Source organism: Urocampus carinirostris, chromosome 19 (assembly GCF_059441175.1).
Source record: "Urocampus carinirostris isolate Australia breed hairy pipefish chromosome 19, RoL_Ucar_1.0, whole genome shotgun sequence".
NCBI classification, from domain to species: Eukaryota; Metazoa; Chordata; class Actinopteri; order Syngnathiformes; family Syngnathidae; genus Urocampus; species Urocampus carinirostris.
In genome coordinates, this window is record NC_142367.1 from 27,044,307 (window position 1) to 27,115,572 (window position 71,266).

The 71,266-nt window shown below is 37.1% G+C and overlaps 2 protein-coding genes across 4 annotated transcripts; both read left to right on the forward strand.

The window, feature by feature from the left end:
• The first annotated feature begins 1,441 nt into the window (after positions 1 to 1,441).
• On the forward strand, positions 1,442 to 32,177 carry LOC148347878 (ATP-citrate synthase). Of its 3 annotated transcripts, none has more exons than XM_088324376.1 (29): positions 1,442 to 1,609; positions 10,663 to 10,844; positions 10,922 to 11,044; positions 12,428 to 12,490; positions 14,070 to 14,260; positions 15,689 to 15,768; positions 15,863 to 15,993; positions 17,642 to 17,760; positions 17,832 to 17,968; positions 18,058 to 18,119; positions 18,559 to 18,676; positions 19,637 to 19,791; positions 19,881 to 19,965; positions 21,085 to 21,114; positions 23,563 to 23,704; positions 23,770 to 23,938; positions 23,997 to 24,101; positions 24,170 to 24,366; positions 25,422 to 25,503; positions 25,614 to 25,724; positions 25,860 to 25,987; positions 26,066 to 26,159; positions 26,233 to 26,387; positions 27,529 to 27,679; positions 27,757 to 27,900; positions 27,990 to 28,103; positions 29,001 to 29,083; positions 29,153 to 29,229; positions 31,316 to 32,177. In XM_088324376.1, exons 2-29 carry the CDS (start codon positions 10,686 to 10,688, stop codon positions 31,408 to 31,410), a joined length of 3,300 nt encoding a protein of 1,099 aa, XP_088180502.1. In that variant the 5' UTR covers positions 1,442 to 1,609; positions 10,663 to 10,685; the 3' UTR covers positions 31,411 to 32,177. The 3 variants fall into 3 exon arrangements, with proteins under 3 accessions (XP_088180502.1, XP_088180503.1, XP_088180504.1); XM_088324377.1 differs by having other exon boundaries at positions 1,442 to 1,604; XM_088324378.1 differs by lacking the exon at positions 21,085 to 21,114.
• A 188-nt stretch (positions 32,178 to 32,365) lies between these two features.
• Positions 32,366 to 40,895, forward strand: LOC148347879 (7-methylguanosine phosphate-specific 5'-nucleotidase-like). Its single transcript, XM_088324379.1, has 11 exons — positions 32,366 to 32,530; positions 32,620 to 32,694; positions 33,894 to 33,995; positions 34,074 to 34,143; positions 34,325 to 34,371; positions 35,652 to 35,737; positions 35,811 to 35,909; positions 35,985 to 36,147; positions 38,464 to 38,664; positions 40,162 to 40,293; positions 40,611 to 40,895. The coding sequence occupies exons 1-10, from the start codon at positions 32,471 to 32,473 to the stop codon at positions 40,282 to 40,284; spliced, it is 1,026 nt and encodes a 341-aa protein (XP_088180505.1). The 5' UTR covers positions 32,366 to 32,470; the 3' UTR covers positions 40,285 to 40,293; positions 40,611 to 40,895.
• The last annotated feature ends 30,371 nt before the right edge of the window (positions 40,896 to 71,266 follow it).

Consider the following 71,266-nt stretch of genomic DNA (forward strand, 5'->3'; position numbering starts at 1 on the left):
TTTCAAATGAGTCCACTGGATGTCGCCAAAGACCAGCGCCACTCACTAGCTGTGTTTGCTGACTACCATTGGAGGAATTACCCGTTCGGGCTGCACAATAACCGAAATCGAATCGATATGGCCACGGGACGTAGTGCGATTGCGTCATCGGTTTGAGCCTCGCGTGAGCAAACGGCGACCTTAACAAAGCTCCCCAGAAGAGGGCGCTGTTTTCTTCAGTTTCATAGCTCTCCACATGATTAACCCCTGTGTTTTCATTTTAAGGACCATGTTTGTACATTTTTATACAGGTTACATGGAAATGTGAAAAAAAAAACCATTTCATTTTTCTGATCAATCTAGTTAAAGTCATAACATTTAGCATGTTGGTGATGATGTCATTGTGGCAGTCCTCTTAGACAGTTTGTGATTAAGGCGCCTTACAAATAAATGTGTTGAATAAGATATCATTCAATGTGATTATTCGAGGTTTTTAACGACACAGTGGCCCGAGGACAAGAGTACTCCCAAAAATGGTATTTCATTTTTTCCCCAAGATCCTGCAGCCACAACACCCATCCAGATGTTAGTCTGATTAAAATAGAAGTCCTGGATGCACAGTCTAAGGAAGGCATGTCCAAACTATTCTTTGAACAGTCTTTTAAATATTTGCCCTTCGTGAAAGGTTCGCAGCGCTTCGTGATCGGCGTCGCAACCTCGTCGCTCGCCTTTGTAACATTTTCGTTTGACTCGCGTGAAAAAGCACTACGGTGTCGTTAAAGCCGGTTCCGGTTGCTTCACCTTTTCAAAGTGTTCGTTCCAGTTGTTGTAGTCGGTGTTATTCGTGTTTTATATTTTTTTAAAACAGACACGGTCTCTTGGCAAATTAGGCAGTTGTTTCGGATTTAGGAGAAGAAGAAAAAAACCCTGAATGTCCCGGAAGCGGCGGCCCTCGCAGTCAACTTTCCTTTTGTTATGTTCAGTCACCATGTCAGAAATGGGGTAAGCTGAAATTTTCATAGAAAGCCATGGGTAAGGTGGCCAATGAGCTACTGCTATTACATGGGGAAATGATATATTTTTTTTGTACACATTTATTTGATGCTGTGGTCAACATTATGGGCAGGCTACATATAAATAATTTTAAGTATTTTTCAAGGGTCTCCATACTAGTATCTTTGCAGGTTTTTTTTTTTTTTTTTGCTTTATTGAACAAACATGGCTTACAAACAACAACAAACCAAAAACACAATAAGGATGTAAGAAAAACAGTAAAATAAAACATGCCAGGGGAAAGAGAATGTTACATAAAAAAAAACAAAATGTTTGCAAATGTGATTTGTTTAAAAAGTAGCCGGATATGACGTCACCCGTCGATATCATTCTGCATGTGGGGTGAGCAAATGTATGGGCGTGGCCGACTAGAACACGTGGGCGCCATCGAGCCAATCGACGAGCCGCTTTACAGCCTAGTCAACTCGCCAGATTATGGTGCGACGACAGGCGACTTCGGCGGCGGCTGGCGACCAGCACCACAACTCCCTTTCTTCCAATTTCCCACTCAAGCGTTTTGTTCGGCCGACGCGTGGCTACGTCTCCACCCGGGAACGCCGCTGACTTCGTGGGCGAGGTAAACGCGTTAACGACGAACATTTTGCCCACGCGCGTCACGCAGCCAGCTAGCCGCTTGGCGTTAGCATGCTAGCTTGAAGTGACAGCTCGAGGTTAGCGGGCGGGCGCGCGTGACGCGAGGATGCTCGACTATACTTTCCTGCAAAAACAAAACTATATTCATATATTTTTACAATATTACCCTCTTACTTGCTTCTTTTAGGATAGGGGCGGCTAAACTTTTCAAGTCGATGGCCACTTTGGCTTAAAATGTATTCAACGGACCGTTCTAGGAGACTTATTCAATTGTTCTCATTTATGACTAAATAAAGGTTGATATGTGTGCTCAAACTCCTTGAATAGGTATATATTTTATTATGCTTTCGAGGATTGAAAAGAGTGTGTGTTTTTGGTCAAGTGCCTGAAATCCATTTATCTGTTTTCTGCAGCGCTTATCCTCAGTAGGGTCGCTGGGGTGCTGGAGCCTATCCCAGCTATCTTCGGGCAGTGGGCAGGGGACACCCTCAACTGCTTGCCAGCCAATTGCAGGGCACACAGGGACACACAACTTACTCGCTCATTCATAACTAGCTACGGACGATATGAACCGGCCAATTAACCTGGCATGCATGTTTTCGGAATGTGGGAGGAAACCCACGCAAGCGCAGGGAGAACATGCAAACTCCAGTCAGGAGGTTCGATCTCATGACCTCAGACCTGTGCTGCACACGTGCTAACCGCCGTGCTGCCTGTGCTTGAAATCGTTACTCCAAGTCTTCTTAAAACTGACACCGCTCTGCGGTTGCTTCTCTCTTTGCATTTACTCTTCCCTCGTTATGAACGGCAGCTGGCATGAGTATGTATGGCAAGCGTCATTGCCCAAGAGGACATGTGCATCGTCCACCTAAACAGGGCACACATTGCATTTTCCCCAACACCTACCTGTATGAGGAGAGAAGTCTCAAAAACAAATAAATATGTGATTTATTCACGGTTCGAAAAATCATATGGTCTAATATAGTCGTGGTTCTTCAAAAATGCGTGATTCACACCAGATTTTTTCTTTTAATGCCACTGAAGAAGTTGGAAGATTGGCTTTGAACGTCTATCAAAAGTGCTTGAATTTGGCTGTGAAAAAGGTATAGGAAATCTCAATGTACTCATTATATTATTTTTCATTGGTTTATAAGTCGACCTGTTTCATCAAAGTGAAATCATTAAAGAGGTCCCTGTTTTAAGCTCTTCATTTGATATTAAGATTTGTTGTTAGTTGTATTTTGTGTTTTATTGTTTATTTGACTTTTCAATCATCTTGCAGCAACCTCACATCAAGAAATGAACAACTCAAAAGAATCAAAGGAATGGCAGGTTAAAGCCAGATGTTTATAAGAGAGCCATCCCCAAAATAAATTAGGACGCTTCTTCTATCAATTGTAAAATCAAATGATATCTTGCATTATTATAACATGACATCATTTGTTAGACCATTGAGAAAAGATCACATTGCTTAAGTGTGAAAAGCGTCCTTTCTGCTGAGACTCCGGAAGAAGACTGAATATTGTAGTTGTCAAATTTTTGGAGGGGTTATTCTGAAATATGATTTTAGTAGTATTTCCATAGTATAATCTTTGAAGTATGTATTTTTTTGTTTTTGAAATTTGGGGGGGATTTCTGCACTGGTATTTTATTCTTTTATAGTATTACTAGTATTTTGTCTCTATTTTTAGGCACTAAAATTGATACTTTGTTTTTTAGTCATTTTGTACTTTTTCCCGTAATAGTATTTTTGTAGTAGACACACAACGGGGACAAAGCGTGTACCCCAAAAATATATTAGTAGTACTTTATTTACTATTACTTATATTGTCATTATATGTTTTCAATTTTTGCTCAACGGGCTGGATTAAAAAGTCTGTGGAACTGATGTGGCCTACGGACCGTACTTTGCCCACCCTTTTCTGTCTAGAGAGCTAAAATAGTTCTGGATTAAAAAACAAGAAAAGGGGGATATCAATTGAATTTCAATTCTCAATCACATTTTGTTCCGTCAATATTTATGCTGTGGAAATGAACTTTTGTCTTTGGGTCAAAATGACCCACCACTGTGTTGTTGAAAACCCAGATAAAAAAATCTGCTAAATGTTATCCTCCTTTTAAATGTTAAGACGTCTCCTAGATTGCTCCCATTTCTAATGTAAGCTCTTCAGACATCAAATCCAAAATGACCCTTTAATGAGGATAACACAAGGGTTAATAAATCACAATGTCGACGCAATCCCCAACTTTTTCGATATTCCCATATATTCCAAAGTACATAAGGCCCAATTATGTTGTACTTAATTAAATGCAAAGTATTGATGGTTTGTGTGCATGTCGAGTCACATTTAATAGCCCTAAACTGTCTCAAGGCACTGCAGGGGCCGCGATTACAAGGGTCACTGCGTTGTTAAAATAATCCCCAAAGTGATGCCCAAATGTAAACATTCGGGCATTTCGCCTCGTTTGAATCCTATCCCCTAAACCACACACTTTCATCTAGTGCTTACGGGTCTTGTTTGCACATGAGGGAAAGCCAAACAAGCTCTGATTGCCGTTTTTCAAATGTCAAACACAATAATAACGAAGTCAACTTGCCTTACACGCGTCCAGCATGGCCGCCACTACTCTGCTTGACCCGATGTTGTACACGTGATTAGGAACTATCTAATAAGGTTAAATATTTTCATCTCGTCGACACATGCATGCATATTTTAAATGTTAGAATCGAACTTTATAGAGGATAAAAAAATGTTAGCGAAAAACGTGCTTTTTCAGGATGTGCGAGTACCAAAAGCCTGTGTCCTGAGCCAAGGCAGCTTTACATTTATCTATCTACCTTGGTCATATCCCTCAAGAGGGGTGACCGACAGCAAGACAAACACGTATACAAAAACAAGGAAAGGAAAAAGGAGCAAAAAAAACACAAAAAAATTGACCATAGCCAACCCAAATGCCCAAACACCCTAACGAGTTAAGCACCTCGGCTTCATGCTTTCGTCCCTCCAAATGAAACGGGACACGAGAAAGCGGCCGTGTCACAACACACTGTTCAGTTCAACAGTAGGGGCTGACAGCTTTCACTGGTTTACCCCTGCCGCATCATACAGGTGCCCTGTCCAAACATCCCACTATCCTTTCACAACACCTCTCCACTCCTTCCTATCACCAACAAGAGCTCTAGCTTCCACTAGATTTCGACCTCTTTCCTGCAGTGCACTCGTAACACCATCCATCTACGTCAATTGCAGCTTTCCTCTTGGTCTTCTTCCATTGACTTCTGCTCTATAGATCCTCTTCAACTAACTTCCGGGGTGAGAGGACGCTGGCGTGTATGTCGCCGCTTCTCACTCCAAAAACTTTTCCAAACTTTTTCGAAGCTCAGATACTTTTTCTGATTTTTCTTTTGCCCTTCTGTTTTGGACTGTGGGTACTTTGGTTGATGTAACCTGAACCAACATTTCACTTTATCAATCAAACCCTCGTAACTTAGCCCTCGGGCTAACTTAAACATACCAACTGTCACAGCACCGGCCTCTCTCCCTTGTCATGGCGTGCCAAAACCTCGCCGCTTTTGGATTATTCCTGATACTCCTGACGTTCTGCCACCATCCAGCGACAGGATTGCTCCAGTATTCTATCGCGGATCTTCTCCGGATCCGGTGGATTGCGCGGGGGCCTCCGCCACCGGAGCTGCTCCACCATCCTGACATAACTCGCCTGCCTCGACGCCGCTACATTCACCGCGGATCGCGCAGGCACGTCGAGTATAAAAACCCTGGTTCAATCACCTCGACCTGGTCCACATCTCGACGCCCTCCCATAAACTGCGGCTGTAGGGCTAACTGCCATACATTAGCCCGCCTAGCTAGGTCGGCTAACAGCACTGCCGCCGTCAAACAAGACACCTCCGCCGTCAACTTTGGATTGCTGAACGTCCGCTCACTCAGAAACAAGGGCCACCTCATCCAAGACGTCCTCGCTGAACGAAAACTCGACTTCCTCGTTTTAACAGAAACTTGGCAACAAACAAACGACTTCGCTGCTCTGAATGACTCCACTCCTCCCGGCTTTGTTTACATCTGCCGTCCCCGTGGCAACGGCCGTGGAGGAGGTCTCGCGGTAATTCACCGCGAGAAGTGGAAAGTCTTGCCTGTCTCCGTCACTTCATCGACTTCCTTTGAATGTCTGGTGTTTAAGCTCCCCGGACCCACGCCAACCATTATTGCTTCAATTTATCGCCCCCCCAAAGCCACATAGTGATTTTATCAATGAATTCTCCAGCTTAATTACACAATTATCCACTCTCTCGCCAAATTTAATTTTATTAGGAGATTTCAATATTCACATGGACAACCCCAACCTGCCACTCACCAGAGACTTCACATCCTGCCTGGAGAGTCTCGGGATACACAGCCTTATTGACTTCCCCACCCACATTAAAGGCCACACATTGGACTTGGTTTGCTGCTCTGGCCTCTCTACTTCCAAGCCCACTTCCAACGTTTTTCCTGAATCTGATCATGTCCTCCTCACTTTTAACACCGTACTCTGTCTCTCTACTGTCAAAACCTCCCGTCTCATTTCTTTTCGTAATACCAAAAATATCAACATTGACACCCTCTGCTCCATTATTGACCGTTCCCCACCCCCAGAAGCTCTTTCAAGCCCGGATGAGCTTACCACTCACTACAATACCTGCCTCACAAATATTCTAAATTCTCTTGCCCCCCTGAAAACCAGGACTGCCTCATTCTCCACATCTGCCCCCTGGTTTACACCCGCTCTTCGGTCAATGAAATCAAAGAACCGCCAACTTGAGCGACTCTATAAGAAAACCGGCCTCACCATCCATAAGGACATGTACACTACCCATACTGCTAAATACAAGGACCAAATTGCACAAACAAAATCCAGCTACTACTCCGGCCTCATCCTTTCCAACGAAGGAAATTCAAGAACTCTCTTCTCTGTCATGAACAAAATCCTCCAGCCACCAAATTCTCTCCCCCTCCACCTGTACTCCACAGCAACCTGCAACTCCATAATGGAGTACTTCAATCACAAAATCCCTAACATTCATCACCAACTCCATCAAAACCTGTCTGCTCCCTCCCCATCTGAATTTCCTTCTCCTTGTCACTTCTTCTCCAGTTTTGCTCCACCCACGACTGCTGAATTATCCAACCTCATACTCAAATCCAAGCCCACCACTTGCCAGCTCGATCCCCTCCCTTCATCCCTTGTTAAATCCTGCCTCCCTTCCCTGCTTCCTCTCATATCTGCCATTATTCACTCCTCACTCTCTTCTGGTATTGTCCCATCACTTTTCAAAACCGCTGCTGTTACTCCTACACTTAAAAAACATGGTGCTGACCCCAACAACTTCGACAACCTCCGCCCCATCTCCAACCTTCCATTTATTTCAAAAATCCTTGAAAAAACTGTTGCTGCTCAACTCCACTCGCACCTGTCCCTCCACTCTCTCTATGAGCCCTTTCAGTCTGGTTTCCGCCCCCGCCACAGCACAGAGACTGCCCTAATCCGTATTGTAAATGATCTCCTCATAGCATCCGACTCCGGTTTAGTCTCCATCCTCATCCTCCTAGACTTGAGCGCCGCCTTCGACACAATCTCTCACCCTATCCTCCTCAATAGACTCTCCTCCATTGGTCTCACCCATACTCCCCTCAGTTGGTTCCATTCCTATCTCACTGGCCGCACTCAGTTTGTCCAGCTGAAATCCTTCACCTCAAAGCCCTCCCTAGTCACCACAGGTGTACCCCAGGGATCTGTCTTAGGTCCTCTTCTCTTCATCGTCTACCTCTTGCCTCTTGGTCATATCCTCCGCAAATTTAATATCCACTTTCACTGCTTTGCTGATGACACCCAACTCTACCTCTCCTGCAAACCAAACTCCATACTCCCACCTCCCTCCCTCACCTCTTGCCTTTCCGAACTCAAAACATGGTTCACAACAAACTTTCTTAAATTAAATGCCAATAAAACAGAATTCCTCCTTCTTGGCACCAAATCCACTTTATCCAAAGTAAACAACTTCTCTCTCAACATCGACAGCTCCTTAGTGTCCCCCTCCCCCCAGGTCAAGAGTCTGGGTGTCATCCTGGATAGCATGCTTACCTTCCACTCACATATCAACACCATCACCCGCACTGCTTATTTCCACCTCCGCAATATTACCAGACTCCGCCCTTCCCTCACCCCCCGCACTACTGCTATTCTCGTCCACAGTCTTGTCACATCCCGCCTTGACTACTGCAATGCTCTCCTCTTCGGCCTTCCCCAAAAGTCCCTCCATAAAATTCAGCTGGTTCAAAACGCCTCTGCTCGCATCATCACAAAAACATCTTCCCAGCAGCACATCACCCCCGTTCTCCAACAGCTACACTGGCTTCCTGTTCAGCATCGCATCAGCTACAAACTCATCTTATATACATATATGGCCATTCACAACCTGGCTCCTCCTTACCTGTCCGACCTTCTCCAGGTGCACGTCCCCACTCGCTCCCTCAGATCCTCGTCCTCCCTCCGACTGTCAGTGCCCCCTGCCCATCTGAGCACCATGGGAGCCAGAGCCTTCAGTCGCGCTGCTCCCAAGCTTTGGAACAATCTACCTCCAGACCTCCAAAACTGCACACCTCTCTCCACTTTTAAGTCCCGTCTAAAAACACACCTGTTCAGGACTGCCTACAACACATAGCTTCTCCATTTCTTATGTTTTTATGATTTTATGTCTTGTTTTTATTTATTATTTCGTTTACAACTTTTTAAATTGTATTTTTTTCTTTCATTGTTTGTACAGTGTCCTTGGGTGGCCTGAAAGGCGCTTTTAAATAAAATGCATTATTATTATTATTATTATTAACAGTCGCTCCTCATCCATCCTCTCCATGTGTCCGAACCAACCTAGTACTCTTATCCACACGTTTGCTCAGTTCCACGACTACTCCAGTTCTGCCTCTCACAATTTAATTTCTCAATCTATCCAATTGAGGCTTTCTATTTAAACATCGGTAATATTATTAGAAACTTAGTCCAGTTTTTCTAAGCACTATGTTGTAATTATTATTTTGCCAATTCGTCCTCATAGTCTCATCTTTTTTCTCTGCAAAGTTTTTATATTACACGTTTTACCCTGGCTGGCCATGTCCGATCTCGTTGCATACAACGTTGATATCAATGACAATTCTAAAAATCATGATCGATGTCAATAAAGACAATTGAAATTCTATAATGGCTTAAAATGCCACTGCTGATTCAAAACACGTATCTCAATTTGAGGTCGTTTTTTTAAATATTTACATGAATGGAATATTTGCAAAGGTGAAGAAAAAACAAACCAGAAAAATAAATTATAGCCAAAAGCTCAGGTTTTAAACAGCAGCAATGAAATGCGGATGTCAAATAACCAACTCCAAATAAAATAACGATGGCTTAATCTTAGTAACGAACTTATTCGTCAGTTTTGTTTCCAGTTTATTGTATCGCCATCACTCACATCATGCGGTTTATGCCTCAGTAACTCCGAACAATCGGCCCAAGGAATCTCCTACTTTAAAGTGTCCCGACTGTATTTATAGCGCATTCGAAAACAAGAGGTTAAATACATTTTTACAAATCAGACAAGAAAATAATGCCTTTGTGGGGGTTGGAAAAAAAACGTGTTCAAAAAATGCAGCAGAAAACAAAAAAATGTGTGTCAAACAAATTGTAGATAATTGCGTAGGCTAGTTTCTTTCAACTTGAGGGTTTTGCCTTCGGTAGCAAAAATGTTACGCCGCGGCCTTTATCTGTCGATTGCTCCGAGACTCGTTTGAAATGGTGGCGTGGACAAGTTTCATTTGCCTGCCTCGTCTCGTTTCGGTTCCTCTCCGTGCGAGTTCGTCCACCTGAGGAAGTCGGGCAGGTCTGACTGCATGCACGTGAAAACTGGATTGTCGGGACACTTTTTGCAATAGTTGTCAGGTCATTATTTCAGTGTGGTGTGATTCTTGTTTGGTGGTGTGTTGTCATTTTCTATAATCAAATAATAACTATATGAATCAAATGATGGGTTAGATTTAAGGATAAAATTTCATGAATTGAATGATTTCAAGATCAGCTTTAGTGATACATTTCAGTATGTATGCAGTGTCTGAAATAAGGTCTGCCCAGACTCCCGGGTCGTGCATCTTTTACGTCCAGCGTACAACCTACGAAACGTGTGGCCGACAACTTTTTCAAAAAAATAAATTTCGTTTTTATTTTTTATTTATCTTTTTCAAATCAAGCGTTTGCTTTTCACTGATTTTGAAATCTTTGGTTTGGAAATTTCGGAATTTCGGTTCGTTTGGCAATTTGGATACTCGGCAGCCAATCGGAAGCCTGCGTCGCACAACTTCGTGCTTCCGGACTTTCCCGAATGTTATAAGGTCATTCGTTTGCATATCGTTTTCCAAAGCAGATGCACAGAGAACACAAGAAAAATGGATATTTGTTGAGGAATCAAGGCAAAACCTCAGCCCCAGAAGAAAGATTCAAAAGAAGTTAACAAAATTGATGACGCTACAAAATGTAAACCTACACTAAAATCATGGTGGAAAGAGAAGTTGACGTGGCTTGTAGCAGACGACGCAACGCAAACATTGCATGAATGAAGACGAGTCAATACAGGTACATACTAATGGCAGGTGGAAAACATACATGTCATAAATAGATCTATAATAAACTTCATTTTAAAGTGTTGTTCTGTTATATTAATCCTTAATACTTTGCAACAATTTTTTGGGGGCGCTTAGTCGTCTTATTGTGTTTCAAGTTGTGGAAAATGGGGCAGGCAACTTTGCAGAGTCGTCCGCCCGGGTGTCCGCTAACTTTTTCTCACGAGTTTCAGACACTGCAATATTGTTGCGAAAGTGTTTACATTTCACTTTAGATTATGATTTATTTTTGTCGGAAATACGTATTTGAAATTGGAGTCGAGCCTGTACAGCGGAACACTACATCCTGAAATGTCCATCTTTCATCCCCCAAAAGGTCCTGCGTGATCCACCGCTGCCATGTCTGCCAAGGCCATTTCGGAACAGACGGGCAAGGACTTTTTGTACAAGTACATCTGCAGCTCGGCAAATGTGCAAAACCGTTTTCGCTACGCCAGCGTTACCGCCCAGACCGACTGGGCTCGCTTGACGCAAGAGCATCCTTGGCTGCTGACAGAGGTATGACCCGCGAAACATGGATTCTTTTAGGTGAAATTTACAGGTAATAAGGGGTTTGCTATCGTTCGATACCGCAGAGACTGGTGGTGAAGCCGGATCAGCTGATCAAGCGGCGTGGGAAGCTAGGGCTTGTGGGTATCAATTTGGACCTGACAGGCGTTCAGGAATGGCTCAAAAGTCGATTCATGAGAGAAACCACCGTGAGTAGAATGTTTCTTTCGTTTTGGTTTGTCGTCTGGCGTTCTAAAGTCGGATTGGTTCAGTTCGTCGCATGGCCCGGTTTGTCTTGTTTAGAATTTTTATAATAGGAGTGGAATCACTAGATCTAAATATCAGAAATATTCTTATCCCGGCAGGTTGGTGAATTTCAGGTGTAGCATGTGAATAAATGACGCTGAGTCTTCAAATCCTGCACTTTTGGACCATTTCAGACTGAAGATTATTAAAGTGAAAATTCAAATGAAAGAAACTTTTTCTGCAGCTTTTACAGCAAAATCCCAAAACCAAAGTGTTATAATGTTAATGAAAAACTCAATATTTATAGACACATCCATAAACCATTGTTCAAAAATAGTTTCTGAAAATGGACCCCTCACCCAAGCTTTGCTCTGAGAGCAAATCCACAGTTCCGTTTCAGGTGGATCGGGTGCATTATTGACCTTTTTCTTTGTTGCAATAACGGGACAATACAAGCGTGTGTTTGCTTAAGTATTTCTCTTTCTGCTATGTACATTTGCACTGTGGTGTCGTGAAAATCTAATATTTTCAGGGGAACGCTTATATCTAAGTCACTGTAACCAAGTCATGTTCTCTTTTATGAGTGGCTAGAGTTGTAAGCAAGTAGTAGTCTTTCCATGAAAACACTTTGGTTTTTTTCGTTCTACTCATCCAAATACAAGGTTGCAATCAATTTAATATCAACAACTGATAAATGGAAAGAAACAAAAGGGCTGACGGGATAAAACTGGAGCTTATCTTGTCTCTAACAGTCTAAACATTTTCACAATTCATTCAGGAAACAAAATCATGACCACGGGGTGTTACATGAAAAAAGGGATTCCGTCTTCTCGCCTTTGTTTAATATGTTCATATCAGAATCTCATGACCACAGTCACATTACACGCTTGTCCAAAAAGATGACCTATTCTCTGTAAAGACTCAGAGTTTGTTTTCCAATTTTCTGACTTTGAATTTTGTTGAATTTGTCTTTGATTACCATATCTTTGCTGAGCCATCTCTTCACTTAGCTCATCCATTTCCATGTGTTGTTATATTTCACTTTTTATACTATGGTGTAGACAAAATAATGCTGTGCTGAAATTGCCTCGCAGCAGAGCACAAATTTCTCACCCCAGACATTAACGAACGCGTTTATATGAGGTCACATGTTATGCAATGTGAGTGGAGAAGGGTGGTCTATTCTTGTCCTATATACATGCAAACATGCTACCTTGCGTCGGAACGGCCCTGGAGAAAGTGTCCACGACCTTGACTCTGCCATAGGAAGGCGTGGTGGCGTTTGGTTGCACAGCAAGGTTAAACCAACATGACAGATGCTGATATGCTTTGTTTGTTTTCAATAGGTGGGCAAGGCAAAGGGAGTGCTGAGGAATTTCCTCATCGAGCCTTTTGTGCCGCACAAACAGGTAATTGAATTAGCAGTTATTTTTCCAGAAATATCTGCGAGGAAAAGCTAAAACGAAATACATTGCCTCGAAAAGGTATTTGCACCCTTTCTGATCTCAGTGTTTTTGCATATGGATCACTCTCAAAGCTTTCAGGGCATCAAAATCATTTCTATATAACACAGAGACAACCCGATGAAATACAAAATGCACTTTTGAAATATTTATTCCATTAAGGCACAAAAACATCAAAACATATAAAAAGTCATTGCTCCCAAAACTTATAGCGAGTTGGGCCAACTTTGGCAGTGATAACAGAAATCAAATGTCTACCATAGTTGGTAATGAATGAAAACTTTATTTCAAACATCAAAATAAAAACGGTACAAAAACAATAACTCGACAACAAAATAATGTTACCTAATATATGCCAAAAGGGGTAGTGAGAAGCAGATGCTTAGATTCCCAACCCCTTCATCTTCCCCATTAAATACACCAATGATAACAATGATAATATTAATAATAACAGTTATGATATAACAATAGCAACAATAACAACAAAGTTAACCATAGTTCTAGACGCACTATTCCCAATCTCTCGTATCACTCATACCCCATTTTCATCTCTGTATTCCGCCAGTGATGTTTTTTTGTACTTCAATTTGAACAGGTGAATAGTTGGACATTGTTCAATCTCGTTTTGTAAATTGTCACAAAGTTTGACTCCACACACAGACACACACATACTTTTCCTGGTGGTTCTCACCTTTGGGATTATGAATTTACGACAGCCCCTTCAGTTATAGTTTCCCTCTTTCCGAATGAATGATTTATGGATGTTTTCTGGCACTGTTTTTGTTGACCTTAAATAGCAGTTGTGCAGTGTGCAAAAATTGAAATCATCAAATTTTAATAACAACTCTTCTTTGCTAAGTAGTATAAAATTTGCCATATTTTAGGGTTTTCTAGCGTGAGCTGCCTGTATAAGGTCACACCTCAGCATCTAGTCAAGTCATTTTTATTTGTTTGGCCCTTAATCACAAAGAGTCTCAAAGGGCTGCACAGGTTATTGCACAGACTATTATTTCAGACTATTATGACACCATCCCCTGATCTGGAAACGACACGAGGGCAAGGAAAAACTCAAAAACCTCAACATGAGGAAAATGAAGAAACCTTCAGAAGGGACCGTACATGTGGTATCCCCCTTTCAGGATTACCAGGCAAAGGATGTTGCAATTACAAATAATAGAGATATTGAGATATTGTTCTATTGGAACCTTCATTTTGGTTTGTTTGAGCCATTCAGAGGTGGATTTGCTGGTGTGTTTTAGATTGTTGTCCCGCTGTATGATCCAGGAGGTTTTTTTTTTTGCTTGTGCATTGATTAAAAAAATGCATTTAATATTTCTCTGTGTTAAATTTAAAATGAGTTTGATGATTTGAAACCTTTTTGTAAAAGATAAACACACAATTCAGAAAGGGAGGCAATACTTTTACTTTTTCACGGCACTCTGTTTCCAGAGTTTCATTGAGGGGGAAAAATCCCCTCGAAAAAAGTCAAGGAAAAATCCTCTGCATTATCTTTGTTCCCCCTTAGGAAGAGGAGTTCTACGTGTGCGTGTACGCCTCACGCGAGGGCGATCACGTGCTTTTCCACCACCAGGGCGGCGTGGAGGTCGGCGACGTGGACAGCAAAGCCCAGCGCTTGATGGTCGGGGTGGACGACAAGCTCAGCCGGGATCGAGTGACAAAGCAGCTGCTCACGCATATTCCTGACGACAAGAAAGAGTGCGTATCGGCCTCCGCTTCCGAGCTCTGGGATTAACACAGTGCCGTAAAAAAAAAGGATTTGCCTCCTTCATGTGTTCTGTTTTTTGCATCTTTATCACTTTGTCAAGGATTCAGATCATTAGTCATCAGTATCATACAAGGAAATACAAAATGCACTTTTGAAATGTTGATTCCATTTGCCATATTGGAGTTTTCTAACATGAACTTTCCCGTTTAAGATCACATCACAGCATCTCAACTGGATTTTAATCTGGATTTTGACTTGGCAACTCCAGAACCTTCATTTGGGTTTTTTGTTTCAAGCCATTCAGAGGTGGACTTAACTTGCTGGTGTGTTTTGGATGTTTTTTGTGCTGCATGAGCCAAGAGTGCTTGAGTTTGAAGGCATCAGCTGATGGCCAGACGTTCTCTTCAGGATCTCCTGGTTAACACCAGAATTTGTTATTCTGTCAACTACGTAACGTTGTCCTGGTCCTGAGGCAGCAAAGCAGCCCCAGCCCATTAACTGCTTTTGACTTCTTTATAAGTGAGACACAGGCCGAAATCGACACCTATAGGAGAGTTCCCAGGCAAAAACTTCTTGATTATGCCGAAGACTTTTAGAGGATGATTCTGTGGACTCTTAAATCAAAAATTGAATTTTTTTGAAAGGTGTCCATCCCGTTACATCTGGCGTAAAAATGGCTCAGTATTTGACAAAAAGAACATGATGCCAATAGTCAAGCATGGTACTGGCAGTGTGATGGTCCGGGGCTGCTTTGCTGCCTCAGGACCAGGACAACATGCTGCGATTTAAGCAGTAATGCATTCTGGTTTATAGCAGTTGATCCTGAAAGAGAAGGTCTGGCAATCAGTTGGTGGCCTCAAACTCAGGCGCTCTTGAATCATGCACCAGGACAATGATCCTAAATATACCACTGAGTCTACCTCAGAATGGCTCCCCAAAAAATAAAGGTTCTGTAGTGGCCAAGTCAAAGTCCAGATTTCAATCCAATCGAGATGCTGTGGTGTGACCTTAAACGTGCGCTACATGCAACAAAAAAACCTTCAATATACAAGATTTGAAACATTTTTGCAAAGAAGAGTGGGCCAAATTTCCTCCAAAGCGTTGTGAAAGACTCATTCCCAATGATCATAAACGTTTGATTTCTGTTATCATTACCAAAAGGTGGCCCAACCTGCTATTAGGTTCAAGGACCAATTACTTTTTCACAGAAGGACCTATTTTTTTGGGCCTTTAAAGATCAACATTTCAAAACTGCATATTGTATTTCCTTGAGTTGTCTGGTTTAATGATCTGAAACCTTTTGTCAGTCAAAAATATGCAAAAACCACAGAAATCAGGAAGGGGCAAATACTTTTGTACGGCACGGCAGTTTGCTAGGGATCTGGTCGATTGTCATCAAATTCATTTTCTCCTTGTAGAATCTTGGCCAGCTTTATAGTGTGTCTCTTTAACTTCTATGAGGATCTGTATTTTACATACCTGGAGATCAACCCGTTAGGTAATCGCTTCATTCACCTGGTACCATTTGGTTTTCATTCGTGCGAAACTTTAAAGAACGAGGGTCATTTCATCGGAATCGTTTACTTTCCTAGTCTTGACCCAAGAAGGGGTTTACGTCCTGGATATGGCTGCCAAGATCGATGCCACGGCTGATTACATCTGCAAGGCCAAATGGGGCGATGTGGAATTCCCGCCGCCGTTTGGTAGAGAAGCTTATCCAGAGGTGAGAATGTGAAGGACTGATCTTTTTTTTTTTTTTTAAACTATGACAACATTGGTCAATACAGTGGTCCCTCTTTATACGAGCGCCTCTAAACACTAAAATTGTCCAGTTTGTGCATGCAAACTATCTATCTATCTCCCTTGGTCATATCCCTCAAGAAGGGTGACCGACAGCAAGACAACACATACAATAACAAAGAAAATAAATAATAAGAAAATAAAAGGGAAAAAAATAGCAAAAAAAATTTTTGGACCATGGCCAACCCAATTGCCCAAACACCCAAACAAGTGAAGCACCTCGGCACCTAAGTCGTTCATGCTTTCGTCCCTCCGGATGAAATGGGACACCAGAAAGCGGCCATGTCACTTGGGTCAGGGTGACACAACACACTCTTTTTGTTCAACAGCAGGGCCCGACAGCTTTCACTGCACGCAAACTACCACAGGCAAAAGAAAAACGGTGTTGTCAGAATGTTTTGAGGGTTCTTTTAAAGGGACAGTGTGTCTCCTAGCGGTACCAAAAATGTTATCCAGTAAAAATACGAAACATTCATTTGAATATCTGGCAAAAATACAAGTTTTTGGTTCTTTTTCACTGTGGAATCTGTTCTTAGATCGGTGCCATGTTCTTCCGGCATCCTGCTGCTACGTTATGCAGTTTATCAATGGCCCTCGCTTGTACCAGACAACACAATGTTAATGAGTGGTCAAATATTAAACATCGGGGCTTTAAAATTACAGTACAGTCATTTTATGTGTACAGTAAGTGCTTACATATCAACAGTCTCTCAATTTAATTCCTTTCAACCTTTGCCAATTGCTCCTGTAGTTAAAGGGACTGTGTGTAATATTAAGTTCTTTAGTGGTTAAAAAACATTGATTTAAATACTGCACAAATATATACTATCTGTCATACTGATATTTTTTATTAAAAAAAATGATAGGTCCTACCTAAAAGTCGCCGCCTTGTTTGTCTGGAATCTTGCTGCTTCATGCTCTGTGGCACTGGTTTTCGCATTAGACAACACAGCGCAATCTAGTGGTCAAATATTACATACTAGTGCTTCAATAAAAGCAAATTCTCCTTTTTAAGCGATAATAAACTTGACTCACTTATTTACCCACAGCAAGACAGAAAATGTTGAATACTGTGACAATCTACAATGACGTTGCCTTCCACCAGTGGAAGACGATCCAGAATTCGAGATCATTTTTTTTCCCGTACAAAAATTGTTCTGCAACGTACACAATGAGAAATGATCAAAAACCTATGAAATATGACAAAATCATACAAATATCCCATCTCTGTGACTCCTCCTTGCAACCGCCCATTCACCGCAGCATGCGCACACATTTATTACGGCACTTATGTTTTATTTTCTATAATCTTCGTTATTTTATTACTGTATTTTTATGTTTAACCTGTTTTTAGTGATCGGGAAGATGTGTTTTATAGCGAGTTAGGATTCACTTGTACGCTTTTGGGAGGATAGAAGCGGACCAAATCGTTTTAAAATATTTCGCATCGGGAAAATTCATTTGTTCGACAAGCAATTCATGCTACGGGTACATTCCTGGAACAAATGTCTAAACCAGATCTCCATGATGCACGATTTTACTGATGGCATTGACGGGCAATGCTCTCGTAGGAGGCCTACATAGCGGATCTGGACGCCAAGAGCGGCGCCAGTCTGAAGCTGACGCTACTGAATCCCCGTGGCAGAATATGGACCATGGTAGCAGGTGGCGGGGCTTCTGTTGTATACAGGTATACTTGTGAGACAAATCAATAATCCCTTGGTGCGATGCGAGTCGACTAAATCATCACCATCTTTGCAGCGACACCATCTGCGATCTGGGCGGCGTGGACGAGCTGGCAAACTACGGCGAGTACTCGGGCGCACCCAGCGAGCAGCAGACGTACGACTACGCCAAGACCATTCTCTCGCTCATGACCCGCGAGAAGCACCCCGAAGGTGCGTCTGCGGAGCCAGTAATAGAGAGCTCCTTATTCGGGTATGCGGGCCGGAGTAGGGTTTCAAGTCCGCACCTTGTTCTCTCGCAGGGAAGGTGCTGATCATCGGAGGGAGCATCGCCAACTTCACCAATGTCGCGGCCACCTTCAAGGTGAATGATCTCATTTTGCCTGTCTAAAGAATGGGATTTGGATTTTTAACTATGGCTGTCAACTGGGCAAGCGTTTAGGAACACTTGCTTAATCTAATGGTATTTTTGCACGTACACTTCTCCCATTTGAAAGTAACCCTAATAATACACTTCAACCAGTTTGAAATTGGTATGTTTCTCAGCTGAGATTTGATCTGCAACCTCAGTGGAAATGTTTCAATTTAAGCTTAAAACACACTTCTATTCTATAGCATGCGAATGACCTATATTTTATGTTTACAATAGCTGTGTATTATTTACCCTCATGTAGGTTTTAGATGAGGGGACGGTGTCATCATAGTCTGTAGTTTGCAGTAGTCTGTGATCAGTGCAGCCCTTTGAGACTCTTTGTGATTAAGGGCCAAACAAATAAACATGACTTCAATGTGTGCATCCTCAGGGCATCGTGCGGGCCATCAAAGACTACCAGGGTCCTTTGAAGGAAAATGAGGTCACCATATTTGTGCGACGTGGTGGGCCCAACTACCAGGAAGGACTCCGGGTCATGGGGGAAGTCGGTATGTTTTTTTCATTAGGTTGCTTTTCTTGAGTGTCCAAACTATGCTCAATGGACAATTTGTGACCTTCATTTTTAAGAGGCCTGTGAGAGATAAACCCAAAATGGCGTTTGTTTCCCAAGAAAGGGCTTTATTTTATTCTAATATATGTTTAAATATTCAACAAAATAATAAACATTTGCATCAAAATTAATGATACAGTGGATGAAAAACACCAATTGGATTTTTGCAAGCAAGCAATGTAGTAAAATCCGAAATAATTTTCATCAGAGCTTTTCAGGTTTTTTTTTTTTTTTTTTTTTTCAAACACTGCAATATACATATTTTGTTGTACTTAATAAAGTTTTCAAAATATTTTTTTCTTTATGTGGCCCTCACACATACCTTTGATAGGCTTCTACAACTGTACCAAAAAATGTCTTTTTATTTTAAGTGTGGACACAAATTGCCAGTAGTCACTTTGTAGCGAAGAGGCTAATGCACTCGTCCTCCGTTTGTCGTTTAGTCGCTTTAACTGTGAGCAGGGATCAGAATTTTCCGCGGATCCGCGGATTTCCGCTGTTTTTGAACCCCAAAGGCATTCCGACTTTTTCACTTTTTCTCTTGCGTAGCAAACAAATTCAAAATCCGACTGTCTCACTCTTTCCTTTATTGCTCTGGCGCACCCTGGCGGCCGTTAGAAAAATTGGCCGCATTGTCGCACAAGCTGCAGGGACTGAACTGCCCTGGTTTATTCCTGGACGCTGGCTATTTCAGCTGAAAATGAAAATCTCCATTCTGATCCCTGTGTGAGGTAAAAGCCACGCTGACATAAAGGGAGAATACAGAATTTGGAGAATGTGCTCTCTGGCGCATCGCATCATCGACTAAACCTCAATTGTAAACCAATGTAAAAATGGATGTACTCGCGTCTCCTGATATGATTGAATTTTAAGACTAAATGTATTTTTTTCCCCTCAGGGAAGACCACGGGTATCCCGATCCATGTGTTTGGCACAGAGACTCACATGACGGCCATTGTAGGCATGGCCTTAGGACACAAACCCATTCCCCACCAGCCCCCTACGGACGCTCACACAGCAAACTTCCTGCTAAACTCCAGCAATAATGTGAAGGTATATTGAACAGGGCCAGGGGTTGATATTGAGGGTCACTGTGTGCATAGGTCATAACCTGAACTTTTTCTTTTTTTGGGACGCTCCAGACTCCAGCTGCCACAAGGACGGCTTCATTCTCAGAAGCGGGGCCGTGCGATGATGTCACTCCTAGCAAAAAGTCCAAAGCGACAGGTAGCTCCACGCTCGGTCGTCTCGTGTAGGGCTCTCATGTCTGCTTCTTTTTATCCCTCTACTGTTGCCTTTCTTCTGCGATTCCTTTTATTTTTCTTTGCACACTGTCACCCTCATCTATTTTTTTCCCGTGCTTGTTTCTCTAAGACCCTCTTCATTCATTCCTGTGGCCTCTGAAGAATGTGGTCACAGGTGATTGGAAAGGTAAGTTGTGGGTGCGCCCTGACACCTTACCGCTCTGCTCCGCACACGTGCTCCGCTCGACTATGCATAGCTCACCATGCATCCTTTGCATTTCTCGCGTCATTGTTTTAAAGCGGAGAGCTCAAAATCAATTGAGTTAGGCGCCGCTGAAACTAGGGCCCGAAAGAGGTTGGGCCAAATGTGATTTTCCCAAAAAACAGGATTGACTAAAAACATTCTGCTGTTCATGAAGGGACAGTGTTTAACATTTTTCCACTACATGTCGCTGTCATGTGTTTTGCAACTGAAAATGAGTCCAAGAAAGACTGAATTTAAGCAAAAAGCACCCCTTTTTCCCCATTTCTACCTAGCCTTTCTCAAAGAAAGACAAAAAGAAGGGGAAAAGATTTTTTTAAAGGAATAACAAAATAAGAAAAAAGGAAAATCAGAATAAAAAGAAGTAGGGGAAAAGAAAGCAAAAAAAAAGAGAAATTCATAAATGAAAGAGAAAAATAGGGGGGGAACTGCAATTTTCCTCTTTCCTGTTTTTTTCTCTTATCAAAAGTAATAAGGTGTGTTTTAATCACTTTAAGTCTCCGTATATTGCCTTCGGTTTGGCTTTTAGCACTCGTTCTCGGTGGCACGACAGAATGCTGCAATGGCAAATGGGAAAATAACACACCGTCCCTTTAACTTTCATATTAAGGCGGGGGGCTCAAACCACGATCCTGTTTGAGACCCCTGTTATAAAGGTTCTACTAGTTGTCTCTGACACCCTTAGAACTGCTTTTTCTGAAAATGAGGATGTAAAATGTCACACAGTCACGCCAAGCTTTGCTTGCTCACCCAGTCTCGCTCATTTTTAAATGTTGAGAAAGTATTTAAGCAAGATTTTCTCATTTGTTGTTCCTTTTTTTGGGCGATGTGGGCTGGCAGAAGCGCAGACCTCGCCGAGCTGTGGCGTAGGTATGAAAGGGTGTGACGGTCCTGTTCATGTTCTTCCCACTTCCTCCTGTGTGCCTGATCTTTTATTTTTGCAACCATTTTAGTTTACTGTGATATTCTGTTTTTTTTCTCTTATGAGAAACTAACTTTGTTCTAATGAATTTGGAGTGTTTTGTTTGGGCCTTAGCAGGATATATTGGCAAAAGTATGATTTTAAACCAAATGAGCTTACTCTGCTACATCCTTAATAAAAAGCTGTCCAGAATGAAGGATTATTGCTATGATTCAAACATGAATGTTGATAAATTAAGCATATTGTAGTAAAAATGATTAATGAGTAGAAATGTGCATGTTGCTACATACCAATGCCATTTTTCCTCTTGAAATACTTAATAATCCCTTTTTTTTTTGCACTTTTCAAAATGCTCCCTGTTAACCCTGAAGCGTCTGTCAAATTGTGGTTCTTGCATTCATGTCTCCTGTCAAAATGCATGCAACGATCCATGTTAAGAATGTTTGATTCAAGTGGTCGAGGGCCCGAATGCCCTTAAAATATCTGCCAAACTCATTTGCTGGTTATTTACGTACAATAACAACTTTCAGCAGTAGTATACAAGTAAAAAACGTTTCATTTGATGCACAAAGATCTTCCTGATGGGATTTGTTAGCAGCACTTGTCACTCAAAATGAAGCAGATTTGATTTTTCACAAGCAATTTTTGGTTATTAATGCATATGACCCGGATGCCACTGTTTTACTACACCTCTTGTCTGTTTTACGTCGATGAAAAGTGTTTCACAGCAATATATTTATTAGGGGTGGGACGATGCGCTTTGGTCACGATTCGATTGTCTCACGATACTAAGGTGCCGATACTTATGATATCGCAACTCTCGATAAATGAGATTCAACAAGTATTGCAATTCGATATAATTGCTGACCGACATTCAATTTTGACTTCAATTTTACATTTTGGAGACAATAAACCATAAATTATGTTCAAACGATGCATATTTGTCTATGTCAGTCATTCTGGAAGCTGACATTTCAACAAAGACAAATGAGAACATAACATGTGCTGTATTTTCTTGACTACAAGGCGCACTGGGTTATAAGGCGCACCCCCAATATAGTTTTTTGTCTTATACTTTCCATACATAAGGCGCTACAGTGGGAACGTCAACGAAATAGTCAGATCATTCAGTCAAACTTATTAACCCCTTAACATTCCGACGGCTCGCAAAGAAACAAATACGTGTCTCAGACACGAACGGAAACGGTGTCTGTACGATGTCACCGATCCCTCAAATGTGTCATTCCACATATCATTAAGAAGGTTAAACTCTTGGGATTCAAGAAATGCCAACCATTTCTTAATTTCTATTTTTTTCGCTGGCAGCCGTGTGGACAGCAAAGTAAGAATTTTATTGTGCTTATGACAAACACTTTGAATTGAATCTAAAAATAGACTCAACACAGAAACATCAAGATCAGTCTGAAACAAGATACTGGGAAAGTATAAAGCTGGGGTAGCTCACCAAAGTCATCTTGCAGCCATCACGTTCAATAATAATACGCAATCATCCTCTTGCATCCGTGAATGTAGTAAATCCAACCGTGTCAAATATTGACACGCTAAAAAACACGCAATAATGCCGACAAATAAAAAATCTGCCTAGAAGCATCTGCATCGATGGACATTGCTTGTTGCTAGCTGGCTGTTTAGCCCCATAATTCCTTATTGCAAATAGACTACTCTAGTGAAAAAAGCTTTTTCCAGGCCGTAGAGCAACCATACACGTGATTCACATCTTTTTCGGTCAATTGCAGGCTTTGTTTTGCCCCGCTCCAGCCTATGCGAGCCTGTAAATGCTAAAAAGGACCCTCCTCCTTTACCTCCGAATGAGTAACTTTAGCCAATAGTGACTGATTTCCATGAGGGTTGACACAGTCAACATATTTACATATAATATTCAACATATTTTATTTTTTCAAATTCCTGTGATGCAGGTGAACATTGCTGTCCGCTTTTATACATTTGTGCAAAAACTGCCTCGAAGAGAAAGCAGCTTTGAAATGAAAGTGCTTGAAGTTCAAGTTTTGCAGACTGTTTTGTTCTTGTCGAGTCTTCCCGGGAACTGAATAAAAACCAAAATGGGTCCAAACTTTGGATTTAAAATCTATAGGCGCAGGCCTTAGTTCTCGTTGCTTGCTTCCTCGCTTTTACGTACCGGATTTGACTTCACAAAAATCGATTCCGGGGAGAAAAATCAATTTTATAAAATGCCAAAAATAAAATGACGATGTACACGAATCGATTTATTTGTATTTTTTTTTTTTTGCTTCGTGTCTCATAACCGAGTGACTTTCCTCTGTTCTCTGTTGTGGCACCTAACGATACTTCTTTGATCTTTACTATTACCGACTTTCAAAGCCGGTCACGAATCAAGCGTTTTCTGTGTTTTGAAGCCAAAGCGACCACACTCTTCAGCAAGCACACCAAGACGGTGGTTTGGGGCATGCAGACACGAGCCGTGCAAGGGATGTTGGACTTCGATTACGTGTGCTCCCGCGACGAACCTTCCGTGGCTGCGATGGTTTACCCCTTCACGTGCGTTCTCAGATATACTTTGTGACATCCGCTCTCGGATTAACATTGGGCGATTGACTGGACAGGGGCGACCACAAACAGAAGTTCTACTGGGGTCACAAGGAGATATTGGTGCCAGTTTACAAGAACATGGCTGATGCTATGAAGAAGCACCCAGAAGTGGATGTGCTCATCAGCTTTGCATCCCTGCGCTCAGCCTTTGACAGCACGGTGGAGGCCATGCAGCACCCACAGGTGAAGCCACGGTAGTCGAGCGAAAGGCGGCAGTCTGCTTACCGTTTGATGTTTTTAGATTCACACCATCGCCATCATCGCGGAGGGCATTCCCGAAGCCCTGACGAGGAAGCTGATCAAGACGGCCGACGAGAAAGGAGTCACCATCATCGGACCAGCGACGGTAATCGATTTCACCTATCAATGAGTAACCCAGCCAGGGGTGGAGAAGTCATGAGCTTTACGTTTCAGGTGGGCGGGATAAAGCCCGGCTGCTTCAAAATCGGCAACACCGGCGGCATGCTGGACAACATCCTGGCGTCCAAGCTTTATCGGCCCGGCAGCGTGGCATACGTGTCGCGGTCTGGGGGCATGTCCAACGAACTCAACAACATCATCTCGCGCACAACCGACGGCGTCTACGAGGGAGTGGCCATCGGAGGAGACAGGTCTGCCGCATTTGTTTTACATAATGGACGTTTAGACGTTCGTTATTCAAGGTGTCTTTTATTTATAATTATTTGAAAACGCACGAAGATCTTTTTTATTAATAACTTACTTTCTACTGTCTACATTTGGACACCTATGCTTTGCACCAGGTGTGTCTCTTCCTATGAGTACATCTGGCTCAGAGATCAAATTCACCTGAATTGGAAAAGATCCAAATTGTCTTCTCATGCTGAGGTCGAGTTGTCCTTGCCCTCATGTCGGTTTTAGATCAGGGTATGGTGTAATGTAGTTTGTACAGCCCTTTGAGACCTCTTGTGATTTAGCGCTATACAAATGACTTGAGGACAGGAGTGCAATACCGTGTTTCTATCACTAGCAGCAGGAGCGCTGTAATGCGTTTCTACTTTTAAAGCTTGTAAGAAGAAATGTCAATAGGACACTCATGCAAGTGTGACATCTCTTTTACCATGTCACATAGCTGAAGGTATATGCATTTTTCTGTTTGTTTGCAGTGTTTTGTGATATTTGTTTACAAAATAACTTGTTTTGAAACTATTATTCATCACAAAAATGACGGTCAAAATGAATGAACAACTGTTGTTGTGTTAGGGAGACATTTTTTTTTTTTTTTTTGTGACACGGGGTCTGATATTATTTTATGAGATGAAACATCACACAGTAAAATAAAATGCACTGAAAATTAGGACATTTTGTCTGGAAATGAGGTTTATTGTTGTATGCATACTATTACATTTTTAAATGCATACTTTATTTTCTCTCCATGTCTTTAACCACAAAAAGACAAAAGAAAATTGCTGTTATTTGTATCGTGCCTTATTTATTGCATGTTTGAATGCGGGTAAGAGGAAGTCATTTATTTGTGCTGTATGTTGTGCATATGGCATATTTAACAATAAAAGTGAAGTTTAGCACCCTTGTTTGATTTTGTCTCAAACGAGATGGTGTGGCTCTCACTGGAAAACAACTAAATATTTTGAATTCATGACTCTATGTCAAAAGGTTCCTGATCCTTGCTTTACTCAATGTCTTCTAGATACCCTGGCTCCACGTTTATGGACCATGTCCTTCGCTACCAGGACACTCCAGGCATTAAAATGATTGTGGTGCTGGGAGAGGTGGGAGGACATTTTTCAATGAGTTTTTATGTCTTTTGTTTCATTCCATCAACATTTTGAGGGATTGCTTTGTATGAATAATGCGTAAACTATTTCCCGTCATCATTTAGATTGGTGGCACAGAAGAGTACAACATCTGTCAAGGTATCAAAGAAGGGAGGATCACCAAACCGGTCGTGTGCTGGTGTATCGGAACCTGTGCTACCCTGTTTGCATCTGAGGTATGGTACAGCAGGAGAAACCACAGACTAGTTTCATTTAGGCTGGCTTTCAGCATGATTGGGCCATAGGTTGACTGCTCAATTCTAACGGCTGCAGTTGTCTGACATGAAACAAATGGATCCACTTCTCTCTAGGTCCAGTTCGGCCATGCTGGAGCATGCGCTAACCAAGCGTCAGAAACGGCGGTCGCCAAGAACCAGGCTCTCCGGGACGCCGGAGCATACGTACCCAAAAGCTTTGACGAGCTCGACGATGTCATCGGGTAAGAAAAAGGTCTTGAAATCTTGTAACTCACTTAAATGTCTTATACAATGTCCTTTATTACTGCTACTGTAAACAGGACAGTTTATGAAGAGCTGGTGTCCAGTGGCACCATTGTTCCGGCGCAAGAGGTTCCACCCCCGACAGTACCGATGGATTACTCTTGGGCAAGGGTGAGGACTCTTGAGACTCTTCTTGTAACCAAGTTGGAGAAACTGAAGTGTCTCATTAATATCGTTACGTCAGGAATTGGGCCTGATCCGGAAGCCCGCTTCTTTCATGACCAGCATCTGTGACGAGCGAGGCCAGGAGCTCATCTACGCTGGCATGCCAATTACAGAGGTCTTCAAAGAGGAGATGGGCTTAGGCGGAGTGCTGGGACTTCTTTGGTTCCAACGCAGGTTTGGCCACCGGGGGAAGAAAAACCCTTTTTAAAATGTACCGTATTTTCCGGACTATATGTAGCAGTTTTGTTTTATAGTTTGGCCGGGTGTGCGACTTAGTCTCTGATGAGACTCATCTGTGAAATGATGTTGATATTTTAAACCTTACCGAAAAAGAAGCAGAAGGCTAAATCATGTTTGGCATGCCTGATTTACAGTGTTCGGATCGATTTTGACCCATAGATATCTACTCTGTATAAACATAAAATGAAAGGCACAAGGCAAAACAGCTAATGGGGACCAAGATCCATTACTTGTTCCAAAACAAATAACGAGAGGAAAGTCTGGAAAAGTAGACACTTTTAGAGTTTTCTTTGCAGATGCAAATGTTTTGCAATATGTCCAGTCAATTTATGATTTTAGTTTTGGCTGTAGCTAATCATTCATAAATTTCCTGACAGTCAAGCAGCCTTGATGCGAGGAGTGCTACAAAGCACAAGGTAGAAGACCAACTTTGGATATTCTTAATTAGCAAGACGATTTGCTGCCTGGTAGATAAGACAATTTAGCTTTTTTTTTTTTTTTTTTTACATTTTTTTTCTTATTTTATTAAAGAAAAACATCTTGAAACGGGAAATAATACTTAATTATCAAGGTTCTCAATGTTTTTTCATTTACCTGATTTTGAGGTTCCGAGTTTTTCCTTGCCCTCGTCTAGGTTTTAGATCAGGGGATGGTGTAATAATAGTCTGTGGTTTGCCATAATCTGGTCTGAGCAGCCCTTTGAGACTCCTTGTGAGAAAGAGCTATATAAATAAACATGACTTGACTTGATTTAAAGCAGTCTGATTGTTTTCTGTGACGGTGACATAGAGGCTGAAGATTTCATTGGCTTTAGTGAATTTGGAGTGAAAACGATGGCTGTCCTGTACGCTAGAGTTATCTGAATAACTCTTGATATTTCACGTCGTTACTGAAACTAACCGGCATCTCAATCATGTAACGTTCGTATACTGTACAAACTGATTCACCTTGTTGTTCTTTGATTTTGAATTGCCTTTCAAGATGACATGCGCGTATACTCTTAAGCGAATCATTATCTGGAAGATGCGTTAAACAAATGTGGTCTAGAAAGTATGCCAATGATTTCTGCTTCCAGGTTGCCCCGCTACGCCTGCCACTTCATCGAAATGTGTCTAATGGTGACCGCCGACCACGGGCCCGCCGTTTCGGGCGCTCATAACACCATCGTGTGCGCACGGGCAGGCAAAGATCTCATCTCCAGTCTCACGTCCGGCCTGCTTACCATCGTCAGTACCCATCACACACTTTGGTTTGCTTTTCTTCTTGACAAACGGCGTTTTCAAGTTGGTACGTTTGTTTTAAGGGGGACCGTTTTGGCGGCGCCCTCGACGCTGCGGCCAAGCAGTTCAGCAAAGCTTTCGACAGTGGGATGCTGCCAATGGAGTTTGTCAACAAGATGAAAAAAGATGGCAAGCTCATCATGGGCATCGGACACCGTGTCAAATCGGTAAGTGCAATCTGTTTGACATCTTTTCACCTCCAAACTTCATCGTCAATCAAACGATCGCTTTGAGTAAAGTCTGCTTCCTGTTTCAGATCAACAATCCGGACATGCGGGTGCAAATCCTGAAGGATTTTGTCAAGCAGCATTTCTCTTCCACTCATCTGCTCGACTATGCCTTAGATGTTGAGAAGATTACAACCTCAAAGGTGCGGGAATAAGGAAGGGGGGGATAGATATAGCTAGTTTTGTTTGGTTGGTAGGTCCTGTTTTTCTTTAGATTTTGAAGTGCCTAGAAAAGGTCAAAGGGTTACTAAACTAACAATTATTTCCAATTAGATAAAGCTTGTGTAAATTGTCTTATTTAAATGAAATTGACCAAAAAGTATATCCATATGTAGGATATATGTATAAACTAACTTTCTTTGATCAAAAAAGAATATGAACAAGACCTTTTTAAAAAAAATATTAGATAGTAATATCTTATCAGTGAAAACAGCTACCGGTAAATCCAGATTGTATTTTATGAAGTATTCTCATGTTTTAAAAAACGGATTGGTGCCAGACCCGCTCTTATATTTTTCCAAAACATGTCTTTTGTTTTTCTTAGCCAGAGGCCTGGGCCTTCTATAAAATGAGTTTATAATTTTCTCTATTTTGTGAAGGTTGAATTCGGTAGTGCCACGAAAATAGTACGGCAATATTAAATGGCAACGCAAGTCAAAAAAATAAGATACGAATACCCGTTTGTGTATATTCACCACTTTTAGAAAAGCAATCCTTCGAAAGGACTATTTTTTTAGTACCATTTACTTGGGATTCATTCATGTAACTGTTTACAAGTTGAACTACATCATTTTCTTTTAAAGGTTTTATAATTAGTAATACTGTGTAAGTAACGTTGATCTTTAAAAACGTCTGTACTTTAATGTATTGTGTGAGCTGCTAAAAAATAGTGGCTGGGCCCGAGTTCGGAGACTGCTTACGCTAGTAACCATTTGTCCTCGGTTTACGACGACATTCCATTTCTACGGCTGTGACGAAAGCCTAACGTGCGATATGAGCCCGCCCTCCAGTTACTTGACAGTATTTGAATGTGATTGCAGAAACCAAATCTCATTCTTAACGTGGACGGTTTTATCGGCGTGGCCTTCGTTGACTTGCTCAGGACGTGCGGTGGTTTCACACGGTAAGGCCGCTAAAAACGAGAACTCGCTGCCTGCAAACTGTCGCGTATTGACCGACGCGTGACTTCCAGCGACGAGGCCGACGAGTTTGTGGAGATCGGCGCTCTGAATGGCATTTTTGTCCTCGGCCGAAGTATGGGCTTTATCGGTGAGTTTTATAAGCTGAACTTTCGCATCTTGATGTTATACAGTGCCGTGTATAAATATTTGTCCCCTTATTTTTATAATGATCACTCTCAATGGTTTCAGATTTTATAGCCAATGTTACTATCACTCAGAAACAATTCAAGGAAATACAGAAGGCACTTTTCAAATCATGATTCCATTTATTAAGGGACAAAAACAATCCAACCTTATCTGGCCCTATGTAAAAAAGTAATTGCCCCCTGAACCTATAGCAAGTCGGGCCACCTTTGGCAGTGATAACGCTCCTCTTGTTAAATCAAAAGTAACCGTTACTAAGCTCAGTTTTGGGAAAGCAGAGTTCAATTGCACAGGCCATAACAAAATCGATTGCTACCACCTGCGTTGAATAAAAAAAAATAAGTTTAATCTGCTAGCATGGTTCGTACAGGTGCTTGAAATACTTAGAAAAGCTTGAATTTTAATGTTGCGGTTACAAGGTTTGAAAAGTACCTTGAGTTTTGGGTGAAGTGCTTGTAAATGTTTTTTATTAGTCTGACTTGATAGAACATGCATCAACAGAAAGAATATGAATCAAGTCTTATTAAAAATGACGTCCACACACCTGCTCCGGTTGCATTATTTTCCCCTTATGTTTAACGGCAGCTGGCATTAGTTTGTATAGTGTCGTCATGTGAAAGGTCATGGCCCAGTATCCATCGTGCCCAAGAGGACAGGTAAGGAGACAAAGATGCCGGGTAGTGGGAAAATTGGCTTTGAACGTACTTAAAAAGTGCTTGAGTTTGGCCATGACAAAGGTGTACGAACCCTGTGTTAGATAAAGTGATGTAGGCTACAAAATCTCAAGAACACAATTAATATGCCACAATCTGAGGAAATTCCTGAAGAAATTAGAAAAAGTGATCGAAACTTAAAAATAAAATGATCAAAGTCGGCTTTATTTTCAATTCTACAGCATAAACAGAATTGAAATTGCATTTCTTTCAGCCCTCAGTGTCTAGAAAATAAAAAAAACACTATGAGCCACAAGTAGATCTTACGACACATAACGGACAGTGCGGACACATGTCATAAAGTGCATATGGTATCTTTGTAAACAAAGTTCTGATTCGTGCAAATGATGGTTCTGGAGTGAGATGCTTTGACCCTAGACCGGCAGTTCAGCAAAAAGCCTAATATGGCAGATTTAAAACTGTTTTGCAAAAAGAGTGGGCCAAAATTCCTCCACATCATTGAGAAAGTCAAGTCATGTTTATTTGTGATGCCCTTAATCACAAAGCGTATCAAAGGGCTGCACAGACCACAGACTATTATGACACCATACTCATGATCCCAAGAGCCAAGAAGAGATCTGCAGGTTGAAGCTCGTTCTCCATTCGGGCCCCGGCGCTGTGGAATGTTTTTCCCCTTGAGATTCGATTTGCAACCTCAGGTTAAACGTTTATATCTAATCTTAAAACACACTTCTATTCTAAAGCATATGAATGACCTACATTTTATGTTGACAATATCTGTGTATGATTTGCCCTCATGTAGGTTTTAGATCAGGGGGTTACCAATTATCGTAAACATTTGGTTTCTGTTATCTATGTCAAAAGTGGCCCATTATGGGGCAATTACTTTTTCACATAGCGAGCATGATAGCAGGAAACTTTCTTTTTGTGCTAGTGACTTTCAGCGGTCCAAAACTCCCATAATCTCCGGCGCTCCAGCCTCCCTCTCCTATTTTTCCTTTCATTCATTTTCTGTATAAATAAATTGTGTGTTCTTTCCGCCGGCCTGGTTCATTGGTTCCATTTTCTTGGGATTTGAGTTCATATCAGAACTGAAAATAACTCGATAACAATTTAATTTTTGTCTGTGTAGGAAATTCTAGGCTATACCAAAAAACTTGACTTGACATAGGTTTTGACTTTTTTGTGCCTTTATAAATAGAATCCTTGGGTTGTCTCTAAAATAAGTTTGATGGTCTGAAACCTTTGGTAGTGTGATAAATATGAAAGGAAAAAAAGTCAGGAAGGGCGCAAATACATTTTCACGGCACTGTAAATTCTGGAGGATTCTTATTTATGGAGTTGCTATTCTGACAGGCCACTACCTGGACCAGAAGAGGCTGAAGCAAGGCTTGTACCGACACCCCTGGGACGACATCTCCTATGTGCTTCCCGAGCACATGTCCATGTGACGCACCGGCGCAGCTCACCCGTCCGACGTTCACTCCCTCGCATCCTAGGGAATAGTCAGAAGTCGTATTGCAGGGCATCCTGATTGACCGTTCGGAATGGAAGCGTTCAACCTAGTTTTTAACCGATGAACGGGGAGATTATATTTTTAGATTTTGACAAATACGGCCAGAGAAACCCCAAAGTAATACGATTTGGATCGCTTCTGTTTTTGGACCGCATGGAATCGGGAGAAATGCCAACTCGTGTTTATATTTATCGTGACACTTTATTTATTCTTATAATAGTTTTGTCTGTTGCTCAGATGGTACAGTTACTTGTTTACTACTTTTAAGGCGGAGTCGGGCGATTCTTAGCGATACTCGGGCTCGTTTTGGTGATATCGGAATCACGTGCTCCCATACAGTTGTAGGTAACATACTATCGCAGTGTTAAACACATAATTGCCTTGCAAGTTCAACTCCTTCTGCAGTTTGAGATAGGTCAGGTTAAGAAAACAAAAGTAAAAAATGCTTAGCCAAGTAAAGGTGAGGTGGACTACTGTAAAATGAAGAAAATCTTTTGAAGGTGAAAGTAGGGGAATGGCTCCTAAACTACTACGATGCTCATGTGTTTTTGCCATAACATCGAGGTGTTCTAAATATCCCCAATCCATAGTTGCTTTGTGCTATCCAATATTGCTTTTATTTAATTGTGACAAACTTTTTTGTTTCTCTTTTTTGTAACATGCTGTCATTGTAGTTTAATAAAGACCCTATTTTACTTTTCATTTTGGGCTACTGTCTTAATGAGATGTTAGCTGTAGTACCCATCTGCCACACTTTTTACAGCAATAGAAAATGAATTGAAGGAGAGATTTTTACCTTCAGGATCAAAAACACCAACCAATCGTGGTCTTCCTTTCAAGACCACGTGATGGCGGAACTAAAAATATCCGGAACCTATATTCACACAGCCCCGTCGACATTCAAAGAGTGTTGCACCTTAATCGAGTTATTTATGTTTACAAACATTTTAATCGAAAACCGTCTATATCTACGCAATAAATAAAATGTCGACGTAATGTTTGTCCTAAAACAATATAAATACCCCAGTGAAAGCTCAGCGCTGCTTCTAAAACAGGTAAATACCTTCTGTGATAGTTTATGTATTAAACACTGTCAAATGAATATTTCGACTTCTTATGCAATTTTCTTGACATTCATTTGCAGGTTTCTAAAATCCCTTGGGTACGCGTTGCATTGCGAACTTTAGTGGATAAATGGCCTCAGCTTACGAAAAAGGAGGTGAGGATTGAATGATCCATTTAAATGGCGCTTCATTTCTGACCCGAGGCTGTTACTCAAGTTAAAAGTACCGTTACTTTCGAAAAATGTGACTCGTGTAAAGTTAAAAAGTCATCCAAATGATTACTTGAGTAAAAGTCATTGGTGACCGAACTACTCATGCACTAAGTCACTTTTGCAACGGCTTCCATCCATCCATTATCCGCATGCTTATCCACAGTAGGGTCGCAGGGGTGCTGGAGCCCATCCCAGCTATCTTCGGGCAGGGGGGCACACTGAACTGGTTGCCAGCCAGTTGCTGATTGTTATTTTTTTAAACGACCATTCAACCAGTTCCTCAAATTATCCAAGAGAAAAATACAGAGGAAAAAGAAGACCGCAAGAAAGAAAGCAAAAGCGAGAGATAACAGAAAGAAAGAGATAAGGAAAAGGAGAACGACAGTGAAAGAAGAGAACAGAGTTAAAGAAAGATAAAGAAAAAGTAAGAGTAAGATAGAGAGAAGAGAAAAATATACAGAGAAATAGAACAAAAGAGAATTAAAGAGAGAGGAGCGATAAAGTGAGTAAGAGATAAACAAATGGTAAAAATAAAAAGAGAAACAGAAAAAAGAAAGAGATGACGTGAGAAAGAGGGATGTGCCTGTTATTTGGGAAATAAAAACGGTAACCTAAAACGCAGCATACATTTATAAAAATAAAATGAAAACCTCTTGAAATACATTTTAAGGTTCATTTCTCTTTACCTTTGGGGTTCATGGCAGATCACTCGCACACGACGGTTTGCTACCTGCCTGCTTGTGTCGCTGCTCCTTTAAAAAGGGGGGGGGGGGGGTTCAGTAACTGATTCAATGTAGCCTAATCCAGTGGAGTACGTTTTTATTCACAAATCAACTCAAGTAAACGGGATAGTGATTTGAAGATACTCCTAGAAATACAAAATGTCCCCAAACTCGGGTTAATGTAACGGAGTAAATGTAATCTGTTACTACCCATCTCTTATTCTGACGTGTGATCAATATGGAAGAAGTGTCATGAAACGTAACCATTTTTTTTTTTAAATCATTAAATTTGAGCATTTTCCCTTGACAAACATCGGAACAGGGTCAAAACAACTTGAATTCAATCATTCCCAACAACACTCACCTTTTTGTTGTATCTTTTTGAAAATAGCAAAATCTCTGCTCGTTTCCTCCTTTTAGCTCCTGTCGGAGTTAAGCAGGAGCTCCGTGCTGATGAAACGGCGCCACCTAGTGGAAGAAAAGCTCGAGGCCATGCGACAGGCCGGGGCTGCCGCTTTGCACGTAAGTCGAGTGAGCCTGCAGATGATATTCAACGCAAATGTCCTCTTGAATCGAGTCCACTTCTCTTTCTTTGATCAGGTGATTTGTGACTTTGATATGACGCTGACCAAATTCGCCCACAACGGCAAGAGAGTTCCAACAACTCATAGTAATACATTCAGATTGTAATCCTTTTTTTTTTTGGGCACGGACCGAGGGGACTCTGCCTCACTAATATCGAGCCGTCGTTGTTTAGTCCCCGCTTGAAAATATGCCCCGTCCCCACCGATGCCGAGACCAAACCTACGTCCTCGGCAATACGCATTTACATTCTCTTTCCGCATCGACAGACATCTTGGACAACGCGCTGTTGGTGAACGAGGACTGCGGAAAAAAGGTACTTTTTTCTCTTTTTTTGTTTAAGATCGGTTCAAGTTCAAAATCCATCGGTGTCTTCTCTCTTTATTTGAAGTGTCTACTAAACCAGTGATCGACTACTTTTTCTGTACCGGATTGTTTTTTTTTTGATCTGAGAATTTTCTTAAGGCCAGACTCACGAGTAACCTTGCTAATAAGAATTCAAATATTACCATTTTAAAGTATGCATATGTTGTTTTCAATGACTATTATGCTTTCAATTCCCTTTTGCAGAAGTTTGGAGTTAATTGCGTTCATTGTCTCAAGTATTTGTGTTTTAAAAAATCAATCTCTGACATTGTTTGAAGCAACTGCGTGCCATATTTGGTACAAAAACATTGATTTCAATAATGGGCCGAAATACATGGACTATCATACTATTTTTTGATATATATAAAGCAAAATCATAGCTTGAGAATTGTATTTTTCTCTTACATAAGTGGCACTGCTTTTCCTTCGCATTACTTTCTGGACCGGTTTGCACGCCGGGGGCGTCGTTGACGTCACGCAATTTCCGGACATTTTCAACATCTTACCTAATGTTTAGGATTATGTGTACAGTAATGCTAATTGTAATTCACCCTGGTCAATCCTGGAAGGGAGATTATCACATGTGAGGTCCTTTCTCCAGGTTTCTCTTTTCTCCTCACACTGAGGTTTTTGAGTTGTTCCTTGCCCGCATGCTGGTTGAAGATCAGGTCATTGTGTCATTTTGGAATTGTAATCCTGTGCAGTCCTTTGAGGCATTTTTGTGATTAAGGGCGTCATCAATAAATGGGACTTGACTAGCATTTGACAACAGTGCCAGCTAGTGGTCAAATATTACTCACTAGCGCTTTAGGGAAAAAGAATACACAAATGATTGGATAAAAACATACGGGAGGAAATAGGAACTTGGATGAAATCTGTGTAACTAACGAAGAACTGTTTTCTGAATGAATATTATTGTATGAAATGTTTTTGAATGCTTCATGATAAATGCTTCTCCTTCAAATATTCTGGGGGAGGTTTTTCTTCATTTCTGAAATGAAAAATGAAAAAGAGGGGCACTTACTCTTTCAGGATTCCTAAAAATTTCAACATGTTTTTGAACCATGAAAAATGAACACTATCAACTAGGTTTTATAAGTTGATGTATTTTCTAACCCATCTCTTAATAGTTGACCTTTCAATCAAAAGGGATACCAGCTTTAAATACTTTGAGGTCCTTGACAAATTGAGGTACCGTGCAGAAAAAAAATCAATTCTATTTGCTTCCAGATGAGGGAGCTGTTGAACACCTACTATCCTATTGAGATTGATGCGAGCCTGACTGTTGAAGAAAAGCTGCCCTTCATGGTGGAATGGTAGGAAATAAATGACGTTTTTGAAACAAAAGACAGTCATTCTGACAACGATTTATGCTTGTTTTTGGGGAAGGTGGACCAAGGTTCACAATCTACTGGTGCAGCAAAAGATCAGGAAGGATCTTCTCCCCGCGGTTGTCCGGGAGGCCACACGCGACACCTCCATGTTTAGGTAGAATGCTAATTATCATGAGAATTATTTGGATGTCGCATTTGTGAGACTTAATGGATCGCTCCATGTCTCGAGGGATGGTTGCAAGACCTTTTTGGACCATCTGGCCCATTGTCACATCCCTCTTCTCCTCTTCTCGGGTGGCGTCGGAGACGTGCTGGAGGAAGTCCTCCGGCAGCACGATCTTCTCCATCCCAACATCCGCGTCATCGCCAACTACATGGACTTTGACCACGCTGTGAGTTCTCGCGTAGCGTACGGTGCGGGTGGGTAGAGGAGCTGCCAAACGTTCTCCGGAACAGCTCATGTGACCTTAGAAGAATGTAAATGACAGGAGAAGGACTATGGTGTTACTATGATAGCATCTCATGTAGTGTGTTGCCCTCTTAAATGACATTAGTACCATGGGACTAGTGTTGTTTTCACTCCAAACGCTGGCATCTTATTGCACGCCTATCCACTCGCATTTACTTCTTCTGCGCCAAAAATTTAAAATTATTTTACTGAAAACTAGCCGCGTCTCCTTACGGTGCTGTTGTTTTCCTCTATGCAAATCGGCTTCCATGCAAAAATGAGCGCCTTCGATGTTAAGTTATATTTATTTCTTGAGCCCTTTATCACAAAAAGTGTTAAAGGGTTGCACAGAGCACAACAAAAACTAGTGGAATATAACATCAGTTACCGTAAATTCCGGACCATAGAGCGCACCTGATTATAAGCCGCACCCGCCACTTTTGTACTTACACAAGCCGCAACTTTATATAAGGCGCGTGCGCCCGCATCAAAACATGTGACATCATCACAAGTTTGATCCAGACCAAGCTGTAGGTTCCGCGATTGTAATTAATTAGATAGTACACAATCCTAAAACCACAGTCGGCATCATGAATAGAAAATGATACCAGTAATTAACGTATGATGCAGACTTGTAAAGTCCGGGTCCCGTTGTAAGTAATCCAAGGAAAATAAAATGTATATTTCCAAAGTTAAGGGTGGGAAAAATATAGATCCACTATTGTCCGCTGCGACAACAAACACCGGTAACTCAGCTTTACCCCACTTCCCGTCAGTCCGCGTTTGCTCCGCCCCTTCTTTTTGAGTGGCCCGTACAACACATAACAGAACAAGTCTCTAAAATAAATACATGACAAAAATATACAGTCGCAAATACATATTATACACGGTTACACATATTTACGAAGAAAGACGGTACGCCGATAGTGTTTTCAAAGCTTTAATAATAATAATAATAATATAACTTTCATCCCAAACCGTGCCTGTGAAAGGTACCAACGCGCTAGTAGCATCACGCTCACAATGCATCAAGCGTGCCTGTTAAAAAAAAAGCATCCCGTAGATGTGAAATGAACGGTAGATCGTCCTCAACTTCCTCCACATAACGATCACCATCAAAGGCGTCTTCCTCATTATCGGAAAGAACTTCTCTCGTACGGACAATTTGAACGTAAACTAAGAAGATGCGGTCTTTCTCGGCGCACATATTCTACTGCTCTTAATCTTACCTTTTATACCGCAGCGCCGCTGACATCAATTGGCCGCTTCACTGTATAAGCCGCAGGGCTGAACATTTGGGAAAAAGGTAGCGGCTTATAGTACGAAATTTACAGTTTATAAAATATTTTTGTGGGAATATTTTAAGCTAAATATGGAAAAAGAAAATATGCAATTTGGTTGACATGGAATCAAAAAGCCAAATAGGATGATATCAATGATAATATTTATTTTCAGCACAAGGATACTGCTGGAAGTTTCAATTTCCCTACGGGATGAATAAAGTATCTATCTAATAATATTGTAATGTCAAGTTCAAATTTAGGTTAAAAAAAACGGTATGGGAGCCAGACCAAAACTAAATAGCTAGCTCGTCAGGACTCCAACATTTAGCTTGATAACGATCAGAAAGAGATCAAATAGGAGCTGGATTTCATGCTAAAAGGTCGGTATCAAGCTTGCTAAATAGCCCAAAATGTAGGCTGATAGCTAGCTACAAAGCTAATCTGCACAGTATACATTGCAAGGGGCTTCCTTGCTTCTGTCATTTCTATCTCTTCTCTTACCATTCTTCATATTTTGTCCTTAACATTGTTGGTATTTTTTTCTGAGCTTTATTAGTACATTCTCATTAGAATGATTGAAGTTCAGACCGTCAATTATTTTCATTGTGGGGAATGCCAAAATCCAACGCAGTTTTCTAGTTTGGAAACAACTATTTTATAAAGAAAATTTGCTAAAAAAAACCTTCAATCGGTCACGCGTGCCGAAAAGTAGCGCCGAGTGCTATCGTATTGTCCCGAGGCTTTGTCTTCGCTGTAAAATAAGCATGGTGTTCCTCTACCTTGACATGTAGTACTGTCTTCTTTTTTATGACAAAAGCATGAATCTTAATTTGGAGCAAAAACTGGCTGTTTCATTTGTTCAATTTTGGTTTGTGTTCATTTATGTTGAAATGAACATTTTCTTTCTTCAATTCAAATGAATGAATGGTCTTTGAACCGGCCGATCGTCCGAATCTGGTCTCTGTGACTTCCCCCAGGGAGTCCTGCGGGCTTTCAAGGGCGACCTGATTCACACGTACAACAAACGGGAGCGCGCGGCGTCGCTCGCCCTCGGCGTCCCCGGAGCGCCGGCCCGACGCAGTGTGCTGCTGCTGGGAGACAATTTGGGCGACCTGGACATGGCGGCCGGCGTACCCCGGCCCCGCCCGCTCCTCACCGTCGGCTTCCTCAACGACCAGGTAGGGAACGGAATCCTCACGACATTACACGTGCTTTCCGAGCAGACCTTATTGCCTCGCCCCAAAACAAGATGCGGGTAGATCTCGAGAGACGTTTATTCATCTTCGGCAGAGTTCTCGTTCGTCTAAGAGACAATCGGCTTTTTATATCCTCAGACAACATTTCATGTTACTTAGCGCGTCCCCCTCGCGTTTATCTTAAAATGCACGCTACCGGACACAATGTTTCTTCCCGGAATATTTTCGTCTTCTTTCGACATTCCGGAGTTACACAATTTCCCAAAAACTCGTTAGGCTCAGCCTGACATCCAAATTTCTGGCTTGACCGCATGTTCCACGCCAAGAAGAATGTTTTTACTTGGCGATCGATAACATTGACACTCGGGAGAAACGAGCCCGGAATTTCTTGTTTGAAACTAACGTGTTCTTCTTATGACAAGCGCGACTCCAATAAACCACAACGGTGGCCCTCCAGGGTAAATAGGCACAAAATATTTACAACGTGATTATAACGCACAAAGATGAATGAAAACTTTATTTCGAACATTAAAAGAAAAACGGGACAAAAACAATGAATCGACGACAAAATAACATGTTGGAAAAGGGGTAGTCGGAAGCAGATGCTTATTTTCCCTACTCCTTTATCATCCCTATTTACAAATCCTCCTTTCCTCTTGTGTCTAATTCAACAAAATTGCATGGATATACTTATAATATAGGTCAGATATCCATTATAATAATGACAATAGTCACTCATCTTCGTAATACCCATCCCCGATGATAATAACAAGACATAATATTTATAATAACAGTTATGATATAATAGCAATGACAACAAGTTAACCATAGTTTTAAACGCAGTATTTCCAATCTCACTTTTCTTCATCCCTGTATTCCGCCAATAATGTTTCCCTGTATTTCAATTTGTAAATGATTCCAAAGTTTGACTCCGCACACACACACACACACACATACTTTTCCTGGTGGTTCTCACCTTTGGGATTTTGAATTATTAAGTTATAATTTCTCTCTTTCCTAATGAATCATTTTTGGGATGTTTTCTGGCACTAGGTTTTTGTTGACCTTAAATAACAGTTGTGACGTGAAAAATGGAGTGGTTTATCGTGGTGAATGGGGACCAGGACCCCCGTGAACAGTAACGTCGCACCTTCACAAAATCCCCCAGATCCTCGATGTCATTACCGACTCCGAATAACAACGATACATATGACACATTACTAGATCCGAAAAACTTTTGAGTGTCAGAAAATGCTAGCATCAGTTGTCCTTGAATGGAGCCAAATCTCCGCCCTGATTCAAATAGCACTGTTCCAAACGGAGTGACCTATCCTGCCAGCTTTTTCCATTTTCCTGTTCTTTCTAGATAACGACCTCCTTTCTTTTTTACTCGTTTAGCAAGTCCTATGAAAGTGGCTGCCCTTTACGTTAACGTGCAAGAACAAGTAGCTCTTTACGACCGTTGAATGTTTTCTTCAGGTGAAGGCGAGGAAAGAATCCTACGTCAAGGCTTTCGACGTGGTGTTGGTGGCGCCGGACGATACCATGGACGTCCCCAACGCCATCCTGGGCTTTGTGACGTCACGGAGGGAGCCTTCTTGAGACCGACAGGTGACCGCACTCGATCTGGTTTTTGCCGTCTCTTTGGCACTCCACGCCCTGACAATCTCTTGTATTTTACCTTACAAAATATTGATATATATATATTTTTTAAACGTGTTTATTGATGTATTTTAACATGTAATATCACGCATTTACCTCCAATATTGACATCTTCAGTTTCGTGCAATGTTATGGAAAGATGAGTTAGTCTCACTCTCACTCTTGCTCAAAAAATTGGGCTAACATTGAAATCATGATCATCCCATTGTCATAACTTCACACTAAGCACTTGATATACAAATGCTGCTCATTTTGTCAACTTTCAGGTTCCCCTTATTAGAATGGAGTGTCCAGAGGTCTTGTTCCACCCACCACGGAAGCAGAACCACCACAGCATCAAGACCTGAAACAGACTGGGGGGGAAAAAGGCAGCAGTACTTCAAGGATTTTGCTTTTTCTATTTCTCCTCTCTTAAATGGGACAGTGTGTGTAGTATTTGGCACCTTCTAGTGGTAGAAAATACAAATTATTTATGAAACAGGAAGTTTAAAATGTGTAGAATATTTATTTATTACCATTTTTTTTTATAGTTTTTCCCTTTTGTTACCATTTTTCTTGTTTCCCCCTTATTCCATGAAAGCCTGGGCAAAAAAACAATGATAATTCTATATAACTCATTTTATGAGGTATTTTTATATGACACACTGTCCCTTTAAATATTGAAGCAAAGAAGTGTATGCTCGCTGTACTTTCCACTTATGGTCTTGATTGGCTGAAGGAATTAAAATGACCAAATTATCTTTCTTCTCATTTATTGACCCGGCCTCGAGCAAACGTTTTGAGTTTCGAGTATTTTTAGCAGGAAGAGGACGGCTCTCTTTGGGTGAGGCTCATGTTAAAGGATAGTTGAAGTTTGTATCAATACTATTTTCACATCTAGGGTAACCTACACGGAATGCCATATTTTCATTAATAAAAGGTTGCTTAAACATACGGACATTAAAAAATAATCAAAATAAATGCAACTTGCATTCATTTTGCATAAAATGATTCTCACCTCAAGGCAGTTGTCATTGTTCACCATCTTGCTGCTACGGGTAGCCCAAAATCTCAAAAGGACTCCAAAAAATGAAGAGCATAATAGTGTCTTTGGTCACTGAAAAAAATGATAAGAAAACACAAGCTGATATAAAAAGATATTTGGATTATTTTTTAAAATAAAGAAACTCTAACTTATTTGACTTACTTACTCTAACTTATTTGACTTACTTACCTGAAGTCAGATGTGCTCAAAAATTACAAAATCATCTACAAAGCCAAAAACGCAAGAGGAAAATTAATGACCAAAAACAAACCTCATAAATTGGAACGTAACTGCAAAAGGGATGGAATTGAAAATCACCCGACTCAGTGTCGAAAACGTAAGGGGTTAGTATGTCGAAAAAATTGAAAAAAACGTAAGGGGTTAGTATGTCGAAAAAATTGAAAAAAACGTAAGGGGTTAGTATGTCGAAAATATTGAAAAAAACGTAAGGGGTTAGTATGTCGAAAAAATTGAAAAAAACGTAAGGGGTTAGTATGTCGAAAATATTGAAAAAAACGTAAGGGGTTAGTATGTCGAATATTGAAAAAAACGTAAGGGGTTAGTATGTCGAAAATATTGAAAAAAACGTAAGGGGTTAGTATGTCGAAAATATTGAAAAAAACGTAAGGGGTTAGTATGTCGAAAATATTGAAAAAAACGTAAGGGGTTAGTATGTCGAAAATATTGAAAAAAACGTAAGGGGTTAGTATGTCGAAAATATTGAAAAAAACGTAAGGGGTTAGTATGTCGAAAAAATTGAAAAAAACGTAAGGGGTTAGTATGTCGAAAATATTGAAAAAAACGTAAGGGGTTAGTATGTCGAAAATATTGAAAAAAACGTAAGGGGTTAGTATGTCGAAAATATTGAAAAAACGTAAGGGGTTAGTATGTCGAAAATATTGAAAAAAACGTAAGGGGTTAGTATGTCGAAAATATTGAAAAAAACGTAAGGGGTTAGTATGTCGAAAATATTGAAAAAAACGTAAGGGGTTAGTATGTCGAAAAAATTGAAAAAAACGTAAGGGGTTAGTATGTCGAAAATATTGAAAAAAACGTAAGGGGTTAGTATGTCGAAAATATTGAAAAAAACGTAAGGGGTTAGTATGTCGAAAAAAAGACGCAAGGGGTTAGTATGTCGAAAATGTCAAAAAAAAAGACATAAGGGGTTAGTATGTCGAAAATGTCGGAAAAAAGACATAAGGGGTTAGTATGGCGAAAATGTCCAAAAAAAGACGTAAGGGGTTAGTATGTCCAAAAAAAGACGTAAGGGGTTAGTATATCGAAAAAATTGAAAAAAACGTAAGGGGTTAGTATGTCGAAAATATTGAAAAAAACGTAAGGGGTTAGTATGTCGAAAATATTGAAAAAAACGTAAGGGGTTAGTATGTCGAAAATATTGAAAAAAACGTAAGGGGTTAGTATGTCGAAAATGTCAAAAAAAAAAACGTAAGGGGTTAGTATGTCGAAAATGTCAAAAAAAAAGACATAAGGGGTTAGTATGTCGAAAATGTCGGAAAAAAGACATAAGGGGTTAGTATGGCGAAAATGTCCAAAAAAAGACGTAAGGGGTTAGTATGTCCAAAAAAAGACATAAGGGGTTAGTATGTCGAAAAAATTGAAAAAAACGTAAGGGGTTAGTATGTCGAAAAAATTGAAAAAAACGTAAGGGGTTAGTATGTCGAAAATATTGAAAAAAACGTAAGGGGTTAGTATGTCGAAAATATTGAAAAAACGTAAGGGGTTAGTATGTCGAAAATATTGAAAAAAACGTAAGGGGTTAGTATGTCGAAAATATTGAAAAAAACGTAAGGGGTTAGTATGTCGAAAATATTGAAAAAAACGTAAGGGGTTAGTATGTCGAAAATATTGAAAAAAACGTAAGGTGTTAGTATGTCGAAAAAATTGAAAAAAACGTAAGGTGTTAGTATGTCGAAAATATTGAAAAAAACGTAAGGGGTTAGTATGTCGAAAATATTGAAAAAAACGTAAGGGGTTAGTATGTCGAAAAAAAGACGCAAGGGGTTAGTATGTCGAAAATGTCAAAAAAAAAGACATAAGGGGTTAGTATGTCGAAAATGTCGGAAAAAAGACATAAGGGGTTAGTATGGCGAAAATGTCCAAAAAAAGACGTAAGGGGTTAGTATGTCCAAAAAAAGACGTAAGGGGTTAGTATATCGAAAAAATTGAAAAAAACGTAAGGGGTTAGTATGTCGAAAATATTGAAAAAAACGTAAGGGGTTAGTATGTCGAAAATATTGAAAAAAACGTAAGGGGTTAGTATGTCGAAAATATTGAAAAAAACGTAAGGGGTTAGTATGTCGAAAATGTCAAAAAAAAAAACGTAAGGGGTTAGTATGTCGAAAATGTCAAAAAAAAAGACATAAGGGGTTAGTATGTCGAAAATGTCGGAAAAAAGACATAAGGGGTTAGTATGGCGAAAATGTCCAAAAAAAGACGTAAGGGGTTAGTATGTCCAAAAAAAGACATAAGGGGTTAGTATGTCGAAAAAATTGAAAAAAACGTAAGGGGTTAGTATGTCGAAAAAATTGAAAAAAACGTAAGGGGTTAGTATGTCGAAAATATTGAAAAAAACGTAAGGGGTTAGTATGTCGAAAATATTGAAAAAACGTAAGGGGTTAGTATGTCGAAAATATTGAAAAAAACGTAAGGGGTTAGTATGTCGAAAATATTGAAAAAAACGTAAGGGGTTAGTATGTCGAAAATATTGAAAAAAACGTAAGGGGTTAGTATGTCGAAAATATTGAAAAAAACGTAAGGTGTTAGTATGTCGAAAAAATTGAAAAAAACGTAAGGTGTTAGTATGTCGAAAATATTGAAAAAAACGTAAGGGGTTAGTATGTCGAAAATATTGAAAAAAACGTAAGGGGTTAGTATGTCGAAAAAAAGACGCAAGGGGTTAGTATGTCGAAAATGTCAAAAAAAAAGACATAAGGGGTTAGTATGTCGAAAATGTCGGAAAAAAGACATAAGGGGTTAGTATAGCGAAAATGTCCAAAAAAAGACGTAAGGGGTTAGTATGTCCAAAAAAAGACGTAAGGGGTTAGTATATCGAAAAAATTGAAAAAAACGTAAGGGGTTAGTATGTCGAAAATATTGAAAAAAACGTAAGGGGTTAGTATGTCGAAAATATTGAAAAAAACGTAAGGGGTTAGTATGTCGAAAAAATTGAAAAAAACGTAAGGGGTTAGTATGTCGGAAAAATTGAAAAAAACGTAAGGGGTTAGTATGTCGAAAATATTGAAAAAAACGTAAGGGGTTAGTATGTCGAAAATGTCAAAAAAAAAGACATAAGGGGTTAGTATGTCGAAAATGTCGGAAAAAAGACATAAGGGGTTAGTATGGCGAAAATGTCCAAAAAAAGACGTAAGGGGTTAGTATGTCCAAAAAAAGACATAAGGGGTTAGTATGTCGAAAAAATTGAAAAAAACGTAAGGGGTTAGTATGTCGAAAAAATTGAAAAAAACGTAAGGGGTTAGTATGTCGAAAATATTGAAAAAACGTAAGGGGTTAGTATGTCGAAAAAATTGAAAAAAACGTAAGGGGTTAGTATGTCGAAAAAATTGAAAAAAACGTAAGGGGTTAGTATGTCGAAAATATTGAAAAAAACGTAAGGGGTTAGTATGTCGAAAATATTGAAAAAAACGTAAGGGGTTAGTATGTCGAAAATATTGAAAAAACGTAAGGGGTTAGTATGTCGAAAATATTGAAAAAAACGTAAGGGGTTAGTATGTCGAAAAAATTGAAAAAAACGTAAGGGGTTAGTATGTCGAAAATATTGAAAAAAACGTAAGGGGTTAGTATGTCGAATATTGAAAAAAACGTAAGGGGTTAGTATGTCGAAAATATTGAAAAAAACGTAAGGGGTTAGTATGTCGAAAATATTGAAAAAAACGTAAGGGGTTATTATGTCGAAAATATTGAAAAAAACGTAAGGGGTTAGTATGTCGAAAATATTGAAAAAAACGTAAGGGGTTAGTATGTCGAAAATATTGAAAAAAACGTAAGGGGTTAGTATGTCGAAAATATTGAAAAAAACGTAAGGGGTTAGTATGTCGAAAAAATTGAAAAAAACGTAAGGGGTTAGTATGTCGAAAATATTGAAAAAAACGTAAGGGGTTAGTATGTCGAAAATATTGAAAAAAACGTAAGGGGTTAGTATGTCGAAAATATTGAAAAAACGTAAGGGGTTAGTATGTCGAAAATATTGAAAAAAACGTAAGGGGTTAGTATGTCGAAAATATTGAAAAAAACGTAAGGGGTTAGTATGTCGAAAATATTGAAAAAAACGTAAGGGGTTAGTATGTCGAAAAAATTGAAAAAAACGTAAGGGGTTAGTATGTCGAAAATATTGAAAAAAACGTAAGGGGTTAGTATGTCGAAAATATTGAAAAAAACGTAAGGGGTTAGTATGTCGAAAAAAAGACGCAAGGGGTTAGTATGTCGAAAATGTCAAAAAAAAAGACATAAGGGGTTAGTATGTCGAAAATGTCGGAAAAAAGACATAAGGGGTTAGTATGGCGAAAATGTCCAAAAAAAGACGTAAGGGGTTAGTATGTCCAAAAAAAGACGTAAGGGGTTAGTATATCGAAAAAATTGAAAAAAACGTAAGGGGTTAGTATGTCGAAAATATTGAAAAAAACGTAAGGGGTTAGTATGTCGAAAATATTGAAAAAAACGTAAGGGGTTAGTATGTCGAAAATATTGAAAAAAACGTAAGGGGTTAGTATGTCGAAAATATTGAAAAAAACGTAAGGGGTTAGTATGTCGAAAAAATTGAAAAAAACGTAAGGGGTTAGTATGTCGAAAATATTGAAAAAAACGTAAGGGGTTAGTATGTCGAAAATATTGAAAAAAACGTAAGGGGTTAGTATGTCAAAAAAATTGAAAAAAACGTAAGGGGTTAGTATGTCGAAAAAATTGAAAAAAACGTAAGGGGTTAGTATGTCGAAAAAATTGAAAAAAACGTAAGGGGTTAGTATGTCGAAAAAATTGAAAAAAACGTAAGGTGTTAGTATGTCGAAAATATTGAAAAAAACGTAAGGGGTTAGTATGTCGAAAATATTGAAAAAACGTAAGGGATTAGTATGTCGAAAATATTGAAAAAAACGTAAGGGGTTAGTATGTCGAAAATATTGAAAAAAACGTAAGGGGTTAGTATGTCGAAAATATTGAAAAAAACGTAAGGGGTTAGTATGTCGAAAAAATTGAAAAAAACGTAAGGTGTTAGTATGTCGAAAATATTGAAAAAAACGTAAGGGGTTAGTATGTCGAAAAAATTGAAAAAAACGTAAGGGGTTAGTATGTCGAAAATATTGAAAAAAACGTAAGGGGTTAGTATGTCGAAAAAATTGAAAAAAACGTAAGGGGTTAGTATGTCGAAAATATTGAAAAAAACGTAAGGGGTTAGTATGTCGAAAATATTGAAAAAACGTAAGGGGTTAGTATGTCGAAAATATTGAAAAAAACGTAAGGGGTTAGTATGTCGAAAAAATTGAAAAAAACGTAAGGGGTTAGTATGTCGAAAATATTGAAAAAAACGTAAGGGGTTAGTATGTCGAATATTGAAAAAAACGTAAGGGGTTAGTATGTCGAAAATATTGAAAAAAACGTAAGGGGTTAGTATGTCGAAAATATTGAAAAAAACGTAAGGGGTTATTATGTCGAAAATATTGAAAAAAACGTAAGGGGTTAGTATGTCGAAAATATTGAAAAAAACGTAAGGGGTTAGTATGTCGAAAATATTGAAAAAAACGTAAGGGGTTAGTATGTCGAAAAAATTGAAAAAAACGTAAGGGGTTAGTATGTCGAAAAAATTGAAAAAAACGTAAGGGGTTAGTATGTCGAAAATATTGAAAAAAACGTAAGGGGTTAGTATGTCGAAAATATTGAAAAAACGTAAGGGGTTAGTATGTCGAAAATATTGAAAAAAACGTAAGGGGTTAGTATGTCGAAAATATTGAAAAAAACGTAAGGGGTTAGTATGTCGAAAATATTGAAAAAAACGTAAGGGGTTAGTATGTCGAAAATATTGAAAAAAACGTAAGGTGTTAGTATGTCGAAAAAATTGAAAAAAACGTAAGGTGTTAGTATGTCGAAAATATTGAAAAAAACGTAAGGGGTTAGTATGTCGAAAATATTGAAAAAAACGTAAGGGGTTAGTATGTCGAAAAAAAGACGCAAGGGGTTAGTATGTCGAAAATGTCAAAAAAAAAGACATAAGGGGTTAGTATGTCGAAAATGTCGGAAAAAAGACATAAGGGGTTAGTATAGCGAAAATGTCCAAAAAAAGACGTAAGGGGTTAGTATGTCCAAAAAAAGACGTAAGGGGTTAGTATATCGAAAAAATTGAAAAAAACGTAAGGGGTTAGTATGTCGAAAATATTGAAAAAAACGTAAGGGGTTAGTATGTCGAAAATATTGAAAAAAACGTAAGGGGTTAGTATGTCGAAAAAATTGAAAAAAACGTAAGGGGTTAGTATGTCGGAAAAATTGAAAAAAACGTAAGGGGTTAGTATGTCGAAAATATTGAAAAAAACGTAAGGGGTTAGTATGTCGAAAATGTCAAAAAAAAAGACATAAGGGGTTAGTATGTCGAAAATGTCGGAAAAAAGACATAAGGGGTTAGTATGGCGAAAATGTCCAAAAAAAGACGTAAGGGGTTAGTATGTCCAAAAAAAGACATAAGGGGTTAGTATGTCGAAAAAATTGAAAAAAACGTAAGGGGTTAGTATGTCGAAAAAATTGAAAAAAACGTAAGGGGTTAGTATGTCGAAAATATTGAAAAAAACGTAAGGGGTTAGTATGTCGAAAATATTGAAAAAACGTAAGGGGTTAGTATGTCGAAAATATTGAAAAAAACGTAAGGGGTTAGTATGTCGAAAATATTGAAAAAAACGTAAGGGGTTAGTATGTCGAAAATATTGAAAAAAACGTAAGGGGTTAGTATGTCGAAAATATTGAAAAAAACGTAAGGTGTTAGTATGTCGAAAAAATTGAAAAAAACGTAAGGTGTTAGTATGTCGAAAATATTGAAAAAAACGTAAGGGGTTAGTATGTCGAAAATATTGAAAAAAACGTAAGGGGTTAGTATGTCGAAAAAAAGACGCAAGGGGTTAGTATGTCGAAAATGTCAAAAAAAAAGACATAAGGGGTTAGTATGTCGAAAATGTCGGAAAAAAGACATAAGGGGTTAGTATAGCGAAAATGTCCAAAAAAAGACGTAAGGGGTTAGTATGTCCAAAAAAAGACGTAAGGGGTTAGTATATCGAAAAAATTGAAAAAAACGTAAGGGGTTAGTATGTCGAAAATATTGAAAAAAACGTAAGGGGTTAGTATGTCGAAAATATTGAAAAAAACGTAAGGGGTTAGTATGTCGAAAAAATTGAAAAAAACGTAAGGGGTTAGTATGTCGGAAAAATTGAAAAAAACGTAAGGGGTTAGTATGTCGAAAATATTGAAAAAAACGTAAGGGGTTAGTATGTCGAAAATGTCAAAAAAAAAGACATAAGGGGTTAGTATGTCGAAAATGTCGGAAAAAAGACATAAGGGGTTAGTATGGCGAAAATGTCCAAAAAAAGACGTAAGGGGTTAGTATGTCCAAAAAAAGACATAAGGGGTTAGTATGTCGAAAAAATTGAAAAAAACGTAAGGGGTTAGTATGTCGAAAAAATTGAAAAAAACGTAAGGGGTTAGTATGTCGAAAATATTGAAAAAACGTAAGGGGTTAGTATGTCGAAAAAATTGAAAAAAACGTAAGGGGTTAGTATGTCGAAAAAATTGAAAAAAACGTAAGGGGTTAGTATGTCGAAAATATTGAAAAAAACGTAAGGGGTTAGTATGTCGAAAATATTGAAAAAAACGTAAGGGGTTAGTATGTCGAAAATATTGAAAAAAACGCAAGGGGTTAGTATGTCGAAAATATTGAAAAAAACGTAAGGGGTTAGTATGTCGAAAATATTGAAAAAAACGTAAGGGGTTAGTATGTCGAAAAAATTGAAAAAAACGTAAGGGGTTAGTATGTCGAAAAAATTGAAAAAAACGTAAGGGGTTAGTATGTCGAAAAAATTGAAAAAAACGTAAGGGGTTAGTATGTCGAAAAAATTGAAAAAAACGTAAGGGGTTAGTATGTCGAAAATATTGAAAAAAACGTAAGGGGTTAGTATGTCGAAAATATTGAAAAAAACGTAAGGGGTTAGTATGTCGAAAAAATTGAAAAAAACGTAAGGGGTTAGTATGTCGAAAATATTGAAAAAAACGTAAGGGGTTAGTATGTCGAAAATATTGAAAAAAACGTAAGGGGTTAGTATGTCGAAAATATTGAAAAAAACGTAAGGGGTTAGTATGTCGAAAATATTGAAAAAAACGTAAGGGGTTAGTATGTCGAAAATATTGAAAAAAACGTAAGGGGTTAGTATGTCGAAAATATTGAAAAAAACGTAAGGGGTTAGTATGTCGAAAATATTGAAAAAAACGTAAGGGGTTAGTATGTCGAAAATATTGAAAAAAACGTAAGGGGTTAGTATGTCAAAAAAATTGAAAAAAACGTAAGGGGTTAGTATGTCGAAAAAATTGAAAAAAACGTAAGGGGTTAGTATGTCGAAAAAATTGAAAAAAACGTAAGGGGTTAGTATGTCGAAAAAATTGAAAAAAACGTAAGGTGTTAGTATGTCGAAAATATTGAAAAAAACGTAAGGGGTTAGTATGTCGAAAATATTGAAAAAACGTAAGGGATTAGTATGTCGAAAATATTGAAAAAAACGTAAGGGGTTAGTATGTCGAAAATATTGAAAAAACGTAAGGGATTAGTATGTCGAAAATATTGAAAAAAACGTAAGGGGTTAGTATGTCGAAAATATTGAAAAAAACGTAAGGGGTTAGTATGTCGAAAATATTGAAAAAAACGTAAGGGGTTAGTATGTCGAAAAAATTGAAAAAAACGTAAGGTGTTAGTATGTCGAAAATATTGAAAAAAACGTAAGGGGTTAGTATGTCGAAAAAATTGAAAAAAACGTAAGGGGTTAGTATGTCGAAAATATTGAAAAAAACGTAAGGGGTTAGTATGTCGAAAAAATTGAAAAAAACGTAAGGGGTTAGTATGTCGAAAAAATTGAAAAAAACGTAAGGGGTTAGTATGTCGAAAATATTGAAAAAAACGTAAGGGGTTAGTATGTCGAAAATATTGAAAAAACGTAAGGGGTTAGTATGTCGAAAATATTGAAAAAAACGTAAGGGGTTAGTATGTCGAAAAAATTGAAAAAAACGTAAGGGGTTAGTATGTCGAAAATATTGAAAAAAACGTAAGGGGTTAGTATGTCGAAAATATTGAAAAAAACGTAAGGGGTTAGTATGTCGAAAATATTGAAAAAAACGTAAGGGGTTAGTATGTCGAAAATATTGAAAAAAACGTAAGGGGTTATTATGTCGAAAATATTGAAAAAAACGTAAGGGGTTAGTATGTCGAAAATATTGAAAAAAACGTAAGGGGTTAGTATGTCGAAAAAATTGAAAAAAACGTAAGGGGTTAGTATGTCGAAAAAATTGAAAAAAACGTAAGGGGTTAGTATGTCGAAAAAATTGAAAAAAACGTAAGGGGTTAGTATGTCGAAAATATTGAAAAAAACGTAAGGGGTTAGTATGTCGAAAATATTGAAAAAACGTAAGGGGTTAGTATGTCGAAAATATTGAAAAAAACGTAAGGGGTTAGTATGTCGAAAATATTGAAAAAAACGTAAGGGGTTAGTATGTCGAAAATATTGAAAAAAACGTAAGGGGTTAGTATGTCGAAAATATTGAAAAAAACGTAAGGTGTTAGTATGTCGAAAAAATTGAAAAAAACGTAAGGTGTTAGTATGTCGAAAATATTGAAAAAAACGTAAGGGGTTAGTATGTCGAAAATATTGAAAAAACGTAAGGGGTTAGTATGTCGAAAAAATTGAAAAAAACGTAAGGTGTTAGTATGTCGAAAATATTGAAAAAAACGTAAGGGGTTAGTATGTCGAAAATATTGAAAAAAACGTAAGGGGTTAGTATGTCGAAAAAAAGACGCAAGGGGTTAGTATGTCGAAAATGTCAAAAAAAAAGACATAAGGGGTTAGTATGTCGAAAATGTCGGAAAAAAGACATAAGGGGTTAGTATAGCGAAAATGTCCAAAAAAAGACGTAAGGGGTTAGTATGTCCAAAAAAAGACGTAAGGGGTTAGTATATCGAAAAAATTGAAAAAAACGTAAGGGGTTAGTATGTCGAAAATATTGAAAAAAACGTAAGGGGTTAGTATGTCGAAAATATTGAAAAAAACGTAAGGGGTTAGTATGTCGAAAAAATTGAAAAAAACGTAAGGGGTTAGTATGTCGGAAAAATTGAAAAAAACGTAAGGGGTTAGTATGTCGAAAATATTGAAAAAAACGTAAGGGGTTAGTATGTCGAAAATGTCAAAAAAAAAGACATAAGGGGTTAGTATGTCGAAAATGTCGGAAAAAAGACATAAGGGGTTAGTATGGCGAAAATGTCCAAAAAAAGACGTAAGGGGTTAGTATGTCCAAAAAAAGACATAAGGGGTTAGTATGTCGAAAAAATTGAAAAAAACGTAAGGGGTTAGTATGTCGAAAAAATTGAAAAAAACGTAAGGGGTTAGTATGTCGAAAATATTGAAAAAAACGTAAGGGGTTAGTATGTCGAAAATATTGAAAAAACGTAAGGGGTTAGTATGTCGAAAATATTGAAAAAAACGTAAGGGGTTAGTATGTCGAAAATATTGAAAAAAACGTAAGGGGTTAGTATGTCGAAAATATTGAAAAAAACGTAAGGGGTTAGTATGTCGAAAATATTGAAAAAAACGTAAGGTGTTAGTATGTCGAAAAAATTGAAAAAAACGTAAGGTGTTAGTATGTCGAAAATATTGAAAAAAACGTAAGGGGTTAGTATGTCGAAAATATTGAAAAAAACGTAAGGGGTTAGTATGTCGAAAAAAAGACGCAAGGGGTTAGTATGTCGAAAATGTCAAAAAAAAAGACATAAGGGGTTAGTATGTCGAAAATGTCGGAAAAAAGACATAAGGGGTTAGTATAGCGAAAATGTCCAAAAAAAGACGTAAGGGGTTAGTATGTCCAAAAAAAGACGTAAGGGGTTAGTATATCGAAAAAATTGAAAAAAACGTAAGGGGTTAGTATGTCGAAAATATTGAAAAAAACGTAAGGGGTTAGTATGTCGAAAATATTGAAAAAAACGTAAGGGGTTAGTATGTCGAAAAAATTGAAAAAAACGTAAGGGGTTAGTATGTCGGAAAAATTGAAAAAAACGTAAGGGGTTAGTATGTCGAAAATATTGAAAAAAACGTAAGGGGTTAGTATGTCGAAAATGTCAAAAAAAAAGACATAAGGGGTTAGTATGTCGAAAATGTCGGAAAAAAGACATAAGGGGTTAGTATGGCGAAAATGTCCAAAAAAAGACGTAAGGGGTTAGTATGTCCAAAAAAAGACATAAGGGGTTAGTATGTCGAAAAAATTGAAAAAAACGTAAGGGGTTAGTATGTCGAAAAAATTGAAAAAAACGTAAGGGGTTAGTATGTCGAAAATATTGAAAAAACGTAAGGGGTTAGTATGTCGAAAAAATTGAAAAAAACGTAAGGGGTTAGTATGTCGAAAAAATTGAAAAAAACGTAAGGGGTTAGTATGTCGAAAATATTGAAAAAAACGTAAGGGGTTAGTATGTCGAAAATATTGAAAAAAACGTAAGGGGTTAGTATGTCGAAAATATTGAAAAAAACGCAAGGGGTTAGTATGTCGAAAATATTGAAAAAAACGTAAGGGGTTAGTATGTCGAAAAAATTGAAAAAAACGTAAGGGGTTAGTATGTCGAAAAAATTGAAAAAAACGTAAGGGGTTAGTATGTCGAAAAAATTGAAAAAAACGTAAGGGGTTAGTATGTCGAAAAAATTGAAAAAAACGTAAGGGGTTAGTATGTCGAAAAAATTGAAAAAAACGTAAGGGGTTAGTATGTCGAAAATATTGAAAAAAACGTAAGGGGTTAGTATGTCGAAAATATTGAAAAAAACGTAAGGGGTTAGTATGTCGAAAAAATTGAAAAAAACGTAAGGGGTTAGTATGTCGAAAATATTGAAAAAAACGTAAGGGGTTAGTATGTCGAAAATATTGAAAAAAACGTAAGGGGTTAGTATGTCGAAAATATTGAAAAAAACGTAAGGGGTTAGTATGTCGAAAATATTGAAAAAAACGTAAGGGGTTAGTATGTCGAAAATATTGAAAAAAACGTAAGGGGTTAGTATGTCGAAAATATTGAAAAAAACGTAAGGGGTTAGTATGTCGAAAATATTGAAAAAAACGTAAGGGGTTAGTATGTCGAAAATATTGAAAAAAACGTAAGGGGTTAGTATGTCAAAAAAATTGAAAAAAACGTAAGGGGTTAGTATGTCGAAAAAATTGAAAAAAACGTAAGGGGTTAGTATGTCGAAAAAATTGAAAAAAACGTAAGGGGTTAGTATGTCGAAAAAATTGAAAAAAACGTAAGGTGTTAGTATGTCGAAAATATTGAAAAAAACGTAAGGGGTTAGTATGTCGAAAATATTGAAAAAACGTAAGGGATTAGTATGTCGAAAATATTGAAAAAAACGTAAGGGGTTAGTATGTCGAAAATATTGAAAAAACGTAAGGGATTAGTATGTCGAAAATATTGAAAAAAACGTAAGGGGTTAGTATGTCGAAAATATTGAAAAAAACGTAAGGGGTTAGTATGTCGAAAATATTGAAAAAAACGTAAGGGGTTAGTATGTCGAAAAAATTGAAAAAAACGTAAGGTGTTAGTATGTCGAAAATATTGAAAAAAACGTAAGGGGTTAGTATGTCGAAAAAATTGAAAAAAACGTAAGGGGTTAGTATGTCGAAAATATTGAAAAAAACGTAAGGGGTTAGTATGTCGAAAAAATTGAAAAAAACGTAAGGGGTTAGTATGTCGAAAAAATTGAAAAAAACGTAAGGGGTTAGTATGTCGAAAATATTGAAAAAAACGTAAGGGGTTAGTATGTCGAAAATATTGAAAAAACGTAAGGGGTTAGTATGTCGAAAATATTGAAAAAAACGTAAGGGGTTAGTATGTCGAAAAAATTGAAAAAAACGTAAGGGGTTAGTATGTCGAAAATATTGAAAAAAACGTAAGGGGTTAGTATGTCGAATATTGAAAAAAACGTAAGGGGTTAGTATGTCGAAAATATTGAAAAAAACGTAAGGGGTTAGTATGTCGAAAATATTGAAAAAAACGTAAGGGGTTATTATGTCGAAAATATTGAAAAAAACGTAAGGGGTTAGTATGTCGAAAATATTGAAAAAAACGTAAGGGGTTAGTATGTCGAAAAAATTGAAAAAAACGTAAGGGGTTAGTATGTCGAAAAAATTGAAAAAAACGTAAGGGGTTAGTATGTCGAAAAAATTGAAAAAAACGTAAGGGGTTAGTATGTCGAAAATATTGAAAAAAACGTAAGGGGTTAGTATGTCGAAAATATTGAAAAAACGTAAGGGGTTAGTATGTCGAAAATATTGAAAAAAACGTAAGGGGTTAGTATGTCGAAAATATTGAAAAAAACGTAAGGGGTTAGTATGTCGAAAATATTGAAAAAAACGTAAGGGGTTAGTATGTCGAAAATATTGAAAAAAACGTAAGGTGTTAGTATGTCGAAAAAATTGAAAAAAACGTAAGGTGTTAGTATGTCGAAAATATTGAAAAAAACGTAAGGGGTTAGTATGTCGAAAATATTGAAAAAAACGTAAGGGGTTAGTATGTCGAAAAAAAGACGCAAGGGGTTAGTATGTCGAAAATGTCAAAAAAAAAGACATAAGGGGTTAGTATGTCGAAAATGTCGGAAAAAAGACATAAGGGGTTAGTATGTCCAAAAAAAGACGTAAGGGGTTAGTATATCGAAAAAATTGAAAAAAACGTAAGGGGTTAGTATGTCGAAAATATTGAAAAAAACGTAAGGGGTTAGTATGTCGAAAATATTGAAAAAAACGTAAGGGGTTAGTATGGCGAAAATGTCCAAAAAAAGACGTAAGGGGTTAGTATGTCCAAAAAAAGACATAAGGGGTTAGTATGTCGAAAATATTGAAAAAAACGTAAGGGATTAGTATATCGAAAAAATTGAAAAAAACGTAAGGGGTTAGTATGTCGAAAATATTGAAAAAAACGTAAGGGGTTAGTATGTCGAAAATATTGAAAAAAACGTAAGGGGTTAGTATGTCGAAAAAATTGAAAAAAACGTAAGGGGTTAGTATGTCGAAAATATTGAAAAAACGTAAGGGATTAGTATGTCGAAAATATTGAAAAAAACGTAAGGGGTTAGTATGTCGAAAATATTGAAAAAACGTAAGGGATTAGTATGTCGAAAATATTGAAAAAAACGTAAGGGGTTAGTATGTCGAAAAAATTGAAAAAAACGTAAGGGGTTAGTATGTCGAAAAAATTGAAAAAAACGTAAGGGGTTAGTATGTCGAAAATATTGAAAAAAACGTAAGGGGTTAGTATGTCGAAAATATTGAAAAAAACGTAAGGGGTTAGTATGTCGAAAAAATTGAAAAAAACGTAAGGGGTTAGTATGTCGAAAAAATTGAAAAAAACGTAAGGGGTTAGTATGTCGAAAAAATTGAAAAAAACGTAAGGGGTTAGTATGTCGAAAAAATTGAAAAAAACGTAAGGGGTTAGTATGTCGAAAATATTGAAAAAAACGTAAGGGGTTAGTATGTCGAAAATATTGAAAAAAACGTAAGGGGTTAGTATGTCGAAAAAATTGAAAAAAACGTAAGGGGTTAGTATGTCGAAAAAATTGAAAAAAACGTAAGGGGTTAGTATGTCGAAAATATTGAAAAAAACGTAAGGGGTTAGTATGTCGAAAATATTGAAAAAAACGTAAGGGGTTAGTATGTCGAAAATATTGAAAAAAACGTAAGGGGTTAGTATGTCGAAAATATTGAAAAAAACGTAAGGGGTTAGTATGTCGAAAATATTGAAAAAAACGTAAGGGGTTAGTATGTCGAAAAAATTGAAAAAAACGTAAGGGGTTAGTATGTCGAAAAAATTGAAAAAAACGTAAGGGGTTAGTATGTCGAAAAAATTGAAAAAAACGTAAGGGGTTAGTATGTCGAAAAAATTGAAAAAAACGTAAGGGGTTAGTATGTCGAAAAAATTGAAAAAAACGTAAGGTGTTAGTATGTCGAAAATATTGAAAAAAACGTAAGGGGTTAGTATGTCGAAAAAATTGAAAAAAACGTAAGGTGTTAGTATGTCGAAAATATTGAAAAAAACGTAAGGGGTTAGTATGTCGAAAATATTGAAAAAAACGTAAGGGGTTAGTATGTCGAAAATATTGAAAAAAACGTAAGGGGTTAGTATGTCGAAAATATTGAAAAAAACGTAAGGGGTTAGTATGTCGAAAATATTGAAAAAAACGTAAGGGGTTAGTATGTCGAAAATATTGAAAAAAACGTAAGGGGTTAGTATGTCGAAAATATTGAAAAAAACGTAAGGGGTTAGTATGTCGAAAATATTGAAAAAACGTAAGGGGTTAGTATGTCGAAAATATTGAAAAAAACGTAAGGGGTTAGTATGTCGAAAATATTGAAAAAAACGTAAGGGGTTAGTATGTCGAAAAAATTGAAAAAAACGTAAGGGGTTAGTATGTCGAAAAAATTGAAAAAAACGTAAGGGGTTAGTATGTCGAAAATATTGAAAAAAAACGTAAGGGGTTAGTATGTCGAAAATATTGAAAAAAACGTAAGGGGTTAGTATGTCGAAAAAATTGAAAAAAACGTAAGGGGTTAGTATGTCGAAAATATTGAAAAAAACGTAAGGGGTTAGTATGTCGAAAAAATTGAAAAAAACGTAAGGGGTTAGTATGTCGAAAATATTGAAAAAAACGTAAGGGGTTAGTATGTCGAAAAAATTGAAAAAAACGTAAGGGGTTAGTATGTCGAAAATATTGAAAAAAACGTAAGGGGTTAGTATGTCGAAAATATTGAAAAAAACGTAAGGGGTTAGTATGTCGAAAATATTGAAAAAAACGTAAGGGGTTAGTATGTCGAAAATATTGAAAAAAACGTAAGGGGTTAGTATGTCGAAAATATTGAAAAAAACGTAAGGGGTTAGTATGTCGAAAATATTGAAAAAAACGTAAGGGGTTAGTATGTCGAAAATATTGAAAAAAACGTAAGGGGTTAGTATGTCGAAAATATTGAAAAAAACGTAAGGGGTTAGTATGTCGAAAATATTGAAAAAAACGTAAGGGGTTAGTATGTCGAAAATATTGAAAAAAACGTAAGGGGTTAGTATGTCGAAAATATTGAAAAAACGTAAGGGGTTAGTATGTCGAAAATATTGAAAAAAACGTAAGGGGTTAGTATGTCGAAAATATTGAAAAAAACGTAAGGGGTTAGTATGTCGAAAAAATTGAAAAAAACGTAAGGGGTTAGTATGTCGAAAAAATTGAAAAAAACGTAAGGGGTTAGTATGTCGAAAATATTGAAAAAAACGTAAGGGGTTAGTATGTCGAAAATATTGAAAAAAACGTAAGGGGTTAGTATGTCGAAAAAATTGAAAAAAACGTAAGGGGTTAGTATGTCGAAAATATTGAAAAAAACGTAAGGGGTTAGTATGTCGAAAATATTGAAAAAAACGTAAGGGGTTAGTATGTCGAAAATATTGAAAAAAACGTAAGGGGTTAGTATGTCGAAAATATTGAAAAAAACGTAAGGGGTTAGTATGTCGAAAATATTGAAAAAAACGTAAGGGGTTAGTATGTCGAAAAAATTGAAAAAAACGTAAGGGGTTAGTATGTCGAAAAAATTGAAAAAAACGTAAGGGGTTAGTATGTCGAAAATATTGAAAAAACGTAAGGGGTTAGTATGTCGAAAAAATTGAAAAAAACGTAAGGGGTTAGTATGTCGAAAAAATTGAAAAAAACGTAAGGGGTTAGTATGTCGAAAATATTGAAAAAAACGTAAGGGGTTAGTATGTCGAAAATATTGAAAAAAACGTAAGGGGTTAGTATGTCGAAAATATTGAAAAAAACGCAAGGGGTTAGTATGTCGAAAATATTGAAAAAAACGTAAGGGGTTAGTATGTCGAAAATATTGAAAAAAACGTAAGGGGTTAGTATGTCGAAAAAATTGAAAAAAACGTAAGGGGTTAGTATGTCGAAAAAATTGAAAAAAACGTAAGGGGTTAGTATGTCGAAAAAATTGAAAAAAACGTAAGGGGTTAGTATGTCGAAAAAATTGAAAAAAACGTAAGGGGTTAGTATGTCGAAAATATTGAAAAAAACGTAAGGGGTTAGTATGTCGAAAATATTGAAAAAAACGTAAGGGGTTAGTATGTCGAAAAAATTGAAAAAAACGTAAGGGGTTAGTATGTCGAAAATATTGAAAAAAACGTAAGGGGTTAGTATGTCGAAAATATTGAAAAAAACGTAAGGGGTTAGTATGTCGAAAATATTGAAAAAAACGTAAGGGGTTAGTATGTCGAAAATATTGAAAAAAACGTAAGGGGTTAGTATGTCGAAAATATTGAAAAAAACGTAAGGGGTTAGTATGTCGAAAATATTGAAAAAAACGTAAGGGGTTAGTATGTCGAAAATATTGAAAAAAACGTAAGGGGTTAGTATGTCGAAAATATTGAAAAAAACGTAAGGGGTTAGTATGTCGAAAAAATTGAAAAAAACGTAAGGGGTTAGTTTGTCGAAAAAATTGAAAAAAACGTAAGGGGTTAGTATGTCGAAAAAATTGAAAAAAACGTAAGGGGTTAGTATGTCGAAAAAATTGAAAAAAACGTAAGGTGTTAGTATGTCGAAAATATTGAAAAAAACGTAAGGGGTTAGTATGTCGAAAATATTGAAAAAACGTAAGGGATTAGTATGTCGAAAATATTGAAAAAAACGTAAGGGGTTAGTATGTCGAAAATATTGAAAAAACGTAAGGGATTAGTATGTCGAAAATATTGAAAAAAACGTAAGGGGTTAGTATGTCGAAAATATTGAAAAAAACGTAAGGGGTTAGTATGTCGAAAATATTGAAAAAAACGTAAGGGGTTAGTATGTCGAAAAAATTGAAAAAAACGTAAGGTGTTAGTATGTCGAAAATATTGAAAAAAACGTAAGGGGTTAGTATGTCGAAAAAATTGAAAAAAACGTAAGGGGTTAGTATGTCGAAAATATTGAAAAAAACGTAAGGGGTTAGTATGTCGAAAAAATTGAAAAAAACGTAAGGGGTTAGTATGTCGAAAAAATTGAAAAAAACGTAAGGGGTTAGTATGTCGAAAATATTGAAAAAAACGTAAGGGGTTAGTATGTCGAAAATATTGAAAAAACGTAAGGGGTTAGTATGTCGAAAATATTGAAAAAAACGTAAGGGGTTAGTATGTCGAAAAAATTGAAAAAAACGTAAGGGGTTAGTATGTCGAAAATATTGAAAAAAACGTAAGGGGTTAGTATGTCGAATATTGAAAAAAACGTAAGGGGTTAGTATGTCGAAAATATTGAAAAAAACGTAAGGGGTTAGTATGTCGAAAATATTGAAAAAAACGTAAGGGGTTATTATGTCGAAAATATTGAAAAAAACGTAAGGGGTTAGTATGTCGAAAATATTGAAAAAAACGTAAGGGGTTAGTATGTCGAAAATATTGAAAAAAACGTAAGGGGTTAGTATGTCGAAAAAATTGAAAAAAACGTAAGGGGTTAGTATGTCGAAAAAATTGAAAAAAACGTAAGGGGTTAGTATGTCGAAAATATTGAAAAAAACGTAAGGGGTTAGTATGTCGAAAATATTGAAAAAAACGTAAGGGGTTAGTATGTCGAAAAAATTGAAAAAAACGTAAGGGGTTAGTATGTCGAAAATATTGAAAAAAACGTAAGGGGTTAGTATGTCGAAAATATTGAAAAAAACGTAAGGGGTTAGTATGTCGAAAATATTGAAAAAAACGTAAGGGGTTAGTATGTCGAAAATATTGAAAAAAACGTAAGGGGTTAGTATGTCGAAAATATTGAAAAAAACGTAAGGGGTTAGTATGTCGAAAAAATTGAAAAAAACGTAAGGGGTTAGTATGTCGAAAAAATTGAAAAAAACGTAAGGGGTTAGTATGTCGAAAATATTGAAAAAACGTAAGGGGTTAGTATGTCGAAAAAATTGAAAAAAACGTAAGGGGTTAGTATGTCGAAAAAATTGAAAAAAACGTAAGGGGTTAGTATGTCGAAAATATTGAAAAAAACGTAAGGGGTTAGTATGTCGAAAATATTGAAAAAAACGTAAGGGGTTAGTATGTCGAAAATATTGAAAAAAACGCAAGGGGTTAGTATGTCGAAAATATTGAAAAAAACGTAAGGGGTTAGTATGTCGAAAATATTGAAAAAAACGTAAGGGGTTAGTATGTCGAAAAAATTGAAAAAAACGTAAGGGGTTAGTATGTCGAAAAAATTGAAAAAAACGTAAGGGGTTAGTATGTCGAAAAAATTGAAAAAAACGTAAGGGGTTAGTATGTCGAAAAAATTGAAAAAAACGTAAGGGGTTAGTATGTCGAAAATATTGAAAAAAACGTAAGGGGTTAGTATGTCGAAAATATTGAAAAAAACGTAAGGGGTTAGTATGTCGAAAAAATTGAAAAAAACGTAAGGGGTTAGTATGTCGAAAATATTGAAAAAAACGTAAGGGGTTAGTATGTCGAAAATATTGAAAAAAACGTAAGGGGTTAGTATGTCGAAAATATTGAAAAAAACGTAAGGGGTTAGTATGTCGAAAATATTGAAAAAAACGTAAGGGGTTAGTATGTCGAAAATATTGAAAAAAACGTAAGGGGTTAGTATGTCGAAAATATTGAAAAAAACGTAAGGGGTTAGTATGTCGAAAATATTGAAAAAAACGTAAGGGGTTAGTATGTCGAAAATATTGAAAAAAACGTAAGGGGTTAGTATGTCGAAAAAATTGAAAAAAACGTAAGGGGTTAGTATGTCGAAAAAATTGAAAAAAACGTAAGGGGTTAGTATGTCGAAAAAATTGAAAAAAACGTAAGGGGTTAGTATGTCGAAAAAATTGAAAAAAACGTAAGGTGTTAGTATGTCGGAAATATTGAAAAAAACGTAAGGGGTTAGTATGTCGAAAATATTGAAAAAACGTAAGGGATTAGTATGTCGAAAATATTGAAAAAAACGTAAGGGGTTAGTATGTCGAAAATATTGAAAAAACGTAAGGGATTAGTATGTCGAAAATATTGAAAAAAACGTAAGGGGTTAGTATGTCGAAAATATTGAAAAAAACGTAAGGGGTTAGTATGTCGAAAATATTGAAAAAAACGTAAGGGGTTAGTATGTCGAAAAAATTGAAAAAAACGTAAGGTGTTAGTATGTCGAAAATATTGAAAAAAACGTAAGGGGTTAGTATGTCGAAAAAATTGAAAAAAACGTAAGGGGTTAGTATGTCGAAAATATTGAAAAAAACGTAAGGGGTTAGTATGTCGAAAAAATTGAAAAAAACGTAAGGGGTTAGTATGTCGAAAAAATTGAAAAAAACGTAAGGGGTTAGTATGTCGAAAATATTGAAAAAAACGTAAGGGGTTAGTATGTCGAAAATATTGAAAAAACGTAAGGGGTTAGTATGTCGAAAATATTGAAAAAAACGTAAGGGGTTAGTATGTCGAAAAAATTGAAAAAAACGTAAGGGGTTAGTATGTCGAAAATATTGAAAAAAACGTAAGGGGTTAGTATGTCGAATATTGAAAAAAACGTAAGGGGTTAGTATGTCGAAAATATTGAAAAAAACGTAAGGGGTTAGTATGTCGAAAATATTGAAAAAAACGTAAGGGGTTATTATGTCGAAAATATTGAAAAAAACGTAAGGGGTTAGTATGTCGAAAATATTGAAAAAAACGTAAGGGGTTAGTATGTCGAAAATATTGAAAAAAACGTAAGGGGTTAGTATGTCGAAAAAATTGAAAAAAACGTAAGGGGTTAGTATGTCGAAAAAATTGAAAAAAACGTAAGGGGTTAGTATGTCGAAAATATTGAAAAAAACGTAAGGGGTTAGTATGTCGAAAATATTGAAAAAACGTAAGGGGTTAGTATGTCGAAAATATTGAAAAAAACGTAAGGGGTTAGTATGTCGAAAATATTGAAAAAAACGTAAGGGGTTAGTATGTCGAAAATATTGAAAAAAACGTAAGGGGTTAGTATGTCGAAAATATTGAAAAAAACGTAAGGTGTTAGTATGTCGAAAAAATTGAAAAAAACGTAAGGTGTTAGTATGTCGAAAATATTGAAAAAAACGTAAGGGGTTAGTATGTCGAAAATATTGAAAAAAACGTAAGGGGTTAGTATGTCGAAAAAAAGACGCAAGGGGTTAGTATGTCGAAAATGTCAAAAAAAAAGACATAAGGGGTTAGTATGTCGAAAATGTCGGAAAAAAGACATAAGGGGTTAGTATGGCGAAAATGTCCAAAAAAAGACGTAAGGGGTTAGTATGTCCAAAAAAAGACGTAAGGGGTTAGTATATCGAAAAAATTGAAAAAAACGTAAGGGGTTAGTATGTCGAAAATATTGAAAAAAACGTAAGGGGTTAGTATGTCGAAAATATTGAAAAAAACGTAAGGGGTTAGTATGTCGAAAAAATTGAAAAAAACGTAAGGGGTTAGTATGTCGGAAAAATTGAAAAAAACGTAAGGGGTTAGTATGTCGAAAATATTGAAAAAAACGTAAGGGGTTAGTATGTCGAAAATGTCAAAAAAAAAGACATAAGGGGTTAGTATGTCGAAAATGTCGGAAAAAAGACATAAGGGGTTAGTATGGCGAAAATGTCCAAAAAAAGACGTAAGGGGTTAGTATGTCCAAAAAAAGACATAAGGGGTTAGTATGTCGAAAAAATTGAAAAAAACGTAAGGGGTTAGTATGTCGAAAAAATTGAAAAAAACGTAAGGGGTTAGTATGTCGAAAATATTGAAAAAACGTAAGGGGTTAGTATGTCGAAAAAATTGAAAAAAACGTAAGGGGTTAGTATGTCGAAAAAATTGAAAAAAACGTAAGGGGTTAGTATGTCGAAAATTTTGAAAAAAACGTAAGGGGTTAGTATGTCGAAAATATTGAAAAAAACGTAAGGGGTTAGTATGTCGAAAATATTGAAAAAAACGCAAGGGGTTAGTATGTCGAAAATATTGAAAAAAACGTAAGGGGTTAGTATGTCGAAAATATTGAAAAAAACGTAAGGGGTTAGTATGTCGAAAAAATTGAAAAAAACGTAAGGGGTTAGTATGTCGAAAAAATTGAAAAAAACGTAAGGGGTTAGTATGTCGAAAAAATTGAAAAAAACGTAATGGGTTAGTATGTCGAAAAAATTGAAAAAAACGTAAGGGGTTAGTATGTCGAAAATATTGAAAAAAACGTAAGGGGTTAGTATGTCGAAAAAATTGAAAAAAACGTAAGGGGTTAGTATGTCGGAAAAATTGAAAAAAACGTAAGGGGTTAGTATGTCGAAAATATTGAAAAAAACGTAAGGGGTTAGTATGTCGAAAATGTCAAAAAAAAAGACATAAGGGGTTAGTATGTCGAAAATGTCGGAAAAAAGACATAAGGGGTTAGTATGGCGAAAATGTCCAAAAAAAGACGTAAGGGGTTAGTATGTCCAAAAAAAGACATAAGGGGTTAGTATGTCGAAAAAATTGAAAAAAACGTAAGGGGTTAGTATGTCGAAAAAATTGAAAAAAACGTAAGGGGTTAGTATGTCGAAAATATTGAAAAAACGTAAGGGGTTAGTATGTCGAAAAAATTGAAAAAAACGTAAGGGGTTAGTATGTCGAAAAAATTGAAAAAAACGTAAGGGGTTAGTATGTCGAAAATTTTGAAAAAAACGTAAGGGGTTAGTATGTCGAAAATATTGAAAAAAACGTAAGGGGTTAGTATGTCGAAAATATTGAAAAAAACGCAAGGGGTTAGTATGTCGAAAATATTGAAAAAAACGTAAGGGGTTAGTATGTCGAAAATATTGAAAAAAACGTAAGGGGTTAGTATGTCGAAAAAATTGAAAAAAACGTAAGGGGTTAGTATGTCGAAAAAATTGAAAAAAACGTAAGGGGTTAGTATGTCGAAAAAATTGAAAAAAACGTAAGGGGTTAGTATGTCGAAAAAATTGAAAAAAACGTAAGGGGTTAGTATGTCGAAAATATTGAAAAAAACGTAAGGGGTTAGTATGTCGAAAATATTGAAAAAAACGTAAGGGGTTAGTATGTCGAAAAAATTGAAAAAAACGTAAGGGGTTAGTATGTCGAAAATATTGAAAAAAACGTAAGGGGTTAGTATGTCGAAAATATTGAAAAAAACGTAAGGGGTTAGTATGTCGAAAATATTGAAAAAAACGTAAGGGGTTAGTATGTCGAAAATATTGAAAAAAACGTAAGGGGTTAGTATGTCGAAAATATTGAAAAAAACGTAAGGGGTTAGTATGTCGAAAATATTGAAAAAAACGTAAGGGGTTAGTATGTCGAAAATATTGAAAAAAACGTAAGGGGTTAGTATGTCGAAAATATTGAAAAAAACGTAAGGGGTTAGTATGTCGAAAAAATTGAAAAAAACGTAAGGGGTTAGTATGTCGAAAAAATTGAAAAAAACGTAAGGGGTTAGTATGTCGAAAAAATTGAAAAAAACGTAAGGGGTTAGTATGTCGAAAAAATTGAAAAAAACGTAAGGTGTTAGTATGTCGAAAATATTGAAAAAAACGTAAGGGGTTAGTATGTCGAAAATATTGAAAAAACGTAAGGGATTAGTATGTCGAAAATATTGAAAAAAACGTAAGGGGTTAGTATGTCGAAAATATTGAAAAAACGTAAGGGATTAGTATGTCGAAAATATTGAAAAAAACGTAAGGGGTTAGTATGTCGAAAATATTGAAAAAAACGTAAGGGGTTAGTATGTCGAAAATATTGAAAAAAACGTAAGGGGTTAGTATGTCGAAAAAATTGAAAAAAACGTAAGGTGTTAGTATGTCGAAAATATTGAAAAAAACGTAAGGGGTTAGTATGTCGAAAAAATTGAAAAAAACGTAAGGGGTTAGTATGTCGAAAATATTGAAAAAAACGTAAGGGGTTAGTATGTCGAAAAAATTGAAAAAAACGTAAGGGGTTAGTATGTCGAAAAAATTGAAAAAAACGTAAGGGGTTAGTATGTCGAAAATATTGAAAAAAACGTAAGGGGTTAGTATGTCGAAAATATTGAAAAAACGTAAGGGGTTAGTATGTCGAAAATATTGAAAAAAACGTAAGGGGTTAGTATGTCGAAAAAATTGAAAAAACATAAGGGGTTAGTATGTCGAAAATATTGAAAAAAACGTAAGGGGTTAGTATGTCGAATATTGAAAAAAACGTAAGGGGTTAGTATGTCGAAAATATTGAAAAAAACGTAAGGGGTTAGTATGTCGAAAATATTGAAAAAAACGTAAGGGGTTATTATGTCGAAAATATTGAAAAAAACGTAAGGGGTTAGTATGTCGAAAATATTGAAAAAACGTAAGGGGTTAGTATGTCGAAAATATTGAAAAAAACGTAAGGGGTTAGTATGTCGAAAAAATTGAAAAAAAACATAAGGGGTTAGTATGTCGAAAATATTGAAAAAAACGTAAGGGGTTAGTATGTCGAATATTGAAAAAAACGTAAGGGGTTAGTATGTCGAAAATATTGAAAAAAACGTAAGGGGTTAGTATGTCGAAAATATTGAAAAAAACGTAAGGGGTTATTATGTCGAAAATATTGAAAAAAACGTAAGGGGTTAGTATGTCGAAAATATTGAAAAAAACGTAAGGGGTTAGTATGTCGAAAATATTGAAAAAAACGTAAGGGGTTAGTATGTCGAAAAAATTGAAAAAAACGTAAGGGGTTAGTATGTCGAAAAATTGAAAAAACGTAAGGGGTTAGTATGTCGAAAATATTGAAAAAAACGTAAGGGGTTAGTATGTCGAAAATATTGAAAAAACGTAAGGGGTTAGTATGTCGAAAATATTGAAAAAAACGTAAGGGGTTAGTATGTCGAAAATATTGAAAAAAACGTAAGGGGTTAGTATGTCGAAAATATTGAAAAAAACGTAAGGGGTTAGTATGTCGAAAATATTGAAAAAAACGTAAGGTGTTAGTATGTCGAAAAAATTGAAAAAAACGTAAGGTGTTAGTATGTCGAAAATATTGAAAAAAACGTAAGGGGTTAGTATGTCGAAAATATTGAAAAAAACGTAAGGGGGTTAGTATGTCGAAAAAAAGACGCAAGGGGTTAGTATGTCGAAAATGTCAAAAAAAAGACATAAGGGGTTAGTATGTCGAAAATGTCGGAAAAAAGACATAAGGGGTTAGTATGGCGAAAATGTCCAAAAAAGACGTAAGGGGTTAGTATGTCCAAAAAAAGACGTAAGGGGTTAGTATATCGAAAAAATTGAAAAAAACGTAAGGGGTTAGTATGTCGAAAATATTGAAAAAAACGTAAGGGGTTAGTATGTCGAAAATATTGAAAAAAACGTAAGGGGTTAGTATGGCGAAAATGTCCAAAAAAAGACGTAAGGGGTTAGTATGTCCAAAAAAAGACATAAGGGGTTAGTATGTCGAAAATATTGAAAAAAACGTAAGGGATTAGTATATCGAAAAAATTGAAAAAAACGTAAGGGGTTAGTATGTCGAAAATATTGAAAAAAACGTAAGGGGTTAGTATGTCGAAAATATTGAAAAAAACGTAAGGGGTTAGTATGTCGAAAAAATTGAAAAAAACGTAAGGGGTTAGTATGTCGAAAATATTGAAAAAACGTAAGGGATTAGTATGTCGAAAATATTGAAAAAAACGTAAGGGGTTAGTATGTCGAAAATATTGAAAAAACGTAAGGGATTAGTATGTCGAAAATATTGAAAAAAACGTAAGGGGTTAGTATGTCGAAAAAATTGAAAAAAACGTAAGGGGTTAGTATGTCGAAAAAATTGAAAAAAACGTAAGGGGTTAGTATGTCGAAAATATTGAAAAAACGTAAGGGGTTAGTATGTCGAAAATATTGAAAAAAACGTAAGGGGTTAGTATGTCGAAAATATTGAAAAAAACGTAAGGGGTTAGTATGTCGAAAATATTGAAAAAAACGTAAGGGGTTAGTATGTCGAAAATATTGAAAAAAACGTAAGGGGTTAGTATGTCGAAAATATTGAAAAAAACGTAAGGGGTTAGTATGTCGAAAATATTGAAAAAAACGTAAGGGGTTAGTATGTCGAAAATATTGAAAAAAACGTAAGGGGTTAGTATGTCGAAAATATTAAAAAAACGTAAGGGGTTAGTATGTCGAAAATATTGAAAAAACGTAAGGGGTTAGTATGTCGAAAAAATTGAAAAAAACGTAAGGGGTTAGTATGTCGAAAATATTGAAAAAAACGTAAGGGGTTAGTATGTCGAAAATATTGAAAAAAAACGTAAGGGGTTAGTATGTCGAAAATATTGAAAAAAACGTAAGGGGTTAGTATGTCGAAAATATTGAAAAAAACGTAAGGGGTTAGTATGTCGAAAATATTGAAAAAACGTAAGGGGTTAGTATGTCGAAAATATTGAAAAAAACGTAAGGGGTTAGTATGTCGAAAAAATTGAAAAAAACGTAAGGGGTTAGTATGTCGAAAAATTGAAAAAAACGTAAGGGGTTAGTATGTCGAAAAAATTGAAAAAAACGTAAGGGTTAGTATGTCGAAAATATTGAAAAAAACGTAAGGGGTTAGTATGTCGAAAATATTGAAAAAAACGTAAGGGTTAGTATGTCGAAAATATTGAAAAAAACGTAAGGGGTTAGTATGTCGAAAAAATTGAAAAAAACGTAAGGGGTTAGTATGTCGAAATATTGAAAAAAACGTAAGGGGTTAGTATGTCGAAAATATTGAAAAAAACGTAAGGGGTTAGTATGTCGAAAATATTGAAAAAAACGTAAGGGGTTAGTATGTCGAAAATATTGAAAAAACGTAAGGGGTTAGTATGTCGAAAATATTGAAAAAAACGTAAGGGGTTAGTATGTCGAAAATATTGAAAAAAACGTAAGGGGTTAGTATGTCGAAAATATTGAAAAAAACGTAAGGGGTTAGTATGTCGAAAATATTGAAAAAAACGTAAGGGGTTAGTATGTCGAAAATATAAAAAAACGTAAGGGGTTAGTATGTCGAAAATATTGAAAAAAACGTAAGGGGTTAGTATGTCGAAAATATTGAAAAAAACGTAAGGGGTTAGTATGTCGAAAAAATTGAAAAAAACGTAAGGGGTTAGTATGTCGAAAAAATTGAAAAAAACGTAAAGGGGTTAGTATGTCGAAAATATTGAAAAAAACGTAAGGGGTTAGTATGTCGAAAATATTGAAAAAAACGTAAGGGGTTAGTATGTCGAAAATATTGAAAAAAACGTAAGGGGTTAGTATGTCGAAAATATTGAAAAAACGTAAGGGGTTAGTATGTCGAAAATATTGAAAAAAACGTAAGGGGTTAGTATGTCGAAAATATTGAAAAAAACGTAAGGGGTTAGTATGTCGAAAATATTGAAAAAAACGTAAGGGGTTAGTATGTCGAAAATATTGAAAAAAACGTAAGGGGTTAGTATGTCGAAAAAATTGAAAAAAACGTAAGGGGTTAGTATGTCGAAAAAATTGAAAAAAACGTAAGGGGTTAGTATGTCGAAAATATTGAAAAAAACGTAAGGGGTTAGTATGTCGAAAATATTGAAAAAACGTAAGGGGTTAGTATGTCGAAAAATTGAAAAAAACGTAAGGGGTTAGTATGTCGAAAATATTGAAAAAAACGTAAGGGGTTAGTATGTCGAAAATATTGAAAAAAAACGTAAGGGGTTAGTATGTCGAAAATATTGAAAAAAACGTAAGGGGTTAGTATGTCGAAAATATTGAAAAAAACGTAAGGGGTTAGTATGTCGAAAATATTGAAAAAAAACGTAAGGGGTTAGTATGTCGAAAATATTGAAAAAAACGTAAGGGGTTAGTATGTCGAAAAAATTGAAAAAAACGTAAGGGGTTAGTATGTCGAAAAAATTGAAAAAAACGTAAGGGGTTAGTATGTCGAAAAAATTGAAAAAAACGTAAGGGGTTAGTATGTCGAAAAAATTGAAAAAAACGTAAGGGGTTAGTATGTCGAAAATATTGAAAAAACGTAAGGGGTTAGTATGTCGAAAATATTGAAAAAACGTAAGGGGTTAGTATGTCGAAAAAATTGAAAAAAACGTAAGGGGTTAGTATGTCGAAAATATTGAAAAAAACGTAAGGGGTTAGTATGTCGAAAATATTGAAAAAAACGTAAGGGGTTAGTATGTCGAAAATATTAAAAAAAACGTAAGGGGTTAGTATGTCGAAAATATTGAAAAAAACGTAAGGGGTTAGTATGTCGAAAATATTGAAAAAACGTAAGGGGTTAGTATGTCGAAAATATTGAAAAAAACGTAAGGGGTTAGTATGTCGAAAATATTGAAAAAAACGTAAGGGGTTAGTATGTCGAAAATATTGAAAAAAACGTAAGGGGTTAGTATGTCAAAAAAATTGAAAAAAACGTAAGGGGTTAGTATGTCGAAAAAATTGAAAAAAACGTAAGGGGTTAGTATGTCGAAAAAATTGAAAAAAACGTAAGGGGTTAGTATGTCGAAAAAATTGAAAAAAACGTAAGGTGTTAGTATGTCGAAAATATTGAAAAAAACGTAAGGGGTTAGTATGTCGAAAAAATTGAAAAAAACGTAAGGGGTTAGTATGTCGAAAAAATTGAAAAAAACGTAAGGGGTTAGTATGTCGAAAATATTGAAAAAACGTAAGGGATTAGTATGTCGAAAATATTGAAAAAACGTAAGGGGTTAGTATGTCGAAAATATTGAAAAAACGTAAGGGATTAGTATGTCGAAAATATTGAAAAAAAACGTAAGGGGTTAGTATGTCGAAAATATTGAAAAAAACGTAAGGGGTTAGTATGTCGAAAATATTGAAAAAAACGTAAGGGGTTAGTATGTCGAAAAAATTGAAAAAAACGTAAGGTGTTAGTATGTCGAAAATATTGAAAAAAACGTAAGGGGTTAGTATGTCGAAAAAATTGAAAAAAACGTAAGGGGTTAGTATGTCGAAAATATTGAAAAAACGTAAGGGTTAGTATGTCGAAAAAAATTGAAAAAAACGTAAGGGGTTAGTATGTCGAAAAATTGAAAAAAACGTAAGGGGTTAGTATGTCGAAAATATTGAAAAAAACGTAAGGGGTTAGTATGTCGAAAATATTGAAAAAAACGTAAGGGGTTAGTATGTCGAAAATATTGAAAAAAACGTAAGGGGTTAGTATGTCGAAAATATTGAAAAAACGTAAGGGGTTAGTATGTCGAAAATATTGAAAAAAACGTAAGGGGTTAGTATGTCGAAAATATTGAAAAAACGTAAGGGGTTAGTATGTCGAAAATATTGAAAAAAACGTAAGGGGTTAGTATGTCGAAAATATTGAAAAAAACGTAAGGGGTTAGTATGTCGAAAATATTGAAAAAAACGTAAGGGGTTAGTATGTCGAAAAAATTGAAAAAAACGTAAGGGGTTAGTATGTCGAAAAAATTGAAAAAACGTAAGGTGTTAGTATGTCGAAAATATTGAAAAAACGTAAGGGGTTAGTATGTCGAAAAAATTGAAAAAAACGTAAGGGGTTAGTATGTCGAAAAAATTGAAAAAAACGTAAGGTGTTAGTATGTCGAAAAAATTGAAAAAAACGTAAGGGGTTAGTATGTCGAAAAATTGAAAAAAACGTAAGGGGTTAGTATGTCGAAAAAATTGAAAAAAACGTAAGGGGTTAGTATGTCGAAAATATTGAAAAAAACGTAAGGGGTTAGTATGTCGAAAATATTG

Coding starts and splice junctions, on each gene's coding strand:
- LOC148347878 (XM_088324376.1), top strand. CDS start 10,686: ATGTCTGCCAAGGCCATTTCGGAACAGACGGGCAAGGACTTTTTGTAC. Junction 10,845..10,921: donor ATCCTTGGCTGCTGACAGAG/GTATGACCCGCG, acceptor TCGATACCGCAG/AGACTGGTGGTGAAGCCGGA. Junction 26,160..26,232: donor TGGATTACTCTTGGGCAAGG/GTGAGGACTCTT, acceptor TCGTTACGTCAG/GAATTGGGCCTGATCCGGAA.
- LOC148347879 (XM_088324379.1), top strand. CDS start 32,471: ATGTTTGTCCTAAAACAATATAAATACCCCAGTGAAAGCTCAGCGCTG. Junction 34,144..34,324: donor GAGAGTTCCAACAACTCATA/GTAATACATTCA, acceptor CCGCATCGACAG/ACATCTTGGACAACGCGCTG. Junction 38,665..40,161: donor TCGGCTTCCTCAACGACCAG/GTAGGGAACGGA, acceptor TGTTTTCTTCAG/GTGAAGGCGAGGAAAGAATC.